Here is a 72,089-nt window from a genome sequence, read left to right as displayed (position 1 = left end):
GCAGAGTGAGAAAAGTGTCAAGACAGAACACAGGTAAGAGCAATTTTGAAGCAAAGAAGAAAATGAAAAATTGCTATAATGAGAGATACAAAGAAAGTATCAGACACATTTCAGGAAATACAGAAAACTATGATCTCAATGAATGCAAAGGAATGTAGAATTTGAAAAGGAAAGAACGATCAAAAGTTAAAGCACTACAGTTTTCAGGTATCATTAAAATTGAAATGTTTAAATTTCTTCTTAAATTCCTTAGTGAGAAAAATAATTGTGATCTCAGTAGGAAATGTAAGAGGAATGCATATCAGGTGCATTGTGGTGGGTTGAGGACTGATTGGCAAGTAAAACACATAGTTCAAGAAGATTGAAAAGAAGAGTTGGGAAAGAGTTGAAGGGAGCATTGGCCAAAATAAGCTTCATTTATGTTGGGAAAAACAATTCTTTTTATATGCTAAGAAAAAGAATCACTGAATGAGAAAGAGAAAGATATAGAAAACTGAGAAAAATAATGGAATCTAGAGTACAGGTGAAGTTTAAGAGTTAAGTTGTATATATAGGATTTTACTCTCTGAAACTATAGATAAGAAAAACTGAAAATATAAATGAGTTTATCTCATCTTCAATTCTCTGAAATGTCATAAGAATTCCTGAATCTGTCAGATATTGTCTGGCCTCCAAGAAAGGCTAAAAAACTGAGACTATACTTAACAAAATTGAATAAAAAAGATGGCACCTATAAAAAAGAAATAATCCAGAGACTGAAGAGAATCTTAAGAAGAACAATAATTCCTGAAATTTGTAATTACAAATGTTTTATGGTTTTAGAAAATGTCAGATCTATACCATTGCCTCAAATGGATTCTTTTCCTGTAATATATGAGATTACATGTCACTTAAAGTGAAAATACTCTGCTACGAAATTTTATTAAGTAAAAATTAGAAGATAAACATTTAATAAAAAGAAAATGTATAGGCACTATATAGATGATAACAGAGACAGAAAGAGAGAAGAAAAATACAACATAGATGACAGATACAGAGAGAACATCCAAGTACATTTAATAAAAATGCAAGTTAAAATGATTTGATATTATTGCTCATGATCAGATTGTCAAAGTTGAAGAGATAGTAAGAAAACAGAAAATAAGCACTTTTAAAGAGTGCTGATGGATCTAATGAGACAAAAATTTTCCTAAAGAGCAATTTGAAATTTTAAACTAAACCTCAAAGTTTTTCATACCCTTTTACCATGTACTTTATTTAACAATAAGCTATGAGTTTACATGGGCCATATATGTGTCCATCCCTATTGTTTCTATGATACAAATGAGGTAGCCATTTTTATCACTCTTCTGTTAATTTTAAAGAAAATGTCAATCCAATATTCAGAAACACTAAAAAATATCCTATAACTCATATCTTTCAAAAATTACTTTTGAAGGAGAAATTCTAATCATAACCACACAGAAATAAAATTCCTCTTCTCCCATTATTCTTCCCTAAAATCCTATCATTACCACATACTAGTGATCCTAATATATCTGATTCTCTATTAAAACTTTCAATAGTTCTTTTTGAAAATTGCTATTGCTCTTTTTATCCATTTTTCAGCTGACTGTTTTATTCCTTTATTGACTCTCTCTTCCTCATGTGAATCAATGCAGCCTCAAAGACTAATACACTCCTCTACTTCTTCCACTTTCTGGATCAACATGGCAAAAACCTATACCCAGAATCTTCCTAAACAATAAATAATCTCTTCTCTTTGGGATATGGAAAATGAAAGAGGACCAGAAATAGTTGTGCTAATTTTTTTAAAATTCTATCAAATTACAGTAGAGAAAATTGAAAGTCTTGCAGTAGTGTATTGGTTAAGTTATGTTGAATTCATACAATGGAATTGGATGCCAAAGTTTGATAAAATTGTGTATATTCACTATATATATATATATATATATATATGCATTGTACATAATAAGTTTTTAATGACAAAAGAAATTTGACAAAGTGTGTGTGTATATATATATATATATAGTTATTAAGGTATATATATATATTTATATATGCATACAGTTATTATATATATATATAGTTATTAAATTTAAAAATCCAAGACACAAGTAGTGTGTACAATCGATGCCATCAATATTTTATCACTAGCTAGCTAGATACATAAAATAGTCTTAGGTCTTTTGCCCATTTTTTAATTGTCTATTAAATTATTTGAGTTCCTTATCCATTTTGGATATTAATCCATGTTTTAGTCAGCTTTTGTGTTGCTGTAACCAAAATCGATGACAAGAACAATTTAGAGGAGGGGAAGTTTAGTTGGGCTCATGATTTCAAGAGTCTCAGCCCATAGACAGCCAACTCCTTTACTTTGAACCCAAAATGAGTCAATACATTATGGGGAAGGCCCCAGCCACAGGAAAGCTGCTCTGATCTTGTGGGGGTCAAGAAAATTGGGACAGAGGGTGGGGCACAGGGAAGAGGTGCCCTTCCAGGGTACAGTCCCCCTGACCCACTTTCTCCAGCCACATCCTACCTACCTATCTACCTACAGTTACCACCTAGTTAGTCCATTCATATGAAGATGAACTGATTGACTCACAGCTCTCACAATCCAGTCATTTCACCTCTGAATTTTTCTGCATTTAAGAGAAACTATTGAGGGACATCTCATATCAAAACCATAATGTTCCCTTTGAGAATTATGGTCTGTAAATATTTTTTCCATTCTGTTGGTTTTCTTCTCACTTTGTTACTTCTTCCACTGGCTGTGCAGAAACTTTTTACTTTGATGTAATCCCATTTGTCCACTACTGCTTCTGTTTTATGTGTCATATCCCAATAGTCTTTCCCCAGACTAATGTGATGGAGCTTTTCCTTTATGTTTTCTTCTAGTAATTGCAAAGTTTGAGTTAAGTCTGTTTCATCTGGATTCAATTTCCATATGAGGATTGAGATAATCATTTAGTTTGTTCTTCTGCATTGGGTGTATTCTTTTTCCAGAATCATTCATTTGGTTGTAAATATGTAGATTTATTTCTGGGCTCCCTATTCCTTCTGCTTTGTACCAGTAGTACCATGCTGTTTGGCATATTTTGAAGTTAGGTAATATGATGCCTCTAGCTTTGTTCATCTTATTCAAGATTACTTTGGCTATTTAGAGTTTACTGTGGTTTTATATGAATTTTCATATTTATTTTCTATTTCTGTGACAAATTTCATTAGTATTCTTATAGGAGTTGGTATTTGATATTTCATTATTATTTTGATGGAAGTTATAGATTGTTTGGGGTAGGTATGGACATCTTAACAATATTAAACCTAAAATATGATACTGCTTTCAACCAAAACATATTTTATAAATCTGTAAGCCTTTATATCACTTAGATTCCATAAGGTGGCTATTAAAATAATGAAAAAGATGCATTTCATGTGACATTAATGTTTATTTCATTCTGCGCTAATTTTTTAAAAAATTGTCTAACTTCATAACAACTATACTAAGGAAGAGATGAATTGAAATCCTTTTTTTTAAAAAAAATAATGCTGAATAATGAAGAGAGCCTAAATGTGTTTCCTTTACTTTTAATCTAGAAGTGCCATCCTAAGACACCACATACATGACTGTGCCAATAGTTACATTCATCAAGACTTCATAACTGGAAAGGAAACGCTGTAGGCCAGAGAATGCCTTAAAGACATCAGGAGGCTTTTGTCAGCAGTTGCCCTTTGTTTTCTGCTTTGCATTATATCAAACTGACAAAAACTCGTATTTAAAATTAATCCATTAAGACAAAAGCAAAGTTTAGACAGAACATTAATCAGTTCAATTTCAGTAAATATAAAAATTACATAAACCAATAAATCATGCAAGCAGCTATGTCCTTTTTCAAAATAGCTCTGATAAATAATCAGGCTGAAATTAATTCTATGTCCCTCATGCACACTTAGCAGTATGAAATTATCTGCACACAAAGAATAAATCTGGTATTCTGCCATATATACTATAAGACATAATTATTCAGTATATACACCAAATAATACATGATAGGTTTATTCCGTTCCCAGGTACAAAGTCAAAGCAAACAAGAGCAAAATGTGTGAAAATTAATCCACAGATAAGGACTACTTTTATTCCTTTTGTGGCATTTCAATAGATAAGTATTTTATTTATTCAATTGTGTTACTTAAACTTTTATGAAATAATTTAATCCCATTATAACACTTTGAAATATGGGTTTCCCAGGTTAGCTATGTGAAACAAGAAAATATAATGATGGTGGAATGTGATGAACGTCATTATCCAAAGTACACATAAGAAGACATGAATTGGTGTGAATGTACTTTATTTGCAACCAGAGATATGAAAAATTGTGTTCTGTATGTGTTATATGAATTGTAATGCATTCCACTGTCATATATAAATTTTAAAAATTAATAATAAGTAAATAAATAAATTCTAGATAACATTTCATTGTACTCTATAAAATTAGGATAATTTCTGTGAATGAACTTACTAATTCTGAAAAAGTATATACATATAAAGGGGAAGTAAAGGAGAGCTGCCTCTTTGTTTGCTTTTCAAGCACAGCTGCTCCTGAGGACCATGGGGAAGCACTGGGCTTGCAGGTGGCTCACAGCAGCCAGAATCTTCAGGTGCTGAAGAAGGCAGGTAGCCTGAGGCCACTACCTAATGGTCTTCATACATCAATATAGCAAAAAAAAAAAAAATGCCCAGAAACTTCCTGACAATGAGAGTATCTGTTAGAGTCTGTAAACAAGTCTGGATGGCGCCTGGCATTTTGCCAGAGGGAGTGGTTTGTGAGGTAACACCAGCGAGCCATTGAGTGTGGAGATTCCTTATTGGTTGACTGCTGTATCTAGTTTATGTTAATTAAGATAAGCTGTGTGGAATGTATATATACCCCTCTGGTCCTACAATAAATGGCTCCCACTCCTGCTGTATCAATGTACACAAGTTCCTCGTCACCCCCCGGTTATTTTGCTGCAGCCGGACTGCGGCAAGTATCCTTCATCTTTAGAAGGTAGAAATGAGAGAAGCCTGAGATTTATGTGTTAAGTATTTTAAACTATTCCTTAATTCCTTACAAATGATTATTTTTCTTATCATAGAGACCTAATCAGGACTAATTGTATCAAGTCTCACATTTGAAATCTCCCAGACCATCTACTATTTATCTCTGGAACTACTGGGAGTTCAAATAGCCGGATAGGGAAACAGATTCCAGAATCAGGATGTCACTTACTATGACCATGGGGAGGTCACAAAAAATCTCCAGCACCTCAGGTTCCAACCTGTAAAATGAGGAAATAATATCATAAGAATGTTAGGAGGATTAAATTATAGTATTTTAAGCATTCACAGCAATACCTAGGACAAAGTGTTTCTATGTATTTTTTCACTAACTAAATAGATAAGTACAACAGAACGCCTGAATCAATCCTGCCCTCCCTCCCCAGTCTTTTCCCTAGGTCTATAAAATTCTAGAATAGGTAGGGTCAGCTTCATAAGCATGTGACCTGCGTAGTCATGTAGGGCTCCACACTTAGAAGGGCCCACACTTCATCTATCATTGTCTGGAAATTCTTAGTAATTTCTGAGCATGATGTCCTACATTGTCATTTTGCAATGGGCCCTGCAAATTATATGCAACAGATCCTAATATGTCATAATGAGATTTACTCATAACTTCAAACTCTCCTTCGATTATTTTCATTAGTCTCCTCCACCCCTATCACCCTCCCTTTCTCATTAGCTTCTTACCTTGAATCCTGTTGACATCATTTTCCTTATATTGTATGTATATGGAGGAGGATATTTTTTCTATGATACCCCTTATACATCAGAGGGCAAGGAATTGGGGTATGTGCAGCTTCCAATTTTCATCTTTTTTAGTCATCCCTCCCACTTGGTACTTGCACAATCAAACTACTCATTAAATTATACATTACATTGCCTTACTCTCATACACTGATTCAGTCAGCTTGGCAGATTTGCTCTTGACTCATTCCTCTTTCTTTTCATCCCTTTTCATGCCATCTTTCTTGGTAATTTCAGAATTTGTATGGATAAATCATTGAAACTCTGCCTGACAGACCTCTTCCTCCTTGACTCAAAAAAAAAAAAAAAACAAAACAAAACAAAACAAAAAAAAACCTTTCCCCCAACCCTCCCCAATTAGTGGTCACACCCTTGACATTGTATCAGCAATAACTCACAATGCCTGAAACCTTTATATGAATCACTCACTGTTCTGGCTACCACCTGCTACTACTCTATCTGCTTGTCTCAAGTCCTAATTTTTTCAAGAATTCAATTTCAATAAAACATCCAAATCATTGACTGTCTTTCTATCTGCTTCTATTTTCTCTTCCTCCTTTACCTGGCTTTCAGTTGATATTTCTTAATTGAAATAGTTTTTTTTTAAATTTTTTAAAAATATTTAATTCTTAGTTATAGGTGAACACAATATCTTTATTTTATTTTTATGTGGTGCTGAGGATCAAACCCAGTGACTCACGCATACTAGGCGAGCACTCTACCTCTGAGCCACAACCCCAGCCCCTCTTCTGATTATTTTAATAGCTTGCATTCATTTTTCTTTCGCATCCTCCCCTGGAAAAACTAAAATACTGGTTGAAACCATGTCACAATGCTTTGTTTTTTAATGCTAACACCTGAAAAGATGAATGTAATTGTAGAAAATCACCAACTAGGAAGAATAAAATCACATTAAATTTATTTTATAATTTTCACGTGGATACTGTGGATACTCAACATTGCCTAGCCGACCTACTATACAACCCTACACCAAACAGAATCACGAACCACCCTTTTATGTCCTGTCCAGTCTCTTTTAATTGCTACCCCATTTCTCTTCTCTCTTCAATGCAAAGTTGCTGGAATAGTTTTGGAGCACTCACTGATCTTTTTTGCTACCATTCATTCCTCTCCATGCTATGATGTAGTTTCTTTCCCCATCACTCCCTACAATCATCTCTTGTTTAGATCATTCTTGACATTCACCAGCAGTCCATGGCTGACATTCCCTCTTTCTTGAAATACTTTCTTCCTTTGGTTTCCAGGAATTTGACGTTGCCCTGTCTTTCTAATCCCTTACTGGATATATTTTCTAAGCTTCCCTTTCCTCTAAATGTTTGTCTGTTTCAATCTTTCTGTGCCGTCGCGCCAGTTGCTCTCATTCAATTTCATGTTGTAAATACCATATATTTAGAGCAAAGAATTGTCCTGGTTTGCTAAAGACTGAGGTGGTTCCCAAAACTTAAGACTTCCAGTGCTAAGAGAGGAACAGAATTATGCAAAACAGGATGGTTGGTTGCTTTACGTCATATGCTGATAATTTCTAAAATCACATCCCCAGTCCCAATCTCTCTGATGAACGTTTTTGTGCTTGACTTTCTAATATTCACTTCAGACTTAAGGTTTTCCAAACAGAACTTAAGTTTTGCTTACAAACTCTTCTTTCATCATCCTCTGTCTCTACAGATGTCATCAGAATGCACCAGTTATTATGGCAAAAAAAGAAAGAGAAAAGATAACCATAAGCCATTCTCAGCTCCTGGTTACTATTCCCTTCCCTCCACCCTTCCCCAACAACTGCCACTCCCTGACCCAAACCACCACCATCTCTTACCTGGTCCACAAGAATAACCTCCTCAACATCCTCCTTCATGTAACACTGAACCCTTTCTAATTGAGTCTGCACAATGAAAGCTGGGATAACTAACTCTAGTGTTAAACTAGAGTTCTTTCACAAAACGAATATAAAAGTTCACTTCTATTTATTTATTTATTTATTTTTATTTATTTATTTATTTATTTATTTATTTATTTTTTAATTGATTATTTATCGCATTACATAGTTCATGATATATCATCTTTCATACATTAGACTCAAATTGTGCTTTGAACTCCCATTTTCACCCCAAATACAGATTGCAGAATCACATCTGTTACATATTCGCATTTTTACATAATGCCATATTAGTGACTGTTGTATTCTGCTACCTTTCCTATCCCCTACTATCCCCCCTAGAGCCCTAATATCCAGAATGTACAAAGAACTCAAAAAATTAAACAATAAGATAACAAATAACCCAATTAACAAATGGGCCAAGGACCTCAACAGACACTTCTCAGAGGAGGACATACAATCAATCAACAAGTACATGAAAAAATGCTCACCATCTCTAGCAATCAGAGAAATGCAAATCAAAACCACCCTAAGATACCATCTCACTCCAGTAAGATTGGCAGCCACTATGAAGTCAAACAACAACAAGTGTTGGCGGGGATGTGGGGAAAAGGGTACACTTGTACACTGCTGGTGGGACTGCAAAATGGTGAGGCCAATTTGGAAAGCAGTATGGAGATTCCTGGGAAAGCTGGGAATGGAACCACCATTTGACCCAGCTATCGCACTTCTCGGACTATTCCCTGAGGACCTTAAAAGAGCGCACTATAGGGATACGGCCACATCAATGATTATAGCGGCACAATTCACAATAGCTAGACTGTGGAACCAACCTAGATGCCCTTCAATTGATGAATGGATAAAAAAAATGTGGCATCTATACACAATGGAGTATTATGCAGCACTAAGAAATGACAAAATCATAGAATTTGCTGGGAAATGGATGGCATTAGAGCAGATTATGCTAAGCGAAGCCAGCCAAGCCCTAAAAAACAAATGCCAAATGTCTGCTTTGATATAAAGAGAAAAACTAAGAACAGAACATGAAGAAAGAGCATGAGGAAAAGACTACAGTAAACAAAGACGAATCGGGGGAGAGAAACGGAGAGAGAAGGGAAAGCATATGGAAATGGTAGGAGACCTTCAAGGATACATAAAATTATAAGAGGTTATGAGGGGCAAGGGGGAGGGAAAAAAAAAAAAGGGAGAGAATTGATCACTTCTATTTAAAACATTTCAGTGGATTCCCTTCTAAGAATAGCAACCAAACATCCCTCAAGGATTTATAACAGGATTTCTCTACCAATATTCAGAGAGATGAGTCCATTTTATTTTTAGTTTGCGTTTCTAATCCACTATGAACTGATATGAGATCCTATTATACATGACCAGAAGTAGTTTGCAACAGGATAGGAACCATGCAAATTGGAAACACCTGAAGAGTTCTCATTCCACAAAATGAGTCCAAGGATCAAGTGCCTGAGGCCCAGCAACATGAACCATTGCTATAAAGGTTATTTATTTATTTAGTACTGGGGATTGAACCCAGGGGTGCCATATCCCTGGCACCTTTTCACATATATATTTGTTTTATTTGTAGACAGAGACTAAGTTGCCAAGACTGGATTCAGACTGGCAATCCTCCTGCCTCAGCATCCTGAGGTGCTGGGATTACAGGCATGCCCACACCATGCCCACCAAGGTTTTAAAATTTTTCTACTGTCTCCTTAGTTGATCAGAGGGGTTCATAGCCAAATTTTAATTGCAAAATAACCATAGGTAAAACTATAATTTCTACTTCTCTGATCTTAATTTGCAGAACTTAATCATTTTCCTCCAATGCACTATGTACCCTGGTTTTCTCTGCTATTCAATTGAGCTATCAAGACTGTGAACTCTGTTTAGAATGTTCTTTGCCCAGCTCTCCACAATAAGGCTTGTTGGTATCTGTCAGGTCTCAGTTCAGATATTCTCCTCAGAGATGCTATCCCAAACCATCCCCCCCTAAATTGGCTGTCTCCAATTATTCTTGTTCATCATACATCTTATTCCCTCTGTAATATTCTAGAAGATTAAAATACACATATGGTGTATATATACATATAGAGAGATATTTTCCAGATTTAAGGAGGGATAATTAACAAAAATCGCATACGCAAAGTATAAAAAATGAAATTTTGGTATGTAGATTATTTTCATATCATTTTTATGTAAATTTTTATATAAGATAGACCTCTTTTAAGATTTTTTCTGCATTTCTGGTAATGGTTAAGAGGTTTTCCTACTATATCATTTATGTAATTTTGATGATTTTCTTCTAAGAATTTTATATTTAAATTTAGATCAATCAAGAACTACTGTGTGAATGTGTATATATATTTATAATATGCAATATGTTATGGGTATAAATAATATTAAATATAACAAATATTTTTATGCATATACATAATTATGTTTAGACACATATAAATTACATATAAATATATAAAATATGAGAAAAAGAGAAAGCAGTGCTGTCCAACAGAACATTTTGCAATGATGAAAAGGGTTTTTAAAAATATTTTTATCAGTGCATTATATTTTATATAGTAGTGGGGCTCATTCTAACATTCATAAATGCATGTAACATAACGTACTCCATTTCTACCTTAGTACTTCCCCTTTCCTTCCCCTCCTCACCCCTCTGATCTCCTTCTTCTACTTGTCTTCCTTCTGTTTATTGTTTTATTAATTGATACATTACAATATACATAAAAATGGAATTAATTTCGATATATTCAAACATGTACATAGCATAATTTGGTCAATTTTATTGCACAGTTCCTCCCAATTCCCATCATTTCTCTCTCTCCTTCAGTCCCCTTTCTCTACTCCACTAATCTTCCTTCTATTTTCATGAGATTCCCCATTTGGCTTTACCTTCTGCATATGAGAGAGAACATTCAATCCACGACTTTCTGTGTCTAGCTTATTTCAATTAGCATGGTGTTCTCCATTTCCATCCAATACCAGCAAATGACATAATTTCATTCTTCTTCATGGATGTATAAAATTCCATTGTGTAAATATACCACATTTTCTTAATTTATTCATCTATTGACAAGCAACTTAATTGGTTCCATAATTTGGCTATTGTGTATTGGGCTGCTAATAAGCATTGATATGCATGTATCACTGTGGTATGTTGATTTTAGATCATTTGTATATACACTAAGGAGTGTGATATCTGTCTGGGTCATGTGGTGGTCCCATTCCTAGTCCTTTGAGGAATATCCATATTGCTTTCTGAAGTGGTTGTACTAATTCACAATCCCATGAACAATGTATGAGTCTACTTTTTTCCCCACATCCTCACCAGCAATTATTGTTATTTGTATTCTTGAAGATTGCCATTCACAGTGGAATGAGATGAATCTCAGTGTAGGTTTGATTTGCACTTTTCTGTTTTCTAAGGATATTGAACATTTGTTTTTCATATTTTTGTGGGCTGTTTGTATTTCTACTTTTGAGAAATGTCTATTTAGGTTCTTTGCCCATTTGTGGCGTTTTATTTTTGGATTTTCATTATGTTTGGTTTTTGTATTGGGGTTTTGTTTGTTTTATTTTGTTTTTGAGTTTTTAAAATGTTCTGTATATTAACACTCTGTTCATAGCCAGCGAAGATTTTCTCCCATTCTATAGGACACGTCTTCATGCTTGTTTCTTTTGCTGTGCAGAAGCTTTTTCATTTGATACCATCCCACTTATGGATTACTTAATTCTTGTGCTGTAAAGGTATTACTAAGAAATTTGGTGCCTGCATCCACATGCTGGAGAGGTGACTCTGATCCCTTCTTGAATTTCCAGTGTTTCCAGTCTAATTCCTAGATCTTTGATCTACTTTGAATTGATTTTTTTTTTTTTTTTTGCAGTATGAGAGGGATCTAGTTTTGTTCTCCCACTTGGATAACCAGTTTTCCTAGCACCATTTATTAAAAAGTTTTTTCTCTAACCTTTTTGACATATTTGTCATGAATCAGATAATTGTATCTATGTGAATTTGTCTCTGTGTCTTCTGTTCCTTTTATCTTCATGTCTGTTTTTATGCTAATACCATACTGTTTTTGTTATTACAGTTCTGCACTATAATTTGAACTCAGATATGGTGATGCCTCCAGCATCACCCCTGTTGCTCAATATCGCTTTGGGTATTCTGGGTCTTTTATTCTTTCACATGAATTTTAGACTTTTTTCTACTTCCATGAAAGATGTCTTTGGTATTTTGATGGGTGTTGCACTGAATCTGCATGGCACTTTTGGTAATGTGACTGTCTTGAAAATATTGATTCTTCCTATCCAAGAACATGTGAGGTCTTTTCATCTCCTAAAGTCTTCTTCAATTGCTTTCTTCTTTGTTCTATAATATTCACTGTAGCAATATTTTACCTCGTAGGCTAGATTTATTCCTAATTGTTTTTTAGGCTATTGTGAATGTAACTGTTTTCCTGATTTCTTTCTCAGCAGATTTATTATTTTAGTATAGGAGAGTTATTAATTTTTGTAGATAGATCTTTTACCTGCTACTTCAATGAATTTGTTTATCAGTTTTCTAAGTCTTCTGGTGAAGTTTTTGGGTCTTATTTGTATAGGATCATGTCATCAGTAAATAGGAAAATTTACTTCTTTCTATATGTTCCCTTGCCTGATTGCTCTGGCAAGTTTCAAGAGTCATGTTGAATAGCACTGAGTGGCAAGAGTGAATGTGCTTATCTTGTTCCTGATTTTAGAGAAAATGTTTTGAATTTTTCTGTGTTCACTGTTATGTTGACTTTAAATATGTAATGTATAATCATTATGATGCTGAAGTAACTTTCTTCTCTAGCTAGCTCCTTCAGTGTTTTTAACATGAATGAATGCTAGATTTTGTCAAAGGCTTTTTCTTTATCTATTCAGATAATGATATGATTTCTATCCTTAATTCTATTTATGTTATGAATTATATTTATTGATCTGTATATGTTGTACCAAACTCACATCTGTGGGATGAAAACAGTTTGATCATGGTAAACAATCTTTTTGATATATTTTGAAATCTTGATTGCTAATATTTTATTAAGAATTTTTGCATCTATGTTCACTAGAGATATTTTTAGATTTCTTTCCCTAATGTGTCTTTATCTAGTTTGATATCAGAGTGTTACTGGCTTCATAGAATAAATTTAGGAGGGTTCTCCCTTTCTAATTCAAAAACAGTGTTTGAAAAGTTTTAGCATTGGTTCTCATTTTAAGGTCTGATAGGACTTAGCTAAGAATCCATCTGATCCCGGACTCTTCTTCGTTGGAAGGCTTTTAATTACTGCTTTAGTCTCATTGCTTGGTGTTGGTCTATTTGGGTTTTCTATATGCTCTTTGTTCAATCTGAGTCATATACATCTAAAAATTTGTCAGTTTCCTTCTGTTTTCCAATTTATTGTAATGAAGGTTTTCAAAATTGTTCCTAATGATCTGAATTTTAGAAATTTCTGTGTTGATATCTTCTTTTTACCTCTAATTTTGTTGATTTGAGTATTCTTTTTCTTTTGGTTAGTTTGGCTAAAAGGTTTATCAATCTTATTTATTGCTTCAAAGTACCAGTTTGTTGTAGTGGTGATTCTTTGAGTTTTTATTCTTAATTTCATTAATCTTGGCTCTGATCCTAATTATTTCCTTAATTAATTCCTACAGGATTAATAGCTTTTCTATAGACTTGAGATGTAACATTGGATTATTTGTATGGCATCTTTCTTTCTGTTTGTTTGTTTAATGTAGGCACACAAAGCTGTTAACTTTTCTCTAAGAACTGCCTAATACAATCCCAGAGATTTTGATATGTTGTATCTCTATTCTCTTTTCTTTCTAAGAATTTTTTTTATTTCTCCCCTGATTTGTTCTATGACCCATTCCTCATTCAAGAGCATATTATTCAATCTCCATATGTTAAAAAGGTTTGTTTTTTATCTTGTTATTGATTTCTAATTTCATTCCATTATGATCTGATAATATGCAAGGAATTATCTCAATTATTTTATATTTTCTAAGAGTTATTTTGTGTCCTAAAATGGAGATGTTTCCATGTACAGCTGAGAAAATAACAAGTTAATTTTTTAATGTATTAAATATTCTATAAATTTCTGTTAGGTTTATTTGACTAATAGCACTTTATATCTGAAGAATCTTCACTTAATTTATTCTGGATGACCTATTGTGAGAGAGGTGTGTTGAAATCACCCAATATTATTTTACTGGGATCTCTCTGTTTTTATGTTGAGTAGGATCGGTTTTATATAAATAGGTGCACCAACATTTGTGGTATAAATTTTACAATCATTATCTTGTAATTTGTAGTTTCCTTAACCAGTATGAAGTAACCTTCTTTGTCACTTCTGATTAATTTTAGTTTAAAGTCTATTTTGTCTGAGATTAGCTACTCATTCTTCTATAGCTTTCTCATCCTTTCATATTCAGCCCATGAATATCTCCGTTTGCAAGGTGAGCCCCTTGAAGAATACATGGTTGGGTCTTTTAAAATCTATTCTACCAACCCATATCTTTTCATTGAAAAATTTAGACCATTTAATTCAGCGTTATTCTAGAAAGATAATTTTTATTTCTTGCTATTGTGATTTATTTCTAATGTTTAATTCAATTTGATATTTCCTTTTATCACTCTTCTAGTGTGATTCATTATTTGCTGGCTCTGATTTTTATTTTTCATTTCTTCTGCATGTAATATTTCATTAAATATCTTCTATAATGTTGGCTTAGTATTCATGAATTCTTTTAGTTTCTGTTTGTCTTTGCAAGTTTTTATTTCATCTTCAATTCTGAAGGATAACTTTGCTGGATATATTGATCTTGGTTGACAACCATTATATTTCAGAACTGGGTATATATTATTTCAAGCATTGCTGGCTTTTAGAATCTGGATTAAGATATCCCAGAAAGTCTATTTGACTTACTACCAAAGGTGACCTGCTATTTTCTCTTGTGACATTTAAAATTTTACCCTTATTCTGTACATTAAGCATTTTAACTACAATGCACTTTGGATATGATATATTTTGATATGTCTATTCAGGGCTCCAAAGGCATTTTATATTTGAATTTTCATCTTATTCCCAATGTTTGAGGAATTTTCTGGTGTCATTTTACTGAAAACATTGTGCATTAATGTAGTTTGTATCTTGTTGCCTTTTTCTAAGCCAATGACTCTTAGGTTTGGTCTCTTAATATTATCCCAGATTTTTTTAATATTCTGGTCATGATCTCTTAAATTCTTTTCTCTATTGCTGTATTTTTTAGATTATACAGCTTTCCTCTAAGATCTTAAATCTGTTTTCTATGTGGCTTAATCTGTTGGTAATGCTATCAACTGAATTTTAATTAGATTTATGGAAACTTTCATTTCCAAAATTTTTGTTTTCTTCTTTTTCAGAATTTCTATCTCTTTATGAAAATGTTCTTTCACTTTTTGTATTTTCTCTCTTTATTTCTTTTTTTACTTAGATATTCTTTTGGTTCATTGACCATTTTCACTATCAACTTTCTAAATTCTTTATCTAGCATTTTTAAATTTATACTACCCAAATAAATTAGACATTATCCAAATGTAGCTATTGAGTATTTTAAAACTAGTAACTACTATAGCAGACATCACAGACATGGTTCAAATGGGTACAACATTTTTTCCTTCTGGATAAATAGCTAATTGTCAATCCCATTTATTGAATAAGTCATTTTTCTCAATGAATAGAAATACTAATGTTGTAATATGTGAACTTTTTATATACAGATATATTTTTCCAGATTTTCTTTTTTTTTTTCATGGATTCATGTGGCTAAAAAACATATTGATTCAATTATAGTGACTTTATAGTCTCATGAAGAATGTGTAAAGTAAGTTTCCCAGCTTCTCATTCTCCTATATCAAACTTTTCTTGGCTGTTCTTAGACATATATTCTTCCAAGTAAATTTTAATATTATTGTATCCAATTTTAAAGTCAACAATTGATGAAGTTCAACTTAAAAGTGCCTTAAATTTATAGGATAATTTTGAAGAATTGGCATTTTTACTATATCAATTCTTCTCACCAAGATCACAGTATGTTTTCTCAAAGTTTAGGTATTGCTTTATGTCCTTAGTAAGATTTTTTATATATTTTTACATTGATTCTAATGTTGTTTATTTAGATTTTTTCACTTTCATTTTCATTTACTTACAGATAATATAAAAAAACTATTGATTTTTATATAAACCTATCATTTCTCTTAGTAACTTCTTTAAGCTTTTTTCATATTTTTATTTTAGAAACAGACTTGGGATTTCTAGGCATCCAATATTATCATAAGAAAAAATGTCATTGTTCAATGTTTATACTGACTTTAATATTTTTTAGCACACCATACCAATGCAATTAAATGGGTAGTAAAAATTACAATCTAATTTTCCACTCTAATAGAAAGTTTTATGATTTAAAATGATAATTCATTTTGTGTGGGGTAATTTTATCATTTTGTGTAATTTGCTTTTATTCCTATTTAATTTAGAATTTTTATTTAAAATGCTTACTAAATTTTATAATTCTTCAGAAATTTTTAATACTATCATATGGTTTTGATTTTTAGCAATTGAGGTCAATAATAATACCAATAGATTCCTGAATATTAAAGATATCTTGCATAGATTTCTTTTTCTTTTTTTATCACATCTTACGTCCCTCAAGATGACATTTCTTCTTCAGGGAGTCCTAAGATTGGTAGATAATTAGATGATCCCATGCAGCCTTTCTCTCATACATGGGCCATTTATGGTATGTGGAATCACCCAAATGCCCTTAACTTCTGAAGTGAAGATTCAGTCCCAGTTTCTTCTCCCTTGAACATCTACAAGTTGCTGTAAAATCAGTCATTTGTGACCTTTATATTTAACAAGTTGGTGTAAGATATCTGGGTACTGAATCTCCCCTAATTGGAAATGAAATAGCCTAAGGCTCTTGGTGTTCTCTTTATATCTAAGGCAAAGAAGAAGCAAATCCATACCCCTTGCCTTTATGGTACATACAGCACAGATATTTTCATATGATTCCTTGCTCTGAATTTTAACAGTAGTTCTGTCTCAGAAAACAAAACTTACTCCGGTAATTATATGCATAAAAGGGATTAATTTATCCACTTAGTGCTAAAAACTGTGGGGGGAAAGTGTGAAACAGGCTCCAAGTGGGCCTACAGTAGTACAGGCCCAGATGACTAAGGAAATGATCCATCAGGCATTGACTGCTTCTGCCGTAATAAGGAAATTTCAACCAACACTCAATACTGGTTCTTTTGCTGTTCCTGCGGATACAACAGCGAACAAAACAGACCAATAATTCCTGCAGGAATGAAGTTTAACTTTGGGGAGTAGTTTTGGGAACAAGATACAAGGAGCAAGCAAACTATATTAAGTAATATCTATATCTATCTATCTATCTATCTATCTATATATATATATGATAGTACATTATATAACATTGTATATATATATATCTTATATCTTATTATATAACGTTGTATATATTTATATCTTATTATATAACATTATTATATCTTATATAACATATATTATATCTTATTATATAACATTGTATATATTTATATCTTATTATATAACATTATTATATCTTATATAACATATATTATATCGTATTATATAACATTGTATATATTTATATCTTATTATATAACATTATTATATCTTATATAACATATATTATATCTTATTATATAACATTGTATATATTTATATCATATTAGATAACATTGTGTGTGTATATATATATATATATATATATATATATATAGTCTTTAATACAATACAGATGATTGCTTTGGAGACACATAAAGCAAAGTAGATTTGAAATTTTAAATAGATTAAAAGAAGAAGGGAGTAAAGCATCCATAAATTCTTGGATAAGAAAGTTCCAAGAAAAGGGGGGAGGATATCTGACACATTTAAGAAAAGAGGAGACTAACATGGTTAAAGCAAAGAGTTTCGTTGTAACCTTGTGGTCACAGGTTATGAGTAAAAGTGGGGATATGTGGATAGACAACAAGGACAGATCATTTAAGGTCCTGTGGGTCATAGCCTAAATTTTGGGCTATACTCTGAAAGGGAGTACCATTGAAGGGTTTATGCAGTGGAGTGACATGATCTAAACTTTTTTAACGTGATTTCCCGGTTAGAAGGGAAAAAGAATGAAAGCAGGGATTTGCCGGCTGTATGAATGCTCCAAATAAGAGATGATATTGCTATAGGTCAGGATGCCATCAGTGGATGTGTTAGATATCATAACTTTCAACATAGATGCAACTAACAAAACTGATTGATAATCAGATATGGAATTTGAGTGAAAGAGATGAGTCAAAGATTTCTTATTTTAGCAGATTGAAGGATTGGTTTATTCATAACAAATCAAAATTTAAAAAAAATCAACATTTGGGAGACATTACAGATCCAAACCATAACACCTATATTCTGAGGGCAACCCTATTGTGAGGAAAATTGTGTCTCCTTTAAAAAAAAAAAAAAAAAAAAAGATGTGAAAGGCTCTGAAAGAAGCTTTGAGTTGAGAAAGATCAGAAGTTCAGGGTTGGACCTACTAATCGTGAAATAATTGTTATACATTCAAGTTCAGATTGCAAATATAGAGATATGAGGTCTGGAATTATGGGAAGGCCCAACATATATTGTCTGCTAGGATATAAAAACAATGTGGCATCTAGTTTTCCTACGAAGACATTCTATTCCTTCATTGTTTTCTCTGCTTTCCCTCACAACTTAACTTTGTTTTCTGTTTTATTGTTATCTAAGCTTTATTCTTTAAGATCTATCCTGATAATAATTATGCTCCTCCTCAATTTATTTGCAGATTTTTAAATTTAAAATATTTGGAATTTAACAGGAAAAAAGTATCTATCTGCACAAAGATATTCCATGTGAATTTTCTAAAATGTTCTTTTTTTTCTTTTAATGGAGTATAGGGGTTTAAACCCAGAGACACTTCAACACTGAGTTATATACCCAGCCTTATCTATTTTTTATTTTAGATTGAGTCTAAATTGCCCAGGCTGACCCCAAACTTGCAATCTTCTTGCCTCAGCCTCCCAAATAGCTGTAATTATAGGCATGTACCACTGCCCTTCACTCTTCTTCTTAGCTTGTTATTTAAGCAGATCCTGATCCTTCAGAAGCTCTATTTGAGGAGGAACCTGTTCTGAATTCTCTGTTTTGTGTCCTCTTTGCCTTCTAGACCCTGAGGAGTGGTATTATCCTTTCTGCTGCAAAATGGAGCTGAGATGCAGCCTTGGAATCACTTTTCATGATCAGGATCCTGAGTGGTAAAAGGCTTGGTGGTTTGAGCTCTTGGACCATGAGAGGAGTGACTGAAGGGTGGTCAAATTCTTAGTGAATTAACTAAATGATCAAGTGAATTGATTGTCTTCTTCCAGGGCTCTCTGCTGTGTACTCAGTCTACTTGTCCAGCTCTCTTTTAGCTCCTTGAAGGTCAGAAAAACCTAGAACACTCACTGGGGAACACAAAGTAAGCTAACTCATTATCAATCCTAACGAAATATTCCCATTGCATGGAGAAAAACAACACTATGCCAATAACCCTCTAAAAGTAATCACTTATCTCAACTGATTGGCACATACAAATTCTGAACACTTGTTAAAATATTTTCTGCATGTGCTACCACTTGGGACAATGCACCATATCTCTCTGTCAGTCTCCCTATCAGTAAACAACGAACTGGGTATTGGCTGTCTCCAAAACATAGGTTGTTTCCACTATACTCATTTCTGTGGTAAAATGTAATGATTTTTATATTGACCACACCTCAATTCCCCTTATAATGTATGTACTATTAAGGATGGACATTACTTAGAAAAGTCATAGTACTTAAATAGATAAAATTAAGTTATATATATATATATATATATATATATATATATATATATATATATATATATATCTTTGTAACTGTAAGGCAACTCCTGGAAAGTTCTGACCTTCCGCCTTGACACAATCCACTTATTTCTCATCCTGACAACGTGGTGGCTTGAGTTAGGCCTTGGAAGAAGCTTACCAAGGTTGGCAGCACATTGTTGGTGAAGTGTGTTTGACACGAACTGCCTAGGCATCCCAGGAGTACCCTACTCTTTCCAGTTTATTATATTGAGATACTTAGGAGTAATCATCACACTTAATATACTGGATCTGGTCCAGGGCATGATTCTTGAACTTCTCTGAATCTTACATTGACTCCAGAACCAAACCCTATTAACTGCTAAAGACCACCCAGGAGTTGTAACCTTTTAACTGAACGTAGCCATATCAAATTTCCCAGGGCTCCTTCAGACTAAATTGGCTCACCCAGGACCACCCAGAGGCAGCACAGAAGATCTAGTGGAGTTTTGGTTTGGATTCAACTTCCAAAGAATGTGTGATGTCTTCTCCAACATTGAGAGGCCTGGCCAGAAAGGCTAGAGCCCATTCACTGATAGAATTGGCTTGAATGCAGTGTACATCCCACCACTTGGCTTGAGTGATTTGTGTGAGAATCAGCTGTCCTCATCTGAGGATCATAGCCTGTGAATTCTAAAATGAGAACTTTCAAAGAATGTTACAAAAGCCATCTTCCCAGTCTAGCCTCCACCACAGATTGAGAATACATGAAATTTTGTTCTCTCTCAATTATGTTTGTCTGATTCTTGGTAAGTTATTTTATTCAGGATTTATATTTTTTAAAAAACTTATTAACTGGCCAACTATACAGTGCATTATAACTTTTAGGTGAAATATCCTATATAAGTGAAAGATATTTGCATTGGAATTGTTATTCAGCTTATTTCTTCCCATGAGTTTGGAGAACACAATCAGAAACATCTGTAATATAAAGATTGTATCAAAAAATGAATCCTGTGCATTGACAACAGTGGCTTGGAATTTAGTTCTTAGTTTTTAGACCTGATTATGTGGGTAGTTTAATCCACACTTAGTTGTACATTTTGTTTCACATGAGCAAGAGCATAGTATGATAAATGAGTGTGTTGAACTTTTCTGTAGCTGAGAAATTTTGACCTTTGGAATAAAATATTACCACTGCCATATTCAAAGTCTTTCTAGTAAATCCCTTTAGTGACTCCAAATTGATATTGTTATTTAAAGTAATTTTTCTTGTGTACAGGTGTAAAGAGATACTGGTGTAGAAACACTACAGGTCATGATATAATCTGACCTTAAGCAGACTTGCCTCTAAAAAACCCAAGATGCTGTTCTTCTTTCAATCATTCATCAACTCAATGAGAAAGAATGTAGTAAGAAAGTTCTATTTGTGGTGCTCCTCTTTTCCCAAAATTAAGCACAGGAGGTTTTCTGAGTTTATGAAATACTTGGAATTTCACCTAAGACAGATAAATCGAGGCCCAAGTGATTCCTTTTTTTTTTTTCCCCCGAGAAAAATAGAAAGCCCTCCTACATCTATTTTTTGAATAGGAAGAGGTGAACTCAAGAGTCATTTGTCAACCACCATGTGGAATCATTTCTGCCAGACTAGGCCATCAATTAAGCTGGAAAACATTGCCCTTGTATTTTATGTATTTTAAGGGGAACGTGTTATACAAATGAGAAAGAAGGAGCAGCAAGACTGTACCTGGTCGATCCAGTCCCCTGAGCTCCTCCAGTTCTATTCCCATAGATTGTCTTTCATCACCTCCTGGGTATCCACCTACAGCTGCACTGCAATACCAGCATTCAGTTACACATCCATACCACTGGTTAGCAGACAGACAAAGAAATCTCTCCAATTTAGTCATTTATGTGTCAGCAAGAAAGGAACCTCACTTCCCTTGTGGCCAGAGGACTTAACTTCTACATCACTGAAGTGATGGCTAGACTTTTACAAGCCATTTTCTTTGGATGACAATTTTGGTTTTAAACCCTAACAGAGCATCTGCAACTACTGTTTTACTGAATTAATTTCAAATGCAGTTGTGTTCCCAGTACTCTGACAGTTTTTAAAAGTATGATGAGACCAGGAGTTGGAGACAACAATAGAGCAGCTGTGTTTTGTTAGGATTTTTTAGCATCTTGCTAAATTATGTCATAGAGAAATTTCAGGAGGCTAACATCAGGCCAAGTAAAAGTAAATCCCTATTAAACATACATAATTCCATGACAAGCAATAAAATGAGAATATACACACCACCAAACTCCTAGCTCAATATGCAATGATCACAGAAATATATAACAAAGAGGGTGAAGAATTTTTTTAAAGTTCTTAAAATATTACAACAGATTATGAATTATAAGGAAAATTCATTAACTCAGTTTGTTGGAAAAAAAATGATTTAGGCACTTATAATACAGCAGATACTGCCTGAGATTCATGGGATTCATCAGTGACTTAAGATTCCTGACTTCAAAGAGCTTAAATTCTGAGATGATAGGGATCAGAAAGAAACAAAGACAAGCAGGGGTGTGAGAAGGCTGACAGGTGGCAGGTTGCAGAATTTGGGTGGTCAGTATGTTCTCTGACAAGTGAATATTTGAGCAAACGTGTGAAGGAGGTGAGGAGATTGGTAGTTGTATTATAAATAATAAATTATCAGTTAAACATGAGCATCTAAAAATCCATCTGATAAATTACACACAGTATGATCAACAGAGCTGATGACTGATCATTTAAAATTTCAGAAAACAAGAATGATAGTAAAAAATCCACTTTTTTTGGTTCTTCTCATTTTGCTCCTCCCAAGAGCTGCTTTTTGATAACTGCCTTCTTCCTCATTTTTTGCTGTGCTTTTATATTTTTCCCTGCCAAACTGACATATATCCTCTCCCTCAATATATGTTCTTTTAATTATATGAATAACTAGAAATGTTTCCAATAATACAATACTATTTTCCGATGGAAATAACATACTCACCTTATTATTTCTGTAAACACTTTTTTGTTACTCATGCTGTAGCCATCAGAATAAAGAAGTGTCATTTAGTGATTTTAATTTTGTTCCAGAAGCCTTACCATGAAGTAAAAAACTCCCCCAATTTTTTAAACATCCATTAATTTCAAAGGGAAATTTTCATTCATATTATCTCAGTCCAAAACTTGATTTTCATAAATTGGAAAATACATCGACTGAATAAGTAAAACATATCTGTATATACAACAAACAATGTAGGGGCTGGGGATGTGTGCGGCCCAGGTTCGATCCTCAGCACCACATACAAACAACGATGTTGTGTCCGCCGAGAACTAAAAAAAAATAAATATTAAAAATCCTCTCTCTCTCTCTCTCCCTCTATCACTCTCTCTTTAAAAAAAAAAAACAATGTAAAAGTAAAATGCAGTTCAAAATAAATGCAATGAAGTTTCTTAGGATCATCCAGGAACATGAAGATTGGATTGGGGGGTGGTTGGTGTTTATCTTCAGACAGGTTTTTGACATCCAGAGAAGAAATGCTGGATGTTTGGTTTCTTAAGGTTGACATACAAATTATAGATATCTTAAAACAAGAGACATTTATTCTTTTTTAGGTCTGAAGGCCAAAGTACAAATTCAAGGTGTCTGCAAACCAGAAGCTCTGACAAAAGATCCCCACTCCGTGCCTCTCTTAGTTTCTGGTGATTGCTGGAAATCCTTGCTGTTCCTTGACTTACAGATGTACCGCTCCAGTTTTTCCTCTGTGTTCACATGGCTTTCCATTTCTATGTCTCTGGGTTCAAATTTTCCTCCTACCATAAGAACACAAATCATTATGGGGACAGAGCCTTCATTATGACAGCATCATAACTTGATTACATACAGTGACTAGAAGTTAGTACTTCGAACTTATCTTTCTGTTGGACACATTTAACCCACTGGATAAGAATTGCCTTTCTCTGACACTAGAACAAAATAAAAGCTAGACCTGAAAGCAGTTCAAAACACATGGGCAAAATGGCTTGAAGACTCAAAAGGTGCTGCCTCTTCATTCTTCCTGCCTGGCAGACTAACAATGCAAAAAGTGGTTTTCATCTTCAAATTCAATTTGTTCCATGTGATATTTTTGATTGAAATTATTGTGTGTTAAATAAATGTGTCTGTCTTTTTCTGAATGTATACTATCAAAATAATATTGACAGGGCATATTGTATTTAATGTGCTTAAGAATGAAAAACAATTGTTATTCCCCTCAAAATAGTGCTTTTTGAAGAAGAGTAAGCTGTCATGGTGAAAAGTGGTTAACCAAACAGTTATAACAAAAAATAAATCTATTTGTTCAGGTTTGAGGGCAGTCCAACTGTGATTTACAGCCATATATTTTCATGATAATACACTGAAAGAAATATTTCAAATGTATGTTATTAAATAGTCCCTTAAAGATACTTAAATACCTCCACAATTTAAGAATCCCCACACTGGAAGAAGGGAAGAAAGGTGGTTGCAATGTGCATGCGGTAAGGGCAGGGAAAGTATTCTCCAGATTCATTTTCTAATGAAGCAATTTGCATACCAACTGTACACTTGTACACTGCTGGTGGGACTGCAAAATGGTGAGGCCAATTTGGAAAGCAGTATGGAGATTCCTGGGAAAGCTGGGAATGGAACCACCATTTGACCCAGCTATCGCACTTCTCGGACTATTCCCTGAGGACCTTAAAAGAGCGCACTATAGGGATACGGCTGCATCAATGATTATAGCGGCACAATTCACAATAGCTAGACTGTGGAACCAACCTAGATGCCCTTCAATTGATGAATGGATAAAAAAAATGTGGCATCTATACACAATGGAGTATTATGCAGCACTAAGAAATGACAAAATCATAGAATTTGCAGGGAAATGGATGGCATTAGAGCAGATTATGCTAAGCGGAGCTAGCCAACCCCTAAAAAACAAATGCCAAATGTCTGCTTTGATATAAAGAGAGCAACTAAGAACAGAACAGGAAGAAAGAGCATGAGGAAAAGACTACAGTAAACAAAGACGAATGGGGGGAGAGAAACGGAGAGAGAAGGGAAAGCATATGGAAATGGTAGGAGACCTTCAAGGATACATAAAATTATAAGAGGTTATGAGGGGCAAGGGGGAGGGAAAAAAAAAGGGAGAGAATTGAACAATAGCAGGGGAGGTAGAGAGGGAAGATGGGAGGGGAGGGGAGGGGAGGGGGGATAGTAGGGGATAGGAAAGGTAGCAGAATACAACAGTCACTAATATGGCATTATGTAAAAATGTGAATATGTAACAGATGTGATTCTGCAATCTGTATTTGGGGTGAAAATGGGAGTTCAAAGCACAATTTGAGTCTAATGTATGAAAGATGATATATCATGAACTATGTAATGCGATAAATAATCAATAAAAAAAATTAAAAAAAAAATAAAAAATAAAAAATAAAAAGAATTATGTCTCACAAAGGATAAATTCTAACTAACTAACCCCCATTACCTCAGAATGTGACATCCCTTGGAAGTCGGGTCTTTGCCATGTAGTCAAGATGAGATCATTAGGGTGGACCCTAATATAACATGACACAAACCTGGTGCAGATGAAACCAGAATACCATGAAAGCTGTGATCAAGGTGAGGCATCTCCAAGCCAAGAAATACAAAAGATTTCCAGCAACCACTAGAAGCTAGGGGAGAGGCACGGAACAGATTCCTTTTCACAGCCCTCAGAAGGAACCAGTCCTGCCAACATCTTGATCTTAGGCTTCTAGCCTCCAGAACTGCGAGACAATAAATTTCTGCTGTTTTTGCCACCTACTCCATGGTACTTTGCTATGCATCTCTAGCAAACTAATATTCCAGCTTTGGTGTAAAGAGGGCTAAAATTGATAAGACAGAAAAATTTAGTTATCACATACCTGGACCTTAATGTTTGTCTTGATCAGTGTTGAATGTCTAGAGTCTGTCCTATACAGGGGTTGCTGATACCGTTCTATCCATACCCTCCAGGATAATGTAGTCTAATTGTTGGCGCATTAATGCTGGAAGTTGAAATTTGCCTTATATACAAAGGTGATTAATTCCAAAGAGAAATCTGAGATGTCACTGAAATGTAACACATATGTGGCAGCAAATCTTCACTCCCAGGACACTCTATAAAAAAAGGAAAGGATGAGTCAATGCACCTGACTAAAAATACACTTCCAAGCCTTTTTTGCTCAAAAGATTGCCAATAAAAGGTAGAAAATTTATCAGAAATATGTAAAAAACAGTTGGATAAGACTTCTGAAAAACGTTATTCAGATGTCAGAGGTTCCTTTTCACTTCTCCCCTTTTTTTTTTCTTCCTCCAAACATCATTTTAAAGTCTTGAGGTCCAGCAACCATGTGGTGATCATAAGTGATGATCAAGTTGAATCCCTGATACTTTCGTATAATAAAGTCATACAGGCAAGAGACCTAAATAGACATTTCTCAAACAAAGACACACATATAACCAACAGGAATATGAAAAATTGCTCAAAAAATGAATCTATATTTCTATATATGATAATTAATAAAAGCTACTTTTAAAAAAAATTTCTATTTTTCTATTCAAATAAAAATTAAAGGAAATATAAAAGGAAGATATCATCTGAATCATTTTATAATGAGGAACATTACTCAAGATTAAGTTTACATAATCTTTATCATCATAAAGTTAAAAAGTACATACACAAAATGCCTATTTTAAATAAAGAAAGTGTGGGACCCAGAGCAATGGAATTGACTATGCATGGACTGAACCTCTGAAACATGAGCCAAAATATACTTTTTCTCCTCTAAATTGTCCTTATCAGGTAGTTTGTTCATGGTGACAAAACCTAACTTGTCCAGAAATTGGTAGAGAAGTGGGGTTCTTACTGTGACTCACTTCACCTCGTGGTAGAGAAGCCTTTGGAGCTGGTTTGCAGGAGGAGTCTGTCAATGTTTAGAGATGCCTTCGCCTATAGCCATGAGGATCAACCTAGCACAACCACAAAAATAAGATTGAATAAGCACCTTCACCACCTCAAAACAAAAACAAACTTAACAGGTGAAGGTGTAAGTAGCTGCAAGCTTAAAAGAAAACATATGAATGTATATTGTCTTGCATGTTTTAGCCATCTTTGTGACTTTGGGTATTATGAGTTTAAACATTACAGCAAAAAATGCTAAAATTTCTGTCACACCAAAAAGTAATTTGCTCCTTCAATTTTCCATCCAATGAGAGATTATTCTGAGACAGACACTATGATAAATACTATGGATACTATAAGAACTAGATAAATATAATGCTTGCCTTTATGAAGCTTACACTCTGATGATACATGTACAAAAATTAAAGTTAAATTAAATATGATAAATGCTAACATTTAGAACTCCCTGAGAGAATTTTAGGACAATATGTTCCCATTGGCACATTCAAGATCAAACACAAGTCATTTTCTTTTATGTTTAACTCAATGTTTCTCTCTACCACTTTTAGAAGGTATTTAGTAATAAAAATAAGTAAGGGTTATATTATAAGCATAACCTTAAGCCTGCTTGCAAAGAAACGTGTACTCATTCTTAAACTTGAATTTGTTAGTAAGTTTGTATTGTATTAATTTCAGTGTATATTATAGCACTATGTGATGTCTAAGTATGAAGACATTATTTTGAACATGGGTCTAAAGTATAATCAAAGTACTTAATCTTTAATGCTAATTAAATTTTTGTGGCAGTAAAATTCTACCTTCTTTGATCCATATCTTAAATTTGTTGTACTTAAGGGTATAACTTCATGAGGAGGTAATGCCAACAACCATCCATTAATAGAGCAGGAAATAGAGTCAGCTAATGTAAATATGTATTAAAAGTGAGAAAATTATATTATTTTGTAAAGTGGTCACTATTTTAGTATGGTAAGACAACAGGAATCACATTTTCATGTAGTTGACCTCAATTCCTTATTACAAAACTAAAAATGTAATAGCCTCAAAGTGACTCTAAAAGTCAAATGTAATAATGAAATAGAGCACGTTATAGATTGCTCTTCATGATTCATCAAATACACATAGTGTTTCTTAGGCATATACAATAAACCCTTGGCAAGACTCCATATTGATTTAACAACACCAAAGAAAGAACTTTTAGATTTTGGCAGAATTATCAATCCTACACCATGAAAATCTTAGCTATGTGTTGATTTGAAAAACAATAACAATAACATAGAATGAACCGGAATATTTATTTCTATTAATAGGTCTAAATTGTTATTAGCTAAATTAAAAAACTTTTCTGTTGCAATTTATCACAATCAGTAAGGCAACCAACAATTGGAACACATGATAGCAGATCCCCACAGATTAGCCAGTGGTGGATTTCCAAGGTTTTCCATACCTCAAAATACCTCCCAATTTCAATAGTAAGGGTCAATTCTGCTGAAGTTCAGACTTGAGTCACTCCAGGGTTGTCTTTGTACTAACTGAATAAAGGCATTCTTTGGAGAGAACTTTTTTCTTCCTTGCTTTTCTAACACAGTGCATGTCTACTTGATTACTGATATAAGTTTATCTATGAGGATCCATGGAACTCACACAGATAAGTTCCCTGTCAAACTGGCACAGGTCTGAATCTTGTAAACCATAGTCTCTGAGAAAATGTTTGCCAAACTCAGATTTATGTCTATCCAAAGAAATTCCATCTAGTTTCTCCTCTTATCTCCAAGAAAGCTACCAACACTGGCAGCTGCTGTAGCTACACTATAGCCAAGCTTATTCTAGAGTAGATAGTGCCAAAATAGTGGTGGTGGGGGGGCTCTGGTTTTTGTTTTTTTTTTAATGTTCACAGTTCCCAAGAGAGTAGCTGTCAACTGGCCAGGGAATGCATATGTATGGGCCAAACCACAGAGAAATATTCTTATCTAGTGTATATTTATTTTACTATGTGGTATATAATAAATACAATCCAAATTTCTCATTCTTCGTGAAATGTTAATATATGACTTCTGACTGGGGCCCAGAAAGCTCTGCAACATCAGTGATTAAAAAAAAACTGCAAAATAAAAACATTTGTATTATATCCAGATATTTTGACTTAATGCATTTTTAAAATCTACATTTTTGTAACTAGTCTCAAATAATATTGAAATATCCATAATACCCAAAATTAGAAGAACATTCTTATTCCATAAATACATTTCAAAGGAAAATATTCTAATTCTTTAATTAAGTAATTTAATAACTATGAATATTTCTATCTGACACTATTAAAAAAACAAATTAAGTAAAAAAATTTATAAAAATGTCTAATCTTATAAGCATAATATTAACTGTGATTATTTAAGCTTTTATACATCTAGTTCAATATAAAACCCATTTTCACCACTCCATAGTCTTTCAAAATAATGAAAAATTAGGAATGTTCTGGAATTTTGAAAACTAACACTAATGTCTTCTATTTTGAAAACTAACACTTTAAAATTATTGAAATATAACTTCTTATAATTTGTATCTTAATGAACTTTAGCACATATATTTGCCTTCCTTTCCTTTGGCAACACATTTAAAATGAAAGTTAAAACAATAATGGTAAAGAGTGCATTCATAATAGTGAATGAAATGAAAGAGAATATACGTTATACTATAAAATTTAACAATAACAACAACAACAAAAATCCAAAGTAGTTGAGAACTCTTTTCTAGCAGTATAGCAGCCTAGACACCCTAAAATGGTCCTGAAAACAACTAAAAATGCAGGATCCAATGTACATAGCCTTAATTAAATTTGTGAATGTTATAAAAAGATAAGGCTGGATGTAAAAAAAAATAGCATAAAAATTATCAATTATGTTGTTTTCACCATAAAGATATTTGCCAACTCAGATAAACTTGAGTGCCAGCGTTCAAGGTTTCACAAGTCATAGGAAGTATGAGATAAACCCTAGATCCAAGTCAACATGGAAAGTCTAACAGATGATTTTCCAACTAAACTGGAGAGGATATGGTGACATATTCTTGGGTAGTATAAAATGTGAACTCTACCCCTTACGACCTCCTGTTCTGCCACCCTCACTCCACCCCTCCACCATCCAGCCACACTCGCGCCTCTGCTGCTAGAGATAAAATGAAAAAAAAAAATTTTTTAAATCTTGTAGCTCAGTGCTAGTGAAGGGGGAAAAACTTTCCTAAGAATTTGTAAATACTAATAAATTCTCAATGATTTTTGCAAACTAAGTCTATGATATCTGGAATTTGGGAAATATTTTCAACCATGAATGTGTTTTACAGTGGTTTTGGTTAATTAATAACTATAGATTCTGAAAAGAAGCAACTTCAGCAACCTGATGTCCTTTCTGAAGGATACCAATCTTAAACCAATGCCTTAAAGAAATACCAGGTAAGCTTCCAAAAGATGTAAACTCATACTCAAAATCACAAAATATGAAAAAATCAAACACCATGAAGAAGAACCAGAGAATCAACAAGCAGTAGAATCAAGCCCTCAATGGTCAAATAAATCCTTTTTTAAAATGTCTTTTTCTAGGAAAATTCAAAGAAAGAAATGATGACATGAATAAATAAAACTCTAAAAACAACAGATTAGGAAATAATCCAATTTAACTTTTATGTAAAACAAAATTTAAAAACTCAGGATATGATGTAGTTTCTGGCCATATTAGAGTGTCAGGAATCAGTTTTATTATTCCACCTTAAATAAAGATGATATTGCTAAAATATATGAAATTACAGTTTTCAAACATTATACAGAGGCAATTCAGATCTTTGATTGTCCAGAGAATGGGAATCAATGAGTGGAGACTTGTGACTATGTGCTCTAGTTTGGCTCTTAAATACCCCCCAAGGTCCATGTGTTGAAGTCTTAATCCCCATCTTGGTACTTATTGGTAAGTAATGGGAGTGTAAGTAGTAAGTAGTAGTCCTTAATAATTTAAAAGTACTACTACTTAATAATTTAAAAGTACTATTACTTAAGTAACTTAAGTAGTACTTAAGTTGTATACTTAATTAAGAAGTAGGGTCTAGTGGTAAGTTTTACCTAATAAGAGTGCACTCTTGAAGAAGTTTGTGAAACTCCCATCTATTCATCTCTTTCATTTGTTTTCCTGGTCACAAGGTGTGTGGTTTTACCATGCCATGCATTCCCATCTTGTTATGCTGCCACAGGCCCAAAGCAACATTTGTTATGGACTGAAACCTCCAAAACTGAGCTAAAATAAACCTCTCTTCTTTATATGTTTATTTTTCCAAGTATTTTGTTATAGTAAAGGATATCTGACTAATACACTATCAACAATGGACAGGAAAAGCCCATACAGAGTCCAGTGGTGTCACTGAGATAAGGAGAAAGACATTGGGATTTGGAAAGGCCACAGCAGCCAGCATTTATTGGATGGTATACTGACAAAGGAGGAGCTGTATAGAGATAAAGCTCTAAAGAGCAATTCCTTGTTCAAATAGTAATCTCTGCATATATGAGATAAAGCTACCTCAGATGAAGGAAGAAAAATCAGAAACCATGAAGTCAAATAATTCCTAGAGCTCACACAATGCTAGGAATATCCTACCATGTAACTAGAGAAAAAAGACTTCAGAGTATGTAGGGTATAGGGAGTCACCTCCAAAAGTTTATTTATAAAGATTATATATAACTTTACATTATATAAAAGTGAGAAGGGAAAAAACACGCAAGATTATCTCAATTGATTCTTTATCACAATTAATGATGCAAAGTATTTGACAAATGAAATACCAGTTCAAAATAAAAGATTAACAGCTAGCTAAAAATAGAGAATTTTATTGCCCTAACTTAAAAAGTGGGGGTGGCATCTGTTTCAAAATAACAGGTAAAATCATACTTAGTAATGAAAAACTAATGCCTACCCACTATAACTGGGAAAAAATATAGGCATGTGTTCACAAATTTCATTTAACATTGTACTGAAAATTCAAGCCAGTACAGTGAGGCAAAAATGCATGCATACATGTCTTCATACATACATATCCTTAGAAAAATGTAGGCACATTGAAAAGGAATAAGTAAAGCTATTGTTGTTCACAGGTAGTAAGAAATACTATTTGCTGAGCAAATACATTGCCAACAAAATTAAAAGTCAAGATATAGAATTGGAGAAAATGTTTGCAAAATGCATATTTAGTAAAATGGATGCAAAACATATAAAGAAAAATAGCAACATGATTAAAAATAAGAAAAAAACTTAAATACTTCACACACACAAAAAAAATACATGCAATAAAATACCACTATATATACCCTCTAGAATGGTTAAACTTACAAAGGATTTGTGAGGATAAGAAGCAACTGAGACTCTCATACATTGCTGGTGGAAATGTGAAATGGTACAATCACTTAGGAAAACAGCGTGGTACTATGTGCTAAAGTTAAACAAGAGCAAATTACTCAGACATTCCACTTCTTGCAACATACTCAAAAGAAATAAAAAGGTATGTCCCTAAAAAGATTTATAAGCAAATGTTCTTAGCAACTTTACTTACAGGACACTTGTAGGTCAGTATCAACTGACCACCCAATACATAACAAATTATGTTTTACTTATACACTGGAATTCTCCTCAGCAACAAACTGCTAATATATGCAAAAATGTGTTTGCATGATGCTAAATGAAAGAAGCTTGTAGAAGTCTATTTATGTGATGATTTCATTCACTTGCTATTTTAGAAGATAAAGCTGTAGTAATAGAAAGAAGATCAGTATTTTTCCAGGACTGGATAGAGGCAAGAGTCAGTAACAAAGCAACCTTAGGGAAGAGAATTTTTGGAGAGCAAGACTTATCTATATCTTGATGCAGTGGTGATTGCATGACTACGTCCATGTTTACAAACTTATCAGTTTGTTTTCTTGAAATTAATAGTGGCTGTTTTCTATATAATTTAAACAAAGCCCCCATTGTTAAAACACTATCAAAAAAATTTGATGTATAAGCAAGTCAAGCAATTATTTCATTATTTAGCCCATTCAAATGACAGAAATTAAGAAGTCATTGAATACCAAGCAATGGAGAATTTGCATTCAATATTATCTTTTGTGCATTACTGGTGGAAGTAGTTTTTGGTTCTACTAAACTGTATTCATATATTATCTTTTTAAATTGGGTAACATAAACTCTATACCTTAACACTTTTACCATAAGAGCAGATGCAAGTTAACTCTTACATGTATAAACTGTAAAACATACATATAACATTCTTTTCATTGCTCTATAATATGAACTAATAGAAATATTAAACATATATAACCAAGATGACAAATTATAGTATACTCATACAAGAGAGAAACATACTGTAGCAAAAAAAAAAAGTCACACCTGCCCACATAGAATGAATGTTTGAGACATAATGTTGAGAAAAACAGCTAGTCTCAAAAGATGATACACTGCATAATAACCTGTTTATAAAATTCAAAACAAACAAAACACATAAGTGTGATTAATTTTGGTTATAATGGTGAGGTTCAATTATAATATCAATAAATAAATGTATTAATTCATGGCCAATGATAACAGGAGTCATTAACCAAGAATTATAATTAATTCAATTCTATGTTCTTAGAAGTCTTTCTAAAATAAAGATGTAAACATGTAATTGGTAAGAAAAATCAATAAGCAGATGAAATAATAATATGTCATAAATATATCTTAATGAAGAAAACATTAGCATAATCTTTAGAAAATATGAAAAACACAGAAAAATAATAGGCAAGCAAAACGGAAATCTGAAGCTTTTGCTAAAATGAAGAAAAGATAATCCTTTTTACATTGTTGAGGAGTTATTTTTTTCCAAGTGACACAGAGGTTGTGACAATTGACCCTTTTAGAATTAAATGAGTCAATCACTTGGCCCCAGTTAATCTTGCATGAATATGTCCAGCATAATTTTTGGCTTTGTGTAATTATTATTTATAAAAATACTATCACGCAAGTATTTAAACTTTGAGGATTATGCTATCAATCAAGTCAGGGAACAAAATTATGTTTCTAGCACAAAATGCAAATCTTACCAATCTTGAAAATGTAAAAATGAAGGTACAAATAAACACAGAATGATGCAGGGAAAACAGAAAGGGGAGAGAGGGGTCTGAATAATTATATTTTTTATAACTCAGAATGACAAGAAATTGTATTTGATAAAATTAGAAAGAAGTGTCTAGTTGGGTTTCTTTTTTAAGTTATTAGTATAACTGAGAAAAGAAAAAAAATGCTGTAATTATCTGATTTTCAGAATAGTAATGGGACAAAAATGTCCATGGCAGTATGAATAATATATAGCACCATTGGTTATATTGGAAGATTCAAAACTCCAAAAAAAAAAAAGAAAGAAAGAAAGAAAGAAAGAAAGAAAGAAAGAAAGAAAGAAAGAAAGAAAGAAAGAAACTCTATAGTTAAAAGTTAAAATTTTATATTTTTAAAAAAGAAATTGTATTTGATAAAATTAGAAAGAAGTGTCTAGTTGGGTTTCTTTTTTAAGTTATTAGTATAACCGAGAAAAGAAAAAAAATGCTGTAATTATCTGATTTTCAGAATAGTAATGGGACAAAAATGTCCATGGCAGTATGAATAATATATAGCACCATTGGTTATATTGGAAGATTCAAAACTCCAAAAAAAAAAAAAAAGAAAGAAAGAAAGAAACTCTATAGTTAAAAGTTAAAATTTTATATTTTTAAAAAATGTTAAACTATTATTTGGAGTAGTATAAAAGTAGAATAAAAAATTTAAAATTATAAGCAGCTGCCTATTTGGAATAGGACTGCAGATAGAAAAATATGTAAGTCAAAGAACTCCTGTGTTTCATTTTATGTCCTCCTGTACTGTCAATTTTTTTCCTGTTTGAATAAAGCACTTTTATCTAAAAGGAACAGATAAGTCAATAACATGACACCAAAATAACATGCCTTACAGACTTATCCTTCAAGTAAATGGTGAATGCTACATTTTGTATCCTCTACTTATGTTATTTTTACTCCTCTGTCAAGATATGCCCTCCCATTTCATGGTATATAATGATACCTATCTTCCTTTGCATGAAAAGAACCTAAATACATCTCAGACTTGAGCTAGAGAAAAAATTTTAAAATAACTTGTAAAATATTGTATGCTCATCACTCTCAGCAAGCAGAGTTTTCAGTGTCAGTAATGCAAAAGGAACAAAAAGAGGCAACCAACAGTTCTTGGAATCATTGAAGCTAATTTGTAGCCAGAGCCCAACTGAAATTTAGAGATCACTCAGGGCTGTGCAGATGATGGCTCAGCCTCTAAGTAGCACTGCGCCTTAATTTGAACACACCCAAAGAACCACAGCAGTGTTATCTGAGGCTCATTCAATGATCCTTGCAGTGAGGTAGGACCAGTCAGCCAAGATCTGACTCCCGTTGGGGAATCAATCGCATACTGTCCCCAATAACCTTGCATGAAGTGTACTTAGTTTGGCTTTTCTTTCAGACTTTGAGACTGAAGAAAATCTTAGAAGACAAAGCACTCTTTTTCTTCTCTTCATGTAGAAGCTGGATTGACAAATTGCAAATTTGTGTCCTTCCGATGTTTCTGATGCAGGGGAACTCAGTTCATTGAGCAGTTTGCTACCTAACTCTCCAGATACCAGATGCCGTCAAGGAGACTGTATAATTTCACCAAGGGGTTGAAATGTATCCTCTTACTTCTCCAACTAAAAGAGGAAAAATGGAGAGTTCCGATCTTGTTTTCCAAAAGTTAATTTTAAATCCCTTTCCTTGCTTTTCAAGAGATGACTACAAGAACAACCCAGAAACATGAAAACCCAAAATCACATCTTTCTAAAATTAGTCAATGAACAGGCATTCTGTGTAGTAAAGAACTGTAATAAGGGGGTGACTGATATCCCAGTTTTGATTTTTATTTATCTCATTTATTGACTCACCACATATTCCTGTATCCTGTCTTAATCCTGTTACTCTGTACAGCTTCAGTTTATCAGAGCAGAATGAATCTTGTGTTTCACATCACTTTAAAAAGCCATGCAAAGAGAAATGAGGAAATAATTTTATAGGCTATGTTTCCCAAAAAAAGAATGGACCAGTAAGGAATCCTTGCCAATCTCATGATAAAACTTACTTATAGGTTTGGAGTGCTTAATATCCTGTAGAGAATTCACGCAATATAATCACTAACCTGACAATTGCTGACTTAGGGTAGTGACTTCAAAATTATCTTTCACAATAAAACTCTACATCATGTACGACCATAAGAATGAGATCCTGATTAGAATAAGTTATACTGCCTGAATGTATGTCAAAATACACTCTACTGTCATGTACATCTAAAAAGAACAAATTTTTAAACATTATCTTTCAGCTCACTGGATTTGCTGAAACTCTCCATTCTCATGCAAAGAACAGATTTTCAAAAACTTAAATATTTGCTCCAAATCTTAGGTACTGTGAAGGGCCTGCATGTATGGAGGTATACTTGCACACCTGTGCATTTGAGGTTAATTTGTCCAAAAACACACTACTCTCACTGGACAACATGCCATTCCTTCTACATATCACATGTCCTTTTGGCTCAGGACTCTTTTACTTACTTATTTTTCTGCCCACACTGCTCAGTGAAGATAGCAATATGGTCCCTCTTTCCACATCTTCATGCATTGCTCAAATGTCACTTTCTTGGTGAGGTGCCACCAGATCACCAAATCAAAAATTACAACTCCACCACTCCAGCTCTCCATCATTTTCTTCCATGTTTTATTTTTTCTCCATAGTACTGGTGCCTTCCACTGTGTTCTGTGACGTATCAATACCGATATGACTGACACACTGAGGTGCTCTCAAAACATTTTTTGAATGAATAAATTTAAAGATGATACAGATGATGTCAGCTTGGTATCTGAATGTGACTTTTATTACATTATTTTTTTCCACTATAAATATGCATTATTTCATTTTTCAGTAAAACTACATGCTCGTCCTAATATCTAAATACTGTGCTGTTTTTCTGCTCAAGTGATTCCTCAACTTCCACTGTGTAATTGTTTGCACCTCACTGGCCTTCTAGTCTGATTCATCCAAGGATTATTTGTCATTTCCTATTTCACTTAGGACTACCTTGAAAAAGAGGGGTTTTCCAAGCCCTTCCCCCCTAAAAAAATCCCACAAAGGAAAAAGAAAATTGGCCCCAGTACAACGATGAAGAGAATTTGCTGTGAGATATCACGTAAGCATATTGAAAGATACCTGGGAGGAACGGGCCACGTAGAGGAGAAAGAAATTGGACTGCACAAGGAGTCTCTTGCTCCCCTCCCTCCGATGAGATGTCTCTGGCAGGGGTCCCATCTACCCCCACTCAAAGGGCAATAATTTTCCAGTAGAGCCATTTGGACACATGGCTGCTTTCCAGTCATTTGAGAAGTTCTCCGGCAAATATGTCCCGAGAAGATGTCTACAGTGTAGGTATGATTTCAGAAGATGGATCTGCTTGAATGATTTCTTGCCTGGACTTGGCTGGGACTTTTTCCATCTACTCTAATTTTTTTTTCAGTCTAGATTTTTATGAGTATTGAATAAGAGTATTTTAGGTGCCTCTAGTAGCTAAGATCAAGCCTTAGACAAAAGCCCTCTAAGACTGAAGTATAAATAGAGAAGAGTTCAGGATGACATCATGCTGCATGCACACCAGAAGTGACCACAAATAACCTACAATAACCTTTAAAATTAGTTTTTTCCTGACTTCATAAAACAATATTTTATTTGGCAGGCATATATTGGCAAGCTCTTTCAAAAGCTCTATTTGTTTTTTGTATCCAGGAAGACACAACCACTGTTTTCACATAGGTTTCCTTCTATGCTGTGGTTTTGCCATTTTCTGCTTCTTTATGAGTGGCTGCTGCAGAATATTTTTCTTTGGGATATTTATTAAGAGCAACAAGGATATGAATGAAAAACCATCCTTATAACAATACAGGGTGGGTTTCTACTTCCATATGTAATGCTGATCAAATCCAAAGGACAGAAGTGGAATATATCAACAGTGATATGGTTGCTTTATTCTGAGGTTATATAATAACATGCAGCTGGATAAAAATATGTTATAATACATTGACAGACATCAGTCTATGTGCTTTTTGATGTGTTAGTTAAATCCAAGGTTAGAAAAAGAATGTAGTATCACAGTTTTTAAAAAGGTCTAAAAATATTCTAGCCAAATTGAAGTACATCAGAAAGCAGAAAAAATAATTTCAAAGTTATGGTTAGTCAATGTTCTAGCTTTTACAATGTTTCCATTATAAAATAAGAGTGATATATTTTTTCAAACAGTTAACATAAAATCTTTTCTGATTAAGTTCACATCACTTCGTTTTTCAAAATCTTCTTCCACTATTTCCTAGAAGACAAAGATGAGTAAGTGTAAAATCTTTTCAAATATAATAAAAACAAAATGAAAAACTTCCCAAATAAATAGCACTTCTAGAATAAGTCACTATATTTCATTTTCTCTTTTTGGTTCCTATTAATCTTACACAGGCAAAAGAGGAAGGTTCCAATAATTAACCTTGTGCTGTTGACCTAACCAAAATTAACTGGCTATGCAACAATTTAGTTGTCCATATAAAAACAGGAAGAGAGATTTCCCCAAGTAACCCTTATTCACCACGAGAAAAACAGCTGGTGCTCTCTTTCCGTGTAAGCCTGTGGGGCAGGGATGAAAGGATGTATATTTCTGATGTCCTCTCTTGTAAATGGGTGGTTTTTTCAGTGGAACTATGCCAACGCCCAGTTCCTGAGAACCAGGGCCCCAAGAAGGTCTGGTCCAAATATTTAGAATTAAATCTTTATAAAATGAGGTCTGTGAAAAATGAACAAAGATTCCGCTCCAGTGTTACAAGAATAATCACTGCAAAATAATAATGGAAGCCCATACCTTTTCCTCCTAAGAAAGGAGGAAAACATTAATAAGAAAAATGCCTTCCAAGGACAAAAATCAAAGTTTTAGTACCAGACTTCTTTTGTGTCCTGTTTTCCAGTAGTTCTGCTACATTTCCCACAGTACACTGCTGGGATTTTTTATTTTTTATTTTCGCTACGCATGCTCACACATCTGTTGCACATGTGTGATCAACCGACTAGATTTTTGAGCCAAATGTCCTGTTAAATGGACAGAGTGGGCAGAGCATTCCTTTGAGAGTTAGATTCTGCCTCTGGTGGATTGCCGCCAAATGCAATGGTGTAATAAAGAAAAGAAATCTGCTCATTTGAATTGCATTGAAATGAACTGTGTCCTCTCCTAAAATACCATATGGTAATGATCCCTGGAGGTATGGCGCACAACACCTAAGTCTGGCAGGCTCCGATGGAAGGTTGTAAATGTCCCTGTGTAGTCAGGCTGTGAAAGGCAAGAAGGCTGACAAGAAGCATGCAGGGTGAAACAAGAATCCTATCTGATGTCCCTCAATCGACTTGAAATGAAAGAAAGTAGATTGAACAAAGAAATCCTAGCAAGTCGCCTTGGAGAAATCCTAGCAAGTCGCCTTGGAGAAATCCTTCTTCTCCCATTAAAAAGCAATTCTTGGATCTCACCTCCCGTAAAGTGAAACCTTATGGAAAGAAAGCTGTTTCACCTGAGCAGTAGCCAGAGTTTCTGTGCAAGCAAATTATCTCAATAAGATTCAAGTGGACGTCTGCAAAGTAAAATTCAGTCTTCACAATTAAACCTCCACCAAAGCTGAGAGCAGATGGACCCAGTAACTGGAGACACCAAGAATCCTGCCTCTGCTTTGGCTAGCTCGCTCAGTGAACCTGATCCCATCTCAGGTAGTAGTAGCTGTTGACCTGCAAGCTATTCTGTGAGATTTCTCAAGGAACATACACACACACACACACACACACACACACACACACACTTGTCTTTTTAATGCAGTGAAATTCAGGTAGCATTAGGAAACTGATGGTGAGACATTGGAATGCCTGTATGCCAAAATAGAGAAAAGAAAAAGTACTAGTAGAGTATGGGCTTTAACTGTCACAAAACCCCTATAGCCATTAGTAGTCATAAAATTTCCATTTATATGAAGTATAATTCTAATCCTTTCACTGTTCTTGAAGGGGGACAAGTTTTCCACTAATGCAGTCTAAAATCAAAATATTTCATGTAGAAATAAGAAGTTACCTCAAGACAAAAAATTATTCTTGCCTATATTTTCCTTTTCTAATGATTTGATCATAATGGTATATGTCTGTTAATGGAGTGCAAGAATTCCTAAAACTACTTTCTTCTCAACTTTCCCCTTTTTTTTCTCCTAGAAGCTTAGACAACTAAAGAAAATTCTATCCATAAAACTAAATATAAAGTTATACATTAATATAATTATTGTTCTTAACTTTTCTGAAAACAGAAGCCTTATATTTCAAGTTAAATGTGACTTTGTGTTTTGATTTATATAGTTTCTTTGTAACAATTTTGAGGATTCTCAAGTTATTATTACTTATAAAAACACAGATGTTTTCTAAAAGAATCATAGCACTATGTGAAAGAAATCTATCTTATCCTGGTTAATTGTAACTCATTTAATCTTCACCATAGTTCAGTAAGTATTATTGTTATTATTATTATTATTGTTGTTGTTGTTGTTGTTGTTGTTGTTATCCCTGAATTTACAGATTATAAAACTGAGATTTATCAGAATTTTGTACTTTGCCCAAAGTCAAAAGCAAGCGGTTGCCTGAGATGTGATTCCATCTTGTTTTTCTGAGCCAGTATTCTGAATTGTCTACTATGCCAGCATGACAGAAGTATTTTTGGGGTTTTGAAATACAGACTCTAGAGTTGCCATTTGAAATATATCTTTCCTATACTTTAAGACATTCAAAGGGGAAAATCTTATTTACCTCAATTATTTCATAGAATATCTTTAAAAAGCATTGTATAGCTAAATATTCTTATTTTCTTCAAGTCTTAAAATTTGTTATCAGAAAAGTGCTAGCCCATTGCCTCTACAATCTGCTACTAATATTATCTTAAAATTCTGATTTTTTTTCTTTTTTCTTTTTTTATTCCCATAGCGGGGAAGTAAATTCTTTAATCTCACCACAGTGGTCATTTATTTTTTTTATTTTCTAAACCAATCTATTTTTTCAAAAAGATACCCATGAGTAAAAAGGATAAATAAATAAATTACATGTTGAAATATTTAAGTAGAACTAAATATTTTTAACTGAAGTCTTCACATCTATAAGGTCTCTTCCTGTCCTTGCTTATGAGTCATTGTTACTTGAGGACCTCTATGAATATTGGGATCACAAAAATGACTCTTGGAAATCATGTAGCAGGAAGCTGATATTTTCTCTGATATCCATATTTCAGAATAATTCTCATAATATACCAACACAGATGTTTCTTTTTTTATTAACTATAATATCTTCAAATTTGAAACTGAGATGCCAAAAAAATGTCAGCTGCTCTTTGTTGTTGATAAAGAGAACATTGGATTCTGGAGCAATACTCAAAGTCATATATTACGACCCTGTTTATTGTTTCAATAGAGGAGTTTTAAGCACAAAGTGTGTGGGAAGAATATTTATCTTATTTTCACAGATCAGAAAGCTGATGCTCAGAGATTAACTTATATTTACGAGGTCAATGAAAATATCAACAGAACTGTGATCAGCCAAATCTGCATTCCATTAAAAAATCCAAAAATAAAATTCCAAATGATACATTAACTATTATGTTAAAACGTCTTGTAAAATTAATGGATTCACATATTCATACCTTTCATCTCACCTCTACTTTAGACTACCAATATTTTATCTGATTCACAGGAAATTCCCACTACAGTTTGCCAATTGAGCTTTGGGCATAAAGTTCCAAGAAGCCACATACAAACCCATATGCATGTTTTAAATGCAGAGAACATATATCTTCAAAATGCACAGTACCATCTGTGCAGAATAAACCTGAAAGTACTTAGCTCTCAGATAGGAACAAATCTGCAGAAAAACAAATTCTCAAATTTCTCAGATCAATTCTAACAATTATTTTCTGACCATTTTAAGGATGCTACCAAGTGTTCCAGATGGAAAATTTGTGTGTAATTGTTTTTTAATCATTATTAAGAATTTTAATGATTCCAAAGGAGGCTTGATTTGTTCTTTCACATAGCCATATTAACACCCCTATATCTTGCCGAATTTTAGTAAAACTGTGAGATATGCCTAGTGAAAGTGAATCTCTACCATTAGCATCTCCAAGATTTAAATAGACTCTCAATCAGACATATAATGTAGTCCTTCACTATTCCTGAAAATTCTTACCTGAAATTTCAGATTTGAATCAAAGAAACCAATATCCACATAACCTCTCTCTCTGTCTCTCCACCAGCTCCACAGAGATAGGGTGGGGTGAGGAGGAAAAAAAAATAAGCCCAAAATAAGGATTTTGTAGGCCAGCCTCATACTGATGCCCACAGGTTTGTTGGTACAAGCGCATTTTCTCCAGTGATCATACAATGTCTCCATGGGTGAAAAAACTCATATAAACAGGAATTTGAGCTCAGCAACACTTCTGCATACTTTCTCTGTGCCCCCCACCCCCAAGTGCTTTTACTTCCTAATCTACAAAATCAAATACTAAATCAGGAGCAATAACCTACAATTAGCTTTTTCAATTAAAATGTGGAGTTCAAAGTTGACTCCAGAGTGAGTAATTGCTTTCGAAAACCACAACCAGCAGGCAGCTGCCAGATTATTACAGCAGTTTATTTAACCTTAAAACATCTGATCAATTTTATTATCTCAGCAGAAGGGAGATATCCTGGAGAGTGGGATTTTAAATATACTGCACATCCTATGTGTCTGAGAGAAAACTGAAATTCTTCAACACCATAAATATCCTTTGCTACCACCTTGCTGCGAAAACAAACTCAAATTACACTTTCTTCATTCAAAAGTCAACAGAGATGAAGAACATCATGACAGTCAGCCAGGGGAAAGTGTGGAGAAGGGGCCAGGAACAGACATTTTTACAAAATTACAAGGTTTAAAAACATTCAAACATCCGGCTCTTGATGTTTGGGGTTTTTATTCATCCAGAAAGGAGATTCAGAAAGGCCTGCCAACTTCACCAAAACAAAGAGTATCACGTTTCAAGAATGCTGCCTTGTTCTGCCAACCTTCTTGCTCTGGAATCCTCTCTATGGCAATGGTAATGAAGTAGACTGAAGCCTCAGGGTTATATAAATAGAGGAAAGGACCCTCAGAACTCCAGCCTCCACAGAAGGGCACCTCCAGGGATTTCTCCCAACTCCTTCTCCCTGACCTACCATTTACATCCTTCCAGGCTTTCACTGCAGAACATTAAAGTCAATCCTGCAGTGTCTGCAAGCATACTGGAACCCAACATATTAAACAGGTTATATTCACCCTACCCCCCCACTGTCAGTTCCCCTCAAAGAGTCCTGTATTTCAATGCCAGTTCCTACATTTGAAGATTGAAAAATCATGTGAAAAGTACTCCTAACTATGCCTGGACATAGTAAGAGCTCTGTGAGAGTTACCTGTTGGTTTGTCATCATTCACTCAGATACAGTCTTCTTTAGCTAACCTTGACTCTGGGCCTTCAACATGATGCTATGAGATTATAAATGAGGAAAATGAGCCACAGAGAAGTAATTTTCTAAACATCATCATATTAGTAAATGTAGGAACTGGCATTAAAATACATAAGGACTTGCAGAAAAGTCTATGTTCTTAACCCATAGAGACTCTTTGAGGGGAACTGATGGTGGGGGGGGGGTAGGAATGAATAAACCTGTTTAATATGTTAGGTTCCAATATGCTTGCAGTTGGACATTTCTACCCACTCCCAGGCTCAGTTCCCAGCTCTTGGAATGCACCTGAATGGGAGGTTCAAACAGTTACCTGGGCTGTTCTTGTGTCCTTGAGGTCATGTCATAAGAAAGCCTAAACACCATCCCACACCTCTCATCTTTACAGAAACTATCATTTGAACATGTCCTGATGGATCCAGAATACAACAAACACCCAACTACAGTTGTCTCTAAAACATACCATCATTAATTACCATAGAAGTGTAAGCAGATTCAAATTCCAATTATTTTTGAGAAATTTTATTTTTGGTCTTTTCTACACATGTTAACAGATGTAAACTTGAAATTAAAAAAAAATCTAAAACCAAGACAACTTAGAAAGTATTTTTAGGAAATGAGCCACTCACTGCTATAAAAAGACATCTCAGTATCCCAAAATGCCTGAGAGCAGCATCTAAACACTTATTCTTTATTTTCTGCCATCTTTTGAGGGTAGTCCTCAATCCCATCCACGTTTCTCTCTAGAACTGCACTGATGTGCCTGGTATTCTTGAATTTCATAAATTCATGCATAATGTGTAGTGTTTTGTGTGTATTTTAATGTAAAGTGCTTTAGTTTATAAATAATTAATTTATTGATTTATAAAGATTTTGATTCATTCTGTTTATTACTCTAAATCGGTCAACAAACATTCCAACAATATATTCATGTTATTTTTGTCTACACCTAGTTTGGTGCTTTTAATTATTACAAAATCCAGAGTTTATGCCCATTACAGTTTTACTTAACCACTCACAGACTGACATTTAATTAACAAAAATATCAATATCTAATAGTTGATCTCATATTTAATCAAACGGATTTAAAGTCACAATGATTCTGGTAACCCAGTGAAGTAATTTTTTTTCCCTCCAATCTTTTCAATAAGAGTTTCCACCTGAGTTAGCGAGACAAATGATTCCCTTTCACTTTCTATAAGTATAGAGGGACTCAAATAGCACTTCTGGTTTTGAAATCTGATTATCCGCCACCAACATGTTTTGTTGACAAAAATACATATCTTTCAGAGACATGAACAACCTAAAGCACAAACATGTAAGAAACTTTGTGGAAATAGGCAGACCATGAATAAAAAATAATGACAAGCCAGCTGTGTTTTCAGTACCTATAGGATTTTATTTATAAAAACGTAGGAAATGCACAAGATTCCAAAGATATTCATTCAAGTTTCTGCATTGCAGCACTGCTTGAAATAATGAATGCCGGAAACAATTTAAATGTCTGTCAGTAGAAGACGGGTCTCTACAAAATGTGAGGTCTTGTGCAACTCTAACAAATGAATCAACTCTGTAAGTACTGGCACAGAGCTTCTTAAAAATATATTGTTAGTAGAAAAGGAAAGTCACACAACTCCACTTTTGTTTTAAAAAAGGGGGGGGATATGCATGTATAATAGTATGTATATATACAGGATGGCACATGCTAGGAAATATCAGGAAAGATTCAAACTGTACAGAGGAAGCGCACAGTCTAAGAAAAAGAGAAAAAAATATTTATCTTTTAATTTTTATCCTTCAGTAAAATTCACGTGTTTTGGGTTGTTTACAACCAGTAGATATTGACTTCACACTGAACTTTTCTAAATATGAGTAAAATTAATATACAAACGAATAAGCCTGGCTTTTGAGGTACGTTGGCAATATGGTTTTACTTACAAATGCAGAAGCCGAACAAGTCAGAATATCATCAGGGAAGGAAAGGCAGCTGTAGCAAAGGAAGTGAAGAGCAGATCAAGGATCTGCCGGGCCCAAATCACTTATTAAATGGCAAAGTAAAACCAAGGTAACTGAGATCTTTCCACACTGACGTATCACTTGGAGAATTGTGTGTCTAAGTGAATGTGTTTCTTGCAATGGAAAAAAAGAAAGAAGATATTCTATTTAAATAGAAGGAACAATTTTCAGTAAACTTGGAGGAGTAGGAGAAAAACTTCTTATGGACCTTGGTGCTAATACTAGGTAACTAAAAAAAAAAAAAAAAAGAAAATGAATTAGAAATGATTTTCAAATAGTTAAGTGTCAAATTGTGTTTTTTTTTTTCATTAAGAATAATTTGAAATAACCAGATATCTTCTTTTTTTTCTTTGGGGAATATCACATAAATTCAAATTTGAATGTATTTTATCATATAAAGAGCTAATGCCTCAGTTTTTTGTGAAGTTTTTAGAAATTTTAAATGCTATCTTATGATTCAATGTTTCAAAATATATAAATTACTTTTAGCTTTTCTCTAAATAGTCAAACATAAAAGTCCAATACAAATCAAAACTTAAAAATTGATGTCAGAATTTGCCCATATTCTAAATTATTTACAAAAATCAGAAAAAATATATGAAATATTAGTGGAAATACTGGGGTGGGGTGTTGAAATTCATCCATCCTAAAACTTGTGTTTTCACCCTTGAAAAATTCTATTTTTATTTTTCCTAAGGTAGGTAGATTTTTTTTTGAGAATTAAACATTTGGTTTTGTTTCAATATAACCAAAACATTTGCCCAGTGAAATACTCTGTCTTAAATGCCTGGGAAAACTGTAACAGAAAGTGACAGACTAACAGGTAAATATATTCATTATAGCTACAGCCAATAAAACCAGAGAACCCACAAAATACTCACATCCCAAGACATTTTACACTACTAGGTTGAAATAATTGATCTGTATTTTATTTCCACACAATGAATTTAAATTCTGAACATTTTACATACAAAAATGCAAATATTAATATATTAATCATACACTCTATATTAATTTCTCTTAGAACAATTTTTCATTGCTTATCAGAATATTTAAGATTGTAATGAGAAAAATATTATAAAAAGTATAAAATAAGTTTTAGGTATTTGCACTTGAATGTTACTTTCCTGCTAGCTTACCAAAAAGCAAAGCAACAAATTAAGGAAATATTTATGATGCTCTTCTCCCTCTAGTGGGCATTTTTTGAATGGCAACTTTGGCAACCTCCCTCCCTGCACACTTGGCATTTTGAAATTCAGGGTTCTCATGATCCTGAAAGGATTGAGTCTTTGCAGGTTTTCTAGTCAATGTGTGTGTGTATAGGAACTTTACAGTCAATCATCTCATTCTTCACATGTTTTACTCCCTCAAGAAAGCTACAGTTTTTAACTGGAGATATGATATCAAATTCAAATTCCACTCTTTAACATACATTTCTTGGACCATTTGCAGAAACTGGGAAGGGCTTAATCCCTTGTACACTTTGCCTATCCTTACAGTATATTTAGAAAGTAACTCAACATAATAGTAACTACTAAATGAGTGAAAAACATTAGCATTAAGAAGCTATTTAAAAATGCACTATTTTGGGCTGGGGTAAAAAAATAAGTATGTGTTGCTAATAATCCATGAAATCACACACATAAAATGGTTATTTTCTTTGACATTATATAGCACAATTGCCTATCAAATTCAACACGGTTTTGTGCCTAACAGCAAATAGTTTGTGCAGATAAATAGGTCCAATAAATCTGTTTTAATTTTAACCACATAATTTCTGTGTATGAAATTACATAATTTATAATTAATGAGAGATCAGGTTCAACTTATTTGTTTTGCTAGCTCATAGTGTCAGAGGAGCCCTGGGTGGAACCTAAATGACCTCAAAGTATTTACCAAAGGGAAATGCAAGATATGAACACAAAGGAACAGGATTTAGTCACAAGAAAAGCACAGCTTTGCAGAATCTCAAATTCATCTATGGTTTAACTATGTTCCCCAAAAGCATGTGTTGGAAATTTAGTACCCAACATAAGTTCAAGGAGTAGGGCCAATGTGAGGTGTTTAGATCACAAGGGCTCTACCCTCATGAATGGGTTCCTGCTGATTATTAAAGGGCTTTAGGTTGTGTGTTTATCCCTTGCCCTTTCTTTGTCCTTCACAATGGGATGATGCACCAAGAAGTCCCTTGGCATATGCCAGCCCCTTGATCTTGTATTTATCAGCCTGCAGAAAGGTAAGAAATAAATTTATTTTTAAAAATAAATTACCCAGTCTGTGCTATAGCAACACAAAATGGACTCGACATTGATGATTCCTCCAGAAAACAAAAATAGAATTATCACATAATCCAGCCATCCCACTTCTGGGTATAGATCCAAAGCAAATAAAATTCCTGTCTCAAAGAGCTATCTGTACTCCCAAGTTCATTACAGCATAATTCAAAATAGCCAAGACATGGAAGTAATCTAATTGTCTGTGGATGGATGAGTGGACAAATAAAATATGAAAATATGGTGAATGTACAGAGAGAGAAATAATATTCAGCCTTTAAAAAAAAAAAGAGGAAAGTCTGACATTTGCCAAAACATGGATAAACCCAGAGGACATTCTTGCTAAGTGAAATAAGCCAGACGTAAAAAGACAAATACTGTATGATCTCACTTAAATGTGAAATCTAAAGTCTATTGAATATATAAACACAGAGTAGAAGTGTGATTTCTAGTAGCTGCCAGGTAGTTGGGTGGTGAGGAGAGTGGGGAATGAGTCCAGGGTACAAACTTGCAGTTGTAAGATTCATAAGATCTGAGGACCTATTGTACAGCATGGTGACTATAGCTAATAAAAATGTATTACAGGTTAAGCATAGTGAAACCCATCTGTAATCCCTGCTACTCAGGAGGCAGGGGCAGGAGAATCTCAAGTTCAGGCTAGCCTGAGCAATTTAGCAGGACTCTCTCAAAATAAAGAATAAAGAGGGCTGGGGATGTACTCGGAGAGATAGAATGCTTACTTAGCTATACCCAAGGTTCTAGGTTCAATACTTAGTACTGGGAAAAAAGAAAAAGAAAAGAAAGAAAGAAAGAAAGAAAAAAATCTCTTGTCAATTTTCTCAGCTGATCTGTTTATCCTGTGCTTCTTATGCTATAGTTTCCCAAGCTCAAGGTGGTTCTAGAATTTAAAGACAAATGTTTTTCAATATGTTCTCTAAACGTAAGTCAACCAAGTAACCTAGTATTCAAAGAAACCATATTCTCTTTCCACTTAGAAGAGAAATTTGAGCCCACATCTGAGTCACACAGAGCCCACAACTGAGTAGACCCTAAGTTCTTACTGTTGATGATGATGAAAGCCTCGGATGAATGCCTGGGTTAACCACCATTTATGAATTCCCACTTATGACATGTGACAAATTGATTTGCCTTTTGGATTATCTGTTGCTGAAAGAAGTCCTTTGGTGGGAACAGGTACTCAGGAAAGGTGTGTAGATCCCTGTGACTTAGGACAGGCCAAAGGATGTGTAATGGTGCGAAAATCTTGGCAGACAGGGCACCATCAATGTAGGATGGAAGAGAGTATATGTGAGAGAAAGAGGAAGGGACACTAAAGATGTGTACTTGTCCAGGGCCAGCCAAGATCTTCTATCCAACAGAAAAAAGCTTAACCTTTTTCAAAAGCAAAGAGATACAGCCTTGGAGGAAAATTTCTGTAATAAATTTTTACTGCCTTGGTTTCTTTGTAAGCTTGACTATATTTGTAAAATCATTAAACAGGTTTTTTTGTGGGGGACAGGTCTGAGGCAGGGGAAATGTATTGGAAAGGAGGCAACTAGATGGCAGATTTTTTTTGTAAATTGCATTGATTAGGCGTGCATTCATGTCTGTACAAAGAAACAGCAATATAAGCACACCAAGCAATCTGAGATAATCTTGATCAAAGTGTAGCCTTGAATATAACCTGCAACGTTTTCCTGCAATTTTTATAAATGTGTAATCCAAGGTCTAATCAATCTGAATTTCTAGTAGCGCTGCATGGAAGCAACATTTCACAAAATCCCCAGTGTATTTTCTGTAGAGGCACTGAAACGTAAGAATCATAGCACTAGAGACTTAAAAAATGTCTATCATTAGAGTGGAAGGGAGTCAGGCTCAGGGACACATGCCTAGAATTCCTCAGGAGGCTAAGGCAGGAGGATCACCTGTTCAAGGCCAGCCTGGGCCACTTAGCTAAACTCTGACTCAAAAGAAAACATCAAAAAGTGACCAGGGATATAACTCAGTGGTAGAGGGCTCCTGGTTTCAGTCCCAGTATCCACCTCCCTGCCACACACATACAAAAATTTAAAAATAAATAAATAAAAAGAAAAGATGAGGTTGCCAAAAGGTAGGCTATAAAATACCAACCACAATGGGGGGAAATCACACATAAACCTTAACAAATCCCTTAGAAATTGACACTGTAGACAACATACCATTTCTCAACTATATTTCATTTCTATATGGAAAATGAATTTGGTTTCTTCGAATGAGCATAGATTATATAGTGGCTAACACTGGAAAAAGTTCATCCTTAGATTTTAGGATCTCCCTGAGCTTGGGGAAATTACAGTCTGGGGGACTAGAGAAGACTCAGACAGGCTGAGCAAGCAGTGGAGTTAGAACTGAACCTTCTTTTGTTGAAACCAGAAAAGGAGCCAATAGACTGAAAAAGATGAATGCATTTTTTATGGGTTCATTCACCCACATACTGAGCAAGTACTGTGTATAAGGTTGTTTAATGATGTGAACACCAAGCTGAAGAGTGAAATTAGTGTTGGTTATGCTGCTAGAAAATAGCATTATGAGAAATAAAAATCTAATGTTAGAAACTTCAATAGGTTTTTTGTTTTGTTGTTGTTGCTGTTGTTGTGTGTGTGTGCATGTATGTGTGTGTGTGTTTTTAAGTAGTAGGATTGAACCTAGGGCCCAGCCCTTCAATAGATTTTTATTTAACTAAGTATTCTAGTTAAGTGAAAGAAGACCATAAGAACAACTGGGTAGAGCTGCAGAGATGATTATTAATTGTTCACGGGTTGATAACAGAAAGAAAACCAACCCTAGATTTTTCTATAGAAATGATCTCTTTAAATATGTATTTTATTTTATTTTTAAAGAGAGAGTGAGAGAGGAGAGAGAGAGAGAGAGAGAGAGAGAGAGAGAGAGAGAGAGAGAGAGAGAATTTTTAATATTTATTTTTTAGTTCTCGGCGGACACAACATCTTTGTTGGTATGTGGTGCTGAGGATCGAACCCGGGCCGCACGCATGCCAGGCGAGCGCGCTACCGCTTGAGCCACATCCCCAGCCCTAAATGTGTATTTTAGAGTATCACAGTTTTTTGATTTTTCTAACTGATGTTATTATTTAAATACAATTCCAGTTGATCTCCCCGGTCCTCTCCTTACAAATCTGACATATTCTGAGAGGTCCACTTATATGACTCTATGAATCTGGAGCCTTGGTTGCCTTCTAAAACCCTTAAATATGTAAATTGTTTCATCCATCCACACGTACCTGACAGTCAATGTGTTCATCACTGATACCATGTAGAAATCAAAAGGATCTTGTGGTGCCATACTCTCATGGATTATTTTATAGACCTCATTGTCTTGCCAGGTTAAAAAGAGGTCCCACAGTTTTGTTCAAAGCAACAGAAAAAAAAAATCTAACAAAAATCATGCATCCCAGAAAAGAAAAAGCAAGAGAGTGACACAGTGATAATTAAAATGCATTCTCCATTCTGAAAGATGTCACCTGCAGGGGCATGAAAGGCTAATTGAATATAGGCTTTTATTTTCTAAGCACCATGTCAAAAATAAACCTAGAAAAGTATTGACTCCTATTTCCTTTTCATTTTAAGAAAAGCATGTCTAGGTTGGAGAGAATATTCTGCAATGTATTTATGTAAAGATACTTGATCTACACATAATTTTACTTATATTTATAAATTCTCATTATTCTAATGTCTAAGCTCTTACATTTTACTCTCACTACAGACAACTACACTGCCTTCCTTACTCCTTCCACTTATTTTATCTCAGAAAATCCATGTACCTGAACCAAGTCATCCTTTTATCTCTAACACTATTGGCGGGGGACTTTCTACGTGTACTAAGCCATGGGCAAAATCACCTGTGCTATTTTGGAATATGTCAATATATCAGTTTTTCAATTATATAACTTGTGCAAAGACTGAGAATTTTGGCAGGGTGGGATATGTTTAGATACCTTGTACCTATTATTTTTAGATCTTTTCCCCATGTCTCTTGTTTGCCAACTTCTGCATCCTGCCACACTCTAGGTAACAGTCCTTTAGTCATGACTTCTCTCCTTGCTATGTAAGGTAGAAATGAGTTCTAGCATTTTAGCTCTAACTTTTCAGCTGAGGAGCTGAGTCCTTGTCAAAACCACTCCACCTATAGTTCAGCTTTCTCTATCAAATAAGTGTTTGGATCTGATGATGCCTAAAACAACTCAAATGAACTTAAAATGAAGAGAATACATGTTCAATGTTTCACAGTTAGGGGGTTAAATTTTAAAAAAAAACCAAGCCTTTAAAATCTGTACTTTGGATAATTAGGAAAGATCTTCCTTTATCTTAAATATGTCACTTGAAGTATATCTTTTCAGCACTTTTGTGTTGTGTAAAATACAGAAACATTTTTTATATATTGTGTTTGGCACACTTCATGTTTTGACCCACCTTTCTTCATTTTTTCTTCTTCTGCTAAACAACAAATTTCTCAGATTAGCATCATAAATGAACTACAGTACCTTTAAATGTAAATGGCTACAGAAACCAGACAAGGAAGAGAAAGGAGGCACAATGTGAACATTAAGGAGTAGTGGGGCCCATGGAAAATTAGTGTATATGCTTCTTAAAAAGGGTAACACTCCTCGGGTTGAGTTGACTTGCCTTGCAAGAAAAAGGCCCCACACTTCTGGATAGCTGCATTTTTGTAATGGAATTTTTTTCTTGCATTTTTTTATATCTTTAATTCAGATATGACTAAACAGATCTGTGGACTAAATCTGTTGGAGATTTCTAGTGTGTAGACTCTGGCTAGTTTTCTAGTCTTTATAAAGCTAAAACCTACAAAATTATGTCACTCAACATAAAAGGGGGACAGATAATAACAATCTCACATGCTTGGGAGAAAAAACATGTTCATGCATTGAGTATAGAATCACACTAGCCAACCTTATGACTTCATATTTTCAAACATTTCTCCATTTTTAAATTTGATACTAATCACAGAGTCCTCTAAATAAACTTTGTTTTCAAACCAAATAAAATTCTTTTAAAAATCTTGATATGATTCGGAAGTGAGAACAAAGAATTGGTTTGTGATTTTCATAAAGACAATTCTAGTTATCACTGATAGCCCGAAAATCACAAAATATTTGTAATAATCAAATGTTGAATGCCATTTTTAAATAAATAACATACAAGCAGGTTTTACGACTTTTGTGACACGTGTTACATATCTGAATGTCTGCATAAGTGTATTCATATTTTGTTTCCCTGCTGAATAGATCTCAGTGCACATGCAGAAGTCCAAACACAAAAGCAAATTCTACCACCAGATGGAGCTTTGCTTCCATTAAAGCAGCAGCTACATGTAAAAAAGGATTTCAAGAGCTTGTTTGCATTTTTTGTATATTTCAGGAAAGAACAGAATAAAAGAAGTAAACTTCAAAGGAGACTGAATGTTTTAAAGGTCTGTCACAAATGCCAGTTACAGAGGAATCTCAAGTATTCTGCATAAACATTAAACATGTATTCTTTTCATTTGATCTGGTGCTAAGTGGCTACTCATAGATGATTTGACAACTGACTTCCTTCCTTTCTGTTCTTTTCCTTTTTTTTGTATGAGAAGGTTAAATTCCTATATGTTTAAGTGCCTGCCTTTAAATAAAAATTACATATCATCACTATAATGGAGCCTAGGTAAAATTATCAAAGAAACAGTTTAAGTTGCATAAAGAATGAACTTATGTTACACAACAGAACATGAATTTTCCATTACCTATATTTAAATACAGTACAGAATGCAACTATTGCAGTGCCTAAAACAGTCAGTTAGTGGTAAAAGTTACTTCTATCATATTCTCAAAGGAGGCAACAATTTATTAATTTCTGCCAAATCAATGGGTGGTGTGTTTATTCAAAGCTCATTGTGTGTTCAAAGCAAAGCAGCTCCAGAGCAGTCAGTTATAAACCAAGACATGGTGTCTGCCTTTACATTGAGAAAAGATGTAAATTAGTACACCCCAACTGTGCGTGTAAATTGAGGGTTGATTTGAGTTTGACTCATAAGTAACAAAACAACAGAGAGAGATCAGGGAAGGTATGCCAAAGGGAAATAGGAATGAATATTGTAGGAAGAATAGGCATTGAATAAACAAAGGGTAGGAAATGTGTTCCCAGGAAGAGAGGGCATCTGAGCAGCAGGAAGACGGTGAGCAGGTACATGGTCAGAAAGGCAACATGTCTGATTCCACTGAAGGCACACACTGGTCTAAAGGCAGGATCAGCCCGACAGTGGTGTGGTGGGCTAAGATGATGGAGGAAATAGTAAAAGACAAATTGTGAGTTTACTAGAGATTATTTAAATAAAACTATTAAAAACGGTGGGTCAGGAATGTATAATGAGGAGAGGTTTATTTACAGAGCTTATGAAGGAAAAAAAAAATTGGGGAGATTCATTCAGTATGGAGCCTGCCTTTCAGCTTGCTTAACTTCTTTTGTACCTGTCACCAACATTTATTATTCTATGCTAAAAGAAAATAAAGATGTGTAAAATATGCACTCAACACTTAGCAATGTGTTCAAAGTTATGAAGCACAGATCACCTGGGTAATCAGGAAATGGTAAGAGGTTGTGGGATTGGGGCCTGTAGGACATGAGTGGCTTGAACCAATCAGTGATGGCAAGAGAAAAAAGCTAGCCCGGATTTAATGGGTAGGTCAAAGGAACAGGTGGTTGCATAGGAAATAAGAAAAAAAGGATCCAAAACTCCAAAAAAGGGGGAGCAACATTTTGACAAACACAGGAATTTGGGGAATGAATGAGCTTCATGGGGAGCGTAAAAATACAGTCAGTTTTCAATTAAATTGAATTAAAAAGTAGAATGCCTTAGTGTAAACATGTTATTCTACAAGAAATTGGAGATATAAGACTGAAGTCCCCTTAATCTGCACTGGGGGTCTGGGGACCGGAAATTGACACTGGAAGTAGCATTATCAGCGCCCCTCATTTAATATTTCATATAGGAAGGGAGGACTACTGGAGTTATTCATTAGTGTTTTGTGCCCTCTTCTTTTCCTTCATCCTTATATTATTATCCTTACCTCAGTGATTTTTGAAAGGAAGAAAGCAAGACGAGCCTAAAGTTATAGTTGCTGCTGGTTCTGGTATAAGATCTCAAATCTATGAAATGTTGCTCATGAACCCTAGAAAAGAGACGAGGGAAGAGGAGAGAGAGAGAGAGAGAGAGAGAGAGAGAGAGAGAGAGAGAGAGAGAGAGAGAGATAGTTGGAGGGGGGGGAAAAGGTGGGAACCAGGAATAGAGAGAAGAAGTTATTATGTTACTGCCCCTGACTGTTGGACCTGCAGGGATATTGTGATCCCCCAAGGGCCAACAGTGGAGGATAAGACCGCCTGGGGATTGAACTCAGGGGCACTCATCCACTGAGCCACATCCCCAGCCCTATCTTGTATTTTATCTAGAGACAGGGTCTTACTAGGTTGCTTAGGGCCTTGTCATTGCTGAGGCTGGCTTTGAACTGGTGATCCTCCTGCCTCAGCTTTCTGAGCCGCTGGGATTGCAGGCATGTGCCATGGTGCCCAGCTGATACTTCCACACTTTTTAAGACCCAGGGTTGTTAGTTATCCCCAAGACAAGAGGAGCCTGAAGCAGATTTTGTTCTAATTCCACAAGCTCAGGGCTTAAAATCAGAAGTAAATTGATTTAAAAATCAAAGATGCATGCTTCAACAAATTCTTAAATATCTTTTTTATTTTATATTCTGACTTCTTTGCCAAGGTTCTAAATTTCTCAAGAGTTTATATTGACTTAACTAAAGATGCTTAATTTAAGGATAGTTGACACAGGTATTACATTGGAATTAAATTTTATGCTTAAAAAGACCTTAGCATTTTATATATATATATATATATATATATATATATATATATATATATATTTGTAGAAGAGCCAGGTACATGTATTTATTTATTTATTGTGGTGCTGAGGATAGAACCTAGTGTCTCTCACATGTGCAAGGCAAATGCTCTACCACTGAGTCACAGCTCCAGCCTCTGTTTCATTTAAACAAAGAATAACAGAAGCTAATCAAAGAGCTAAAACTTCTTCTCACAGAGGTTACATCTTAAAACAAAAATATATAAGATGACTGTTTCAATATAATATGTAATTAGCAAGTGGTGGTGTTCACTGGTGCTCTGTGAATGCCCAATGAGGATAAGTTGCCTTCAGAAAGTTTAGTAAAGTCTGAGCCAATCCTTGAGTAACCAAGGCTACAGTGAGACAGAGCATTCTCTGCAACTCACATGTTGGAAGCATCTCTCAACTATCACTAGCAATGATACTTCACTTTAACCGTATAGAACTTTCCATGGTCATAATTTTTATTTATTTTTCTAAGATTTCAAGAAAATATGCCAATGGAGAATAGGAATCCTTCCTTGTATCTCATGAATATGCCACAGAGTTCTTGATCCTAAGAGATGCTCAGGATTTGTTCCTCTACTTGGTTTGTCTCTTAACCAGGAGACATACATCAGTTGCTTATAACTCACTCTTCCATTTGGCCTGAAATCCATAGAAAAGTGAGAATTGAAACAAATGGAACAAAATTGAATAACTTGGTTTTTTTTTTGTTTTAATCACCAAGTCTATTAGTTTCTCATTCTATCAAGGATCACTTTTAGATCTTAATTAACAAGAAAGATGTAGGAGCAACACAAAAAAATACAGCTTTGTGTACAAGCCATGCCAATCACTAGCTGTGTGATCTCAGGATTCTTACTTGGCCTCTCAGCCTTAGGTTCTTCTGTGTTATATGGATCCCTATGAGGCCTCCAGAAAGGGGATTGATGGGAAGAGAGGATAGAAGGGAAAGAAAAGGAACAGTGGAATGAAATTAACCTGCTTTATGTACATATGTAAATATGCCACAGTGGATTTCACTTTTATGTATATTTGTAAAGCTCTAAATTTTCTTTCTTTTTTCTTTTCTTTTTTTTTTTGGGGGGGGGTACCAGGGATTCACATCCCCTCCAGCCCTTTTTGTATTTTATCTAGAGACAGGGTCTGAGTTACTTATGGCCTCAATAATTTGCTGAGGTTTTGAACTCACAATCTTCCTGCCTCAGCCTCCCAAGCTGCTGGGATTACAGGCATGTGCCACCTCACCCTGCTAAAGATCTAATTTTAAAAACTATAAATAAATAGAAGGAAAAATATAGAGTAGAGAAAAGGTACAGGAGATGGAGGAGAGAAAAAGGAAAAACTAGGGACAGAATTGGAGCAAATTATATTCCATGCTTGTATGATTATGTCAAAATGAACTTCAATATTATGGACAACTATAATGCAATAATAAAAAAAAAAAAAAGCTGAGGACATTTGTTACTGACCTTCATTCCCTAAGCCCTTATAATAGTTTTGTAAGCATTAAAACAACAAACTATTTCTTGGGGGGGAAAAAAGTTAAAAAAGTTAAAGGTAATACATGAAAATTGTTTGGCAGAGTAAATTACAACTTCATGCTAATTGTTACTAAATAACAAATTTGTCTCTAAAAATTTTTTTCTGTAGAATTAGAGATTGAATCTAGGTCCTTACCCATGGGAGGCAAATGCTCTGCCACTGAGCTATATCCCTAGCTCTTTTTATTTTGAAAACAGGGTTACTAGTCTTCCCAGGCTGGCCTCAAACTTGTGATCCTGCTGCCTTAGCCTCCTGAGTTGCTGGGAGTACAGGTGTGTACCCAGTGCTAGGCACAAGATATTCTTTACCATAACAAAGATTACTGTTATGGTAAAGATTACAATAGGAAAAAAGTTTAAGGGGGAAAATCTCCAATTCTTCAGATTTTATAAAGAAAAAAAAGCAGTCTTTTTTCATACTTTTTCCCTACCTGTGCTTCTGGGTAAAATTTATTCCTAAATTTATTTAAGTCTCATAAAATATTTCTCCATACATATGTATGGGCAGGGGATGGGGAGGGAGAGGGGGGATATTTGAGAGTTACAAACTGCCTAAAACTAAAATACCCAGTCTTTGGGAATGTATTAATATCAACACTGTTTTGTGTTTAATTTGTTGAACACAATGTTTTTGTTGAACATAATGTTTTTCTTGAAGGGAGTGGATGATAGCCATTCAGAGATGTCCTCTGGATGTTATAAATTAGGCAAATCATTTGTATGTGGAGCTAGTTAAGGATAGGCACTGCCTACTCCCTGGTTCAGGAGTAGTTGGGCCCAAATATCCATGGATCAAATGTGGTTTTGATGGTGAGCTATGAGGAGATGGGCCTGGTGTGAGTGACAGATCTACCTTTGCTTCTTTCTAGTAGTAGTAAATGTCTCTTTTGCACAAAGATTATCATGGTATCAGAGAATCTAGTCTCTACCTACATCCATTGCATTGCATCTGAGATCAAGTGGTCCAAGTGGGCTGGAAGAGCATCCAAGACCCATTCTCTGGATGCATCTCTGGTGAGACACACAGTGACAGTTAAGATAGGGTGGCAGTGCCCAGAAGAGAGCTTGTTCATTAAGTTATTAGCAAGAGGAACAAGAGCATGGTGACAAGATGAAAGAGTATTAGAAACTGGGGGAGTTCCAGAACAAGCATAAAATTGCTGGGAAGGATGCTGAAAGGTTAATTTCTGACAGAAAACATGAGGACTCCTGTTATAATGATTTAGATTTAGCAACAAAATGAGTAGAAGTATAATCTCATTTTTTTTTGCCATAGGCTAATACGACTGCAACATAAAAATATATGATCACTTTAAAAAATGGATTCATCTGCATTGTCTATGAGAATTGTAAATGATGTAGAATTGATATAAACATTATCTATATGCTTCAGATGTATTTATCTGTATTTTCCTACTTACACAAAGACATTTAGCCTCTAGAATTTCATCTTGTATAAATTCACATTGTAATTGTTTTAGAACAACTCTTTCAAGAAAATGTGCACAGGATAATGATATACTTTTTTTTGTTTCTCTACACACAAAAAAAAAAAAAAACTAAAAAAAGTTAAACTTTTAGATTGTCTTTCTTAAGGAGTTTTATATTTAAGGTTCAGCAATAGGTCAAAGGTAATGAAAAGACAAGAGAATGTCAATTACTCCTTCTCTCTTCCAACATGGTTTTCAGTTCATGTGCTGAGAATGACAGTTCCAAACTACTGCAGGAAAACAGCTTGAGAGGGAAAATCTCCAATTCTTCAAATTTGTCCTTTATCAATTGATTCATGGAGTTAGATCAAGATAATCCTTATTTATTAGTGATAAATAATTACATATTATAAAATTTCAGTGTGCCAAGAGTATAAAACTAGCTTCAAAATTGAATATTTGTTTGATATTAAGAAACAATTAAAAGTTAGTAAAATAAAATTCCATTTAGGCAATACCCACAACTTTGGGAAAGAGTAGCAGTATGCATAACTGCATAATTAACCCAGATCTTTTAATATTCATTAAGATTCACAAACCAGAGCTAAGAACAGTTGGTTTGCAGTTGTCCCTTCTTGCTATTATACCACATTGCATTTCTCTTAAATTTCTGATTTATGGAAGAATTTACAGTTATTCCCACGGGGATCCTCAAAACTTAAATTTGTTTACGTATTCTGGCTTCTTTCCAGATATATGTGAACAGCAACTGATCCAAGAAACAAACAGTCGGAAATGTCTTTTTGAATAGCATTCCTTTACCATCAGGTCACACATACCTCCATTCAGTAAAACATGCCACCAAATTCCTGAGCTGGGCAGTTCAATAATGCATTTTTAAAACTCAGGTGGGATTAAAGAGAATGATTTTCTATTTAAACAAAAAAAGAAAAAGGAACTATGAACTTAACAGGGTCTTAAAAACACACACAGGATGGGGAAAAAAATTCCTCCAAACTATTGAAGAAAATTAGTAACACAGAGATTTTATCATCTATTTCCTCCTCCTCAAAGGAATGTTTTGTTATCCAGACTGAAGAGCTTGCTTTCAACAAAATTAAGGGCTCAGATGTAAAGAATAGAAAAGAAAAAAATAAAATAAAATAAAAACGGAACAAACCAATACACCAACCAATTTCAATAGCTCATTTCATAATGAGATAGAACAAAGAACATACTGGATAGCTCCAAAATGGCAGAGTTCCAGAAACCTCATTCAGTTAATCTACTAGATGCTTTGCCAAACTTTATCCAAATAACCCAATTATGACAGACGAGTGGAAATTCTTACAAAATTGGCCCCCATGTGGAATCTCCAACTATGTTTCCACTCGGGTCAAAAGATTCCAAGGAGTGTCGTTTGGAAGCTTTTGCCTTTGGGTTCAACTGCAATTTTGTCAAATGTAGAATGAAGGGATACATACAGGTAAAATTTTAGACGTAGACTTATGTCACATTTTTTAAAGCATAGCAATAGTCCTATTTTTTATACAATTTCCTAAAATATTATCCAAAGTAAAGGTCAGTCTGGCTTCCAGTGTACTGTGTAATGAGTCTATCTCTGCATCTGCTTTTTTGCACTTGTTATATCACAAGGTCAATACAGACCTACCTCAGAGAAACCCTGTGAGGGATTAATTAAGATTACATTGGAAGAAAAAATTGTATTAGACAAGCCAGGCTTCATCTATGCTGCTAAATAGGCCCAGATGTTTTAACAACTGACAGATTATTTGGTAGCATCCTCACTAAATAGAGAATTAATTTGCATAATGCATTTCAGCTGCAAGACATTTATAAAAATCAAAGAATACAATGTTTCAGATGGGAAAGGAAAAAACAATCTGGCTCCACTCTGGCCTTGCTCATCATACTGGCCACCATTCACTCAAAATTTTTCCTATAGAGCAAACATGGTGACTAAGAATTTCATGGCTAAAAAAGACTTTATACTTTTTCATTCCTCAGTATTTCTCTAGATCTTCCTTACTCCTGTAAAAAAGGTGAATTTCAACTTTGTTTATGCCTTGTTGTACTGCTGAGGCATAAGTACAGTCTGGAATTCTTGTTCATCACGAGAATACTTGCTTCCAGTTTTCATCTTCCACTTGTGTTATCCAAACATAACTGATCTTCATTGCTGAGGAAATACCAACAACTTTAGAGCTTATAGAAATGACATTAATACTCTTATGTGGGTATGGGTATCAGTCTTTGTTAATTTCACATGAAGATCCAAGGATGTTCTGAAATTTGTAGACTAGGGTGGAGATAGTCAAAGGAAAGGAATAAAGAAATACTGAATACAGAGTTGTATTCATTTTATTTCTTTTGTTAGTAAATAAAAACATTGAGCTCTATCTTTGAAAGCCTTTCTTTAAGGAATCTTAAAATAGTATTTTTGCAATATCATATAGCATAGTATTTAGAAATATAAGCTTTGAGGCCATATAATCAAATCTGATTACCCTTTCTACCACTTACTACTTGCGTGATTCTGAATTAATAACTTGTGTTGTTTATGTGTTGGTTTCCTCATGTTTTGTTTTTGAGATGGGTTTTCACTGCATCCAGGCTGGTCTCAAACTCCTGGCTCCAGCAATCCTCCTGCTTTAGTATCCTGAGTTGCAAGGACTACAGGAATTTACTTTTCCTTTTTAAATGATGATAAGTGTACTATCTAGAACACAAGGGTATTATTAAGAATAACATGTATTATCATGTACATAGAAAGCAGTGAGAACAGCTTTTGGAATACATTAAGTAACCATTCAATATGTGTTAATTATTTTAAATACCCATAATTTCAATTCAGGATCACTTCATAGCCCAGAAAATTTTACCTCTTTTGAAAATTTTCTAAAACATTCAGGCCCATTTTTCTCTTTTAGAAGCTACTAAATATTGAATTTACTGTCGTGTAAACTAAAAATAACCAATTTAAAAAACAAGGAAAAAAAACTTACTAAATATTGAAATATCCTCAGAACCTTCCTATACTTTGGGGTCATTGCTCTAATAATTCTATAAGTACTCTGCTTTAGCAAAATGTGTGTCTCCAGACACTTCCTATACCTGTGGGGACATATAAACCACAGATTACCATAAATTTTCTTTCCTTAATTAACAAAGGGTGTAATAAGACTGAGTCCTCGCCAAGGGAGGTGGTGCATGCCTGTAATCCCAGCAGCTGGGGAGGCTGAAGCAGGAGGATCGGTGGTTCAAGGCCAGTGTGAGCAATTCAGAAAGACTCTGTCTTTAAATAAAATACAAAAAAAGGCTAGGGATGTGGCTCAGTGGTGAAGCATCTCGGGGTTCAATCCCCGGTACCAAGAAAAAAAGAAAAAAGACTCAGTCCTCAGTACTAGCAAAACCAAACAAGCACATTTATTTAACTCAGGTGTCTGCTGGAGGTCCACTGAACTGAGCAAGGTGGCTCTGCTGATCTCAGCTTGGCTCTCCAGCCAGGTGTGGTTAGTTGGAGGCCAGCTGGCCCAGGTGCTCCACCCAGGTGTTCCTCTTCCTGTGGCAGCAGGCTAGGCTGGTATTCTTCTCACTATGGTGGCAGAAGTGTAAGAAAACAAGCCAAATGCATGCAGTATTTTAAAATTTAGCTACAAGTTTAGTTTAGTCAGTGGCACACCGTCATTTCTGACTCACTCCATGGGTCAAAACAGTTCTCAGGATGAATCCCAAAGTCAAGAGGTAATCACATAATCCTCCGGAGGAAGGAAAGGGGAGGACAAGAGTGCTTCTGAACAATAACACTCACCAAAGATATCATGAAGGGAGCACAATACTCTTTTCCCCTGAGCTCAAATATAACTCTTGTATATTTAGTAGCCACTAAAATATAGCTGCTAGGAAACATGATGAAAATGACGGGAAGAAGAAAGAGATCTAACTTACACTTCTGGTTTATAATTTTTTATTATTTTACAATTTTTACAATATTTTTTAACAGAACAGTAGATCGGGACTCCAAATTCTAGCTTTCCAAACACTACTGTATTTTTGAGAGCATAATATTTGTTGTGACTAAATTTGAAAACATATGTACACATTAAAAATGAACAAAATGTCATTAGATTTAAAAATGTAAATAATATGTGAATTATTTCTGTGTTGTTTGTTTTGGAGAGAGAACATATTTAGAATCTTAGTTTTTTTTTTACTTTTCATATTAAAAATATGGATACATTTTTCAGTTTTTAAACTAACATGTATAAGAATGTATACAAAATGGTACAATGCTAACAACCAGCTACATAGCCACTTCTAAAGTCATGCTAGCAAAGTAAAATTATTTTTTTCATTTATACTACTTATTTCCAAAATGAACTTTTAAAATGACTTCAGTCTTTCTTCCAAATGGGTTCTAATGGTTCAGTTAAAATGTTATCATTTATCCTTCCATAAATCCACAATTAGTTTCAACATTAGAACAGAATGAAATTTACACATTTTTAATAGAAGATGTTCTGCAAGTTTATTTTCACAAAATGATTGCTATACTTATGTATGTGAAGTAAAATTTCACAGTGACAATACAGTAGAATCAAAAAAGAATTTTACTGTTAAACCAATGCAAAAATGCTTAAAACAATGGCTCTTACAGGATATAGAAGCCTGACTTTTACCCGTAGATGGGTATACTTGCATTACCTCTAAATTGAACACATTAATTGGCGGCGGGGGTGGGGAGGAACCTACTACCTCTTACCAATACAAGATGGTATTGCTCTGGCTTGAATTCTGAAGAAAATAAATTTCATTTAACTAAGTAGCATACATTTACATATAAAAGTCTTTCCACAAAACTTCCCACAACTAGAAGCAATTAAAGCAATCCTAAGGCATAACTACTATTCTTTTTTTAAGCAGTCTTGGAAAATAGAAACTGGACAGGTTTTAATTATAGTAATTAAATTTATAAAGCATTGATAAAAACATATCTTCGATGTTACCTCTTTATCTCTTAACAATCAATAAAATAATTTATCTTTACATATTATCCAATAAGTCTCTTTATCCCTTAACTCCTGCCTACCATATGCTGGAAAGGTGGCTTGGAAGCCAGAAGCCCCAGGACTTCCATCTGATTATTGGACAGAGGAGTCTCCCAGTCTTGTCTATTCCTAGATGCTCACTCCAAGCTTCTGACTTTCTGATGAACATGTCACAACCTCTCTTTTGGAAGTCTTTGCCAGGAGTCATTGTTATGCTTGGATGTAAGTTAAAATGTATGTCATTCTGAGTTTAAGCTCTGCCTCCTTTACAATGGAGCCCCATGACACTGGGGAAGGTAATTAAGATGCTTGAACCCCAACTTTCTCATCTGAACAGTGAAAGTAGAAGAGGGTGAGAATGGGGGTGGGTGGGTCTTGCTTTTTTTAATTTTCAATGTTGTGGATCACAGACTGGGCCAGATAAATCTGTGCCTGATATCATAGTCCCTTGTTGAGATCTATGTTGCCAGAGCTAGCACCTTGGACAGTAAAGTGACTATGCTGTACTGCAGACACAGCTAATGCTTCCCCTTCTGCCTTTCTTAGTATTTTCAAGGTCTTAAAACATGTTCTCTGAAGACTTCAACAGGCACAGGGTGTGGCCCTTGCTGCTGCTGCTCCTCTCATCACAGTTATCACCCCCAAAGGGACACAGATGTTCTAGCCAAACCTACACATTGCCCACATACTTCACTCTCAACAGTGTGAGTTAACTGATTTGTGTCTCCTAACATCCCTAGAGAAAGTAAAAGTGGTGAGACCAGGCATATAGATCCAACCTACATTCAAACAATCCTTTTCATTTAGTAGAATGAATTACAATAATTATTCCATGCCCATTATTATCTACTCATGATTATTTAAATGTAAAATATGAATTCAGTTACTATATTGATACTTGAGGAATACATGGAAAAAAGAAATTTCACAAGGTTGATATTTTACCTTACTGTCTAGGTGAAAATATTTCATGCAAGTTGTATAATTTCCACATGCAACCTAAGAACTGGTATAATCTGATCTATTTTTTAGAAAATAAATATATGTATAAAATAAAAGGTATTTTAATGATTATATGCACATAATTGTTCAGTGTAAAGGAAGATATATTAATAGTCAAGACCTATATGTCAATGGAAATTAGAAAGAATAAGAACTTGGTTTAACAAGGAGGCAGTATCTGAATTGAAAGAATAATTTGACTCTATGATGTGCTTTACAAAAGGCTGCCAACCAGGAATGACTAAAAACACTGAACTTCTATGAAACCTTCCAGACATTTAAATGTAATTTCTCAGAAAAATGAGAGATTCATTAAAATAATGTAAATCAAAATTACATTTCATAAACCGAAGAGGATACAAAATTTAAAAATAATAGAAAAGCAGGAGGAGATTGCCTCTCCTTTAGAGATATAGAGGAACAGAAGGCAAATAGTGAAAAAAACTGAAACAGTTCTATTTCCTGTCACACACGCCCTGGCCTTTGTTCTGAAGGTGTGGAAAATATCGATATAACACAAAAAAGAAAAATATCAAATGGTGAAAAGACAATATTAATAAATTGAGAAGTCTAAAGACTTATTTATCAGCTTCAATATAGTATGATTAATAAACAGAATTAAGATAATCACTGAAGCTTTCTAAATTCTCATTCCTAGAAGGTTAATTATTTCAACTTGACCTTTCAGCCTTTGTTATTTTCTACCATGTACTCTTTCCTGGTTCAGGCAATTTATATTTGACATGCACAATTTCACAGAGAGCAACACTTATCCACTTTTATAATCAAAGCATCACATACTATAAATCACAAGATATAGAAAATATTCTATCACATATAAGGGGGAGAAGGGAAGGGGATAAAACACAATACAGATACTTAAACAAATTAAGCAAATATTTTTGGATGCCTAATATCCTGTCATCTTCATGCTACCAGTAGCTGGCCAATGAGTGCAGAATTTCTTTCTTTAATTAAGGCAGCAATAATGATGGCACCTTGCCTTAAACTCTCCAGTAGCTTCTGCTCATCCTGAAAATAAGTAAAACAATAATTATTTCAGTACAAAAACATGACATACATTAAATGTGATAAGGAGCCACTTTGCAAGATCTGCTGCTGTATGGACTTGGAATTTTACAACCCTGAACTTTGCTAACTGGCATAAACTCAGTCCCCTAAATAAAGGGGAAGTGCTTTTGCAATTGCTTTTCATTACAGACAATATATATCTGCTAAATATATCAAGAAAAATACTGATACAATTTCAAATGCTAACAGAAACAAGATTATTTTCCACTAATCCAATTTCTGACCAGTTTTGGCTGTCCACTGAAGTGTGAATATTTCCTCAATGATGCAAGTGTTTCCTTCTCTTATTTCTGAGTGTTCTCCAACTTGGTTATGAACTGTCTGTGAGTACTGGCGTGGGGAAAACCTGTTGTTTGTGAAGTAAGGATCAGGAAAAATCAAGAAATTATCTCACAAGTTGCTAAGATGTGGTTATGTGGTTTTACCATTGAAATTATATTGCTTGTGAAAATCTGTTTATTCTAACTAGTTAGGCTTCCTGAATGTATGAAGATTATAATGTGAATGAAAAGGGAAAGTGGAGACAAAACTAGTAACTTTAAGTTCTCTACCTTATGAACTGTTATGTATTTTTAAAAAAATGTATGGATATAGTAGTCCATCTATGAACTCTGGTGTCATCCTTAATAACCTATCCCAACATCCGATAGATCCTTACTATTTACTGCATCTACTTCCTACCACTTTTTGCCTCTTTGCACATAAGGATATGGTGTTAAGGAGGATGATACTCCAACTACCACTGCCAGCAGAACAACTCTGTCCTCAGTTACAGGAACAGTCTCATAACAGTCTCTCTGGAGATGGGCCGTCTTCTATCCCAATTCTCATGAAGCAGTCAAAACACTTATTTTAAAATGTATTTTAAGTGATTTTAAATTTTAAAATTACATTACTCTCCCACCTAAAATCCCTTGAAGGCTAACTTTTAGCCTCAGGAAAAAGTCTAATTCCTCTACCTGCTAATGAAACATCTATTATCATTTCAACTTCTTGCCAGTCCCTTTAAATCATTCCATTCTCTAAGCCACATAGGACTATTTAAAATTGCCAACACAAACGATTTTTCTGAGCTTGCATCCCTCTGCACCAGCTGATTCTTTTGCCATAAAAGCTTTCTAGCAACCCTCTTAGCTTGGCTAACCTAATTACTCTTTGTGGTTCAATTCAGGTATCTTTGACTCCTAAAATCTTTTCTGCCTCTTATCCTACAGCCCAGTTTGGGTGAGGTGACTGTTTCCACAGCTGCAAATTCCTCTAGCATACTGCATTTTAAGTCTTTTTAGTTGGCCACTTATTCCACCAGATGATGATTTTGTAATGTAAAGAATTTTTCATTTTATCTCTGAATATGGAACACTTAGCTCAATGCCTAACACATGGTTGCACTCCATAAATTAGGAGAAATCCAAAGCAAAGAAGGCTCTGACTATGATAGAGATATCATCACTCTTTCAGTTTAACTCATATGTTGACATTGACTGCTGTTTCTTACTGTGTTTACTCCTATTTGCATATTTAGCCTGAAGCCTGGCAATAGTACTGAGAAAAAGTATTCTTGAAGCCTCACCACCAGCACCATGCCTCCACCAACTCTGGCTCTGGGTTCTTTATCTATGAGGATGATGGTGAGAGGTCACCTCTGCTTGAGCTGTTCTGTCCCATCAATTTCCCCAGTCGCTGACTGGGGATATAGCTCAGTGGTAAAGTCCTTGCCTAACACATGCAAGGCCCTAGCTTCAATCCCCAGTAGTGTAAAAAAAAAAAATCCATCAATTCATCCCTGGGTAGAACTGTGAAGACCCACAATGGCTTGAATAGTGGGTTATTTTGTTTCTTGCAATTGGTTTTTATGTGACATTTCAATATTGGATTTAAAATATTTTTCTGGTTTCCAGAATATCACAAGTCCTAAATCACATATAAACAAATCATTGTAAAGTTAAGAATGTTTGGTCTTAAACTATTACATGCATATATTGAAGTAGATATCATCCATGTCACATCATTCATAAACATACAAAAAAGTATTCTAAAACTGAATGAAATGCAACCTATTGGCATGTATTTGTTATATTTGATCAATTAACTGTACAGTGTTGGAGGGTCTATAATTCACATTTACTCTCTTGTCTCATTTATTAAATTGATAACACAGATAATAATAATTAAGCCTTCCTCTTTGGGAATGATCAAGAATGCAAACAATAATAAATGCTAGCAAGGCTGTGGAGGAAAAGGAACACTTGTACATTGTTGGTGGAACTGCAGATGAGTATAACCACTCTGGAAATCAGTATGGAGATTCCTCAAAACACTAGGGATGGAACAACCATATGACCCAGATATCTCATTCCTTGGTATTTTCCTAAAAGATCTAAGATTGGCACATTATAGAGATTTTACAGTAGCTAAATTATGGATTCAAACCAGGTCCCCACGAACAGATGAATAGATTAAGAAATTGTGATACATACATACACACACACACACACACACACACACACACACACAAAATGGAGTTCTACTCAGCCATAAAGATGAATGAAATTATGGCACCTGCCAGTAAATGAATGGAAATGAAGAATATTATGCTAAGTGAAATAAGCCAAAATCAACTTAAAGGTTAAATGTATTCTCTCATATGAGGAAACTAGATTTAAAAATAAAGGAAAGGGGGAGGGAAGGACACGACATTATAAAGATATAGGGGAAATCAGAAGTTTAGAAAAAGAAAATTGAGAAGCAGAAAGGAGAAATAGGAAAGGAGAGAATTCTTTTAAAGTTCTTTAAAACATCATGTTATGTGCACATAAATATACCATAGGGAATTTCACTGTTATGCACAAGTAAAAAGAACCAATCAAATATAAATAAATATGAGCAAAAGGAAGTCTAGTAGAGTAAGGAGAAGGGAAGGGGGAGGAAAAGGGGAATCAAATTCCATGCATGTATGAGTTTGTTGGAAAGAAACCAACTACTATGTGTAACTACAAAACTCTAATTAAAAAAAAGTCTATTTCTATAGCTCTTTTGAAACCAGTTTATACTTATCATTATGAAAGCAGCACAGTAACAAATGAAGAAATTAAGTGTTTAAGATCTGGGTATTAGCAAAATCATATTTCTATACCAGAATAAATCTTATCTGCTCATTTAGATAGCTCTATAGCACATACTTTAGTTAATAACTTAAGATGTTCTCTTAAAGATTAATTTATTTCTGAAATTTTTATAGACTTTAGTTTGAAAGATTCAGTGAGAAGACTCTATGTCATTCCACTGATTGTTTTTCCATTTTGCCTGAACTCATTCGATTATTTTTTTCTTCTTAAAAATCTGGGAATTTAAAAACTGATTGGACAACATGGTAAGACACACACATACTCAGAAAATTCTATTATGCACAAAGATGCACAATTTATAAATTGTTAAACTCATTTTAAAACTCCTTCTCTTGATAACATAGAAAAATGCAAAGTCAAATGTTTCTCTTAAAAAAGCATTTTTTCTAATGACTGGTGAAGTTAAGCATTTTGCTCATATACCTATTAAAGGCAAACCAAAACCACATTGAGATGTCATCTCATTCCAGATAGAAGGGCTATTATCAAAAAGACAAAAGAAAAACAAATGTGGGCAAAGAAGTGAAGTACAGGGGACCCTTTCACACTGTTGGTGGGAAGGTAAATTAGTACAGCCATTATGAAAAACAGTATGGAGGTTCCTCAAAATATTAAAAATAGAACTGACTTTCAATAGTTCAACTACTAGCTATATATCCTAAGGAAATAAAATCTTTACCTTGAACAGACCTCTACTGTTCTATGTTCATTATAGCAATATTCAGAATCACCAAAATACAAAATCAGCCTAAGAGTCCCTCAGTGAATGAATGGAAAAGAAAATGCCTTACATTTACACGATATAATACTAGAAAGAATGAAATCCTGTCATTTCCAACAACATGGATGAACCTAGAGAACATAATGTTAAGTGAAATAAACCAGGTACTGAAAGACAAATATTATATGATCTCACAGAAATACACAGTAGAAAAGTTTTAACCAGAGGCTTGGGTGGTTATAGAGTAGGGAATAGACGAAGATGTTGGTCAAAGACTATATAATTACAGTTAGATAAGAGTGATTTATAAAATAACCCAGAATAGATGAATATATAGAGACAAAACTCAGATATATAACTGAGCAGGCTTAAGGGTAGAGGGAAAGCTTACGTGGGAAGTGAAGAGAAATGGGGAGTGACTACCATTAGTTATGAAGTTTCTTTCTTGGGTGATGAAAATGTTCCAATCCTGATTTTTGTGATGGTTGTACATCTCTAAACAAACTGAAAACCATTAGATTTCCTGCTTTTAAAGGGTGGATTATATTATATGTGAATCATACATCAAAAGTTGTTTTTGAAAAGTATGTATTGTTGCAAATGGATATGCAAAATATAACTTGTTTGAATCCCTTGAGGATGGTGGGGAGTAGAGGATACATGAATGACAAATGAGAACATATAAAACATATGATAGTCTTGATAGTCTTGCTCCACTCAACCTTACCCCAGACTAAGAGAAAAACATCAGATAGATTCCAGAGGGTGCTCCTCACACCCCAAATAAGTACTCCTAAAAACTGTCAATGTGGAAGCTGAAAAAAGCCAATCTGAAAGCAGAATAAGGACTATTAGATATAGAAAGTGTGTATAGGAGGGGGGAGTAGAAAAGGTCAAGTTGACCAATGCGTGCTACACTTGTGTACAGAAATATCACAATGAATCCAATTAATACATACAATTCATATGTGGGATTAATAATATATTTTAAATAAAAAGCTAAAACACTGTTCAAGATCCCCCAAAACATCATGTTATGTGCACATAAATATACCATAGGGAATTTCACTGTTATGCACAAGTAAAAAGAACATGATAGTCTGAAAAAACTATCATGGCCAACAGCCTAAGGAGAATTAAAAGTAAGGTGGTACACTAAAACAGAAAATATAGTAGATGAAACAAAGAAAATCTGAATAAATTAAGAACTGTTGATAATAATATACCAATGTTGGTTCATTGGCATTACAGGGGAGACCAGGTACAGGGTTCACAGAAACTCTATATCATCTTAGTTTTTCTGTAGATCTAAAATATATTTTTTTAAAAAAAGTAATTTTTTCTTGATAGTAGAAATGGTTATGTGTTAGAATTATAAAACTTGCATTACAAAGGTTATTTGTGTGCACTTGCTCATTTGTATGTTCCTTGAATAAAATAGGATAGTCCTTTAATAGATTATGCAACAGATAAAATGCTGGCATTCATATACCAACTTTGACAATTTTAAGTGGACTTTGAGAAAATTATTGTTGTATTAGCTCTCCATATATTTTGGTTTGGATCTTAAATGTCCTCCAAAGGCCCATGTGATAAAGGCTTAGCTACTGGGAGGTGCTATTGGGAGGTAGTGGAACCTTCAAGGAGTCTGGGCCTGGGAGAAGGGCATTGGGGGTGACAGTGGGACCTTGGCCACTACTTCTTTTCCTCTCTGCTAACTGGCTGCCACAAGGTGATCAAGCCTTCTCTACCAAGTGCTTCTCATATTACATGAGATAATATGTCCCCAAGGACATCATGGACTGAAACGGAGCCTTGATAAACCAACCTTTCCTCCTCTAAGATGTTTATCTTGGATCTTTGTTACAGGGGCAGAAAGCTGACTAACACCACATATTCATCTAAAATCAGGATAATAGTATTACCTATCTCACAGATTTTTTTGTGTGTGTGTGTGTTGATGAATTGGATGAGACACATGGTGAAGCACTCACACCTACTAAATATTCAATATTAACAGGTAATGAATATTATTTTTATAGGGTGTACTGACTTCAACTATGATAGAGAAGCTGATTAACATACACAACTATTACATCTGAAAAATTACTGATTGAGTTCTTGCATAGTAACAAAAGCCTGGTCTATAATCCTTGAAAAAAAAAAAAAGCCTAGTAGCTAACATTCACAACAAATGATTTATTGAGATCATTTTTCCAAAATACAAAGAGACCAGAGAGAGAATAGGAAATGCCTTTGAGCATAAAAGATAGATTACAATTTTGAGTTGGCATGATGGGCTGAATTTGTGCAATGTGCAAGTAATGTCCCTGACAGGAAGCAGTTGCACAAAAGTCCTAATAATTTGCTAAAAATCCTCCTTTAGTCCTTGCTCAGCTCCTAACTCCATGTCCAGTTAAAGACTCAAATGAAGACTTGCAGAGAACAATGGCTGGGAGGCTGGAGAGTTGAGCAGATAATTCAAAGCTGC

At 34.4% G+C, this 72,089-nt stretch overlaps 1 protein-coding gene and 2 long non-coding RNA genes across 6 annotated transcripts in view; 1 reads left to right on the top strand and 2 right to left on the bottom strand.

Moving 5' to 3' along the window:
* Window positions 1-23,230: 23,230 nt before the first annotated feature.
* Window positions 23,231-45,442, bottom strand: LOC308644976. Of its 2 annotated transcripts, none has more exons than XR_014021127.1 (3): window positions 45,309-45,442; window positions 26,638-26,740; window positions 23,231-23,538 (listed from the first exon to the last, which is right to left on the bottom strand). It is a non-coding gene; the product is annotated as an uncharacterized lncRNA (long non-coding RNA). The 2 variants fall into 2 exon arrangements; XR_014021128.1 differs by having other exon boundaries at window positions 23,236-23,538; window positions 26,648-26,740.
* On the top strand, window positions 39,506-53,249 carry LOC308644977. Its single transcript, XR_014021129.1, has 3 exons — window positions 39,506-39,579; window positions 44,835-44,942; window positions 53,092-53,249. It is a non-coding gene; the product is annotated as an uncharacterized lncRNA (long non-coding RNA).
* An 11,442-nt stretch (window positions 53,250-64,691) lies between these two features.
* Window positions 64,692-72,089, bottom strand: part of CRPPA (CDP-L-ribitol pyrophosphorylase A) — a 313,443-nt gene continuing 306,045 nt past the window's right edge. For all 3 annotated transcript variants that reach the window (XM_081285338.1, XM_081285336.1, XM_081285337.1), the window contains one exon: window positions 64,692-65,692. In XM_081285338.1, the coding sequence (XP_081141464.1) occupies window positions 65,588-65,692 (105 nt within the window). In that variant the 3' untranslated portion in view covers window positions 64,692-65,587. The remainder of the gene's footprint in view (window positions 65,693-72,089) is intronic.

The sequence above is a fragment of the Spermophilus citellus genome (assembly GCF_964194105.1).
Source record: "Spermophilus citellus genome assembly, chromosome: 3".
In the NCBI taxonomy this organism is placed as follows: Eukaryota; Metazoa; Chordata; class Mammalia; order Rodentia; family Sciuridae; genus Spermophilus; species Spermophilus citellus.
This window is presented reverse-complemented; position numbering and strand designations above follow the sequence as displayed.